Below are 72089 nucleotides of genomic sequence, written 5' to 3' on the forward strand. Positions count from 1 at the left end.
ATTGTCAAAGCTTTCCAAAAAGCCATGCTAAAAATGGAAAAGGATACTAAGCCAAAGAAGAAAGCCGCTCCTGCCATGGTATATCAAGCTCAAGAAAGCTACCCACCCCCTGGCAACCAACATGGAATCAAGTGGGTAATGGTTAAAGGCACAGGTGATGATACTCCTCCCACATATAGAAAACAAGACAGAAGAAATGACAGTGGGCCACCTAGAGACAAGAGACAATCTCGTGATTCTGAAGGACGCATACTGTGTTGGGAATGTGGTAGCCCTAATTACATTCTCAGAGACTGTCCAACCCGCAGACAGTACCATGACCGCTCGTTTCATGACGGTCCACACAACCATGGACCTTCCCGTGAACCATCTCACCCATGCCAATGACGGCCCGGTCAACCAGTGTCCACTTTCCCGGCTACGCACCCCACGGCCGCCTGTGGGACTGTCACTTTACAGGTGGACCATCAAGCATTAAAGTTCCTAGTGGACACTGGGGCAGCCACATCTGTCATTTCTTCCACACAGCTCCCTCCCTCGGTATCCCTATCACCGGATATCACCTGTGTTGGGGTGGAAGGCCAACATACTTCCTCCCCACTCACAGTCCCTGTGTCTGCAGGACCATTCACTAGAGTACTCACAAGATTCTTGGTCTCAGAAACTTGCCCCGTTAATTTGTTGGGAGCCGATCTCTTAGAGCGGATGAAGGCAACTATTACCTTCGGAAACCATGGTATGGAGCTTCTTCTGCGAGATCCTCATTCCGAACAAGGGACTGAAGATCGCTGCGTTCTCAAAGCCTTCCCTCTCATGATGATGACCATACAACCTCACACTCTTCCTGATACCTCACAGTTCCCTCACTCTCTGTGGTCCAGCGGGCCAGAGGACGTTGGCCTCCTGCAGGTTCCATCGGTCCAAGTACACCTCAAGCCTGGACACAGGTACCCACGGTTGCCACAATACTCCCTTAAGGCGGCACAAGAACAAAGCTTGGGTACCCAAATCGCTTCCCTCCTGGAGTCAGGAGTCCTTGTTAGATGTGTATCTCCATGCAATACACCACTCTTTCCTGTAAAGAAGAAAACCGCTCCGGGAGAGCCTCCAAGATACCGGTTGGTTCAGGATCTCAGAGCCGTCAATGCAGCTACCATTTTAGAAACTCCAGTGGTACCCAACCCAAACACCCTCTTGTCTCAGGTGCCTCCAACGGCCACCTTGTTTACGGTGTTAGATCTGGCCAACGCCTTCTTCAGTATACCCTTGCATGAAGATTCGTGGTTTCTTTTTGCCTTTACCTTTCAAGGAGCACAGCTTACATGGACCAGGACTCCACAAGGAGCCCAGAACTCTCCTAACCAATTCATTCATTCTATGAAGTCTATTCTGGAGCCATGGGTTCAAGAGAACCCTCAGGTCACTCTTCTACAATATGTGGATGATCTTTTACTCTGCGGCACTGAAGAGAATTTGCCAGAGATGTCAACATCCCTTCTCTGGTTTCTTCACTCAGCTAACTGTAAGGTCTCGAAAGGCAAAGTCCAATGGTGTCTGCCCAAGGTCATTTTTCTCGGACATTGTATATCACAAGGTGCTAGACATCTGACTGAAGAAAGAAAACAAGCCATCATGGGTATCACCTTCCCAACCACCTACTCCGCTATGCAGACTTTCCTTGGCCTCATCACTTACTGCAGGCAATGGATCCCGGATGCCTCAAAGCTTATGCAACCCCTGTATGACTGTCTTAAGGACGAAGGCTCCGTCTGGCTTCATGCTGAAGATCCACGTGTCTCTCACCAACGCAGACTATGTTTTGACCGCCTTAAACAGGCTGTTGTCTCTGCCCCGGCCTTGGGCTTACCAGACTATACTCAGCCATTTCACCTCTTTGTCTCTGAATCGGAAGGTCATGCCTCTGGAGTTCTAGCACAACGCTATGATCATAAGTATCGGCCTTTAGGCTACTACTCAGCCCGCCTGGACCCTGTCGCTCGAACTGCCCCCACGTGCCTTAAGGCGGTCCACGCTGTTCACATCCTCCTTGACAAGTCAGCTGATATCGTCCTTGGACATGATCTAGTTATACAGGCTGGCCATGATCTCTCGGCTGTTCTGCAACAAACATCTCTGAAACATCTAACCAACCAAAGACACCTGCGGCTGCAGTGTTCCCTATTGTTGCCCTCCAATATAACATTTACCAGATGTCTGACTATCAACCCTGCCACTTTGCTTCCACCTTCTAGGGGGGAAGATGAACAGGGTGAAGGTCCATTGGTGGAACCTCATGATTGTATAAAAATTTTGCAGGAAGAGACTTCTGCTCCAGAGAATATGGTGGCACATCCGCTCACACACCCTGCCTTGCATCTATGGACTGATGGATCCCGTTTCGCAGACCCTCAAGGGAAGTTCCACACGGGATGTGCTGTCACAACAGACCTAACAGTCCTCAAGGCTGAAGCTCTACCACCATACATGTCTGCACAAGAAGCTGAACTTGTAGCTCTCACAGAAGCCTGCCACCTGGCAGCTGGAACAACGGCAAACATATATACCGATTCTAGGTATGGACATGGAATTTGCAATGATTTTGGACTCTTGTGGAAGTCTAGACGATTCATCACAGCTGCAGGTACACCAGTGAAACATGCCTCATGGATTAAGGCCCTAATGAAGGCCCTGGAACTACCCATTCAGGTTGCTGTTATCAAGGTCAAGGCTCATGGAAGACTAGATTCCAGGGAAGCCAGGGGCAACCACCTAGCTGACCAAGCAGCCAAGACTGCAGCAGTGGAGAATGTGTCATCAAAGTGGCAGGAAAAGGAAGAAGAGATGGGGGAGACCCTGCAAACCGTAGCTGTGGCGCTCACTAGAGCAAGGGCCAAAGAACAGCCGGCGGAAGACCATACAAGTCCAGCGGAGACACGAGTGGAATCCAGGGGGGTCAGGATGCCTGAAGAAAAATTGTGTGAGGAACAAAGGAAGACCCCCACTGAAGAAGTCAAGCAATGGAAAGCGGCAGGAGCCGTGCTGGCAGGTCGCAAAGATTTAAAGATCGACTCAGCTCTTTATCAAGTGGACGGAAAACCTTGCTTGCCCAGGCGCATGTACTCAGCCGTGGCAGCATGGGCTCACGGGCCTACACACAGAGGAAAGAATCAAGCCTTGGCATGTATCAAGAAACTGTACTTTGCACCCGGAATCTCTTCCACTGTGACTGCATACTCAAAATCCTGCTCTGTCTGCGCTACCTGCAACCCAACGTGTACGGCACGGGTCCCTCTCCAACACCTGGCTAAACCAGACTACCTTTGGCAGAGAATACAAGTCGACCATATCCAAATGCCTAAAGCAGGAAAATATGAGTACGTTTTGGTAGCCGTGGATATGTTCTCAGCCTGGCCCGAGGCCTACCCGGTTGTCAACATGACTGCTAAAGTCACAGCCAAGAAACTGATCACTGAAATTGCCTGCAGATTTGGAGTTCCCCAAGTCATAGAATCGGATCAAGGACCAGCTTTCACAGCAAATATCTACAAAGAACTTTGGAACATGTTGGGAACAGATTTGGGCCTCCACACTCCATACCATCCTGCCAGTTCAGGCAAAGTGGAAAGGATGAATTCCACACTCAAGACCCAGCTCTTGAAAATGACCCAAGATCATCCCCTCCCCTGGCCCGACCTACTCCCTATAGTATTGTATCATATCAGACACACCCCACAAGCTAAACATGGGCTAACTCCCTATGAAATTTTGTTTGGGACCCCACCTAAAATAGGAGAAATTAGGCCCCAAGAGTTGTCTGAAACACATGATAGAGTAGTAAAATTTGTGATTGCTCTGTCTAAAGAATTGACTAACACCCGCTCTACAGTATCTGCTTCTCTCCCAGAATCCACAGGTGATGCGGTACATGATTTCACCCCAGGCGACCTGGTGTACGTAAAGAAGTTTGTCCGGAGGGACTGTCTCCAACCCAGATTTGAGGGCCCCTACACTGTGATCCTGACTACTCCTACAGCTCTGAAGCTTGAGGGCAAGAGCACCTAGATTCACGCCTCCCACTGCAAGAGAGACAGAACGAGCCTATAAAAGATGACTACCTTCTTCTATATCCTTTCCATATGCTTACTCTCTGTCCCAGGGTGGACAGCTACCACATTTTGGGTAGATACTCACGCAAAAATCCAGACGTATCGATTTGATTACTGTGACATAGTGGATTGTGCAGGAATGACATGGAGGTGGTATGATGCTTATGCCCGGGGAACGTTTTATTTCTGTGTAACCCATCCAGGAAACGAAAATTGCTATTATTGGTCAGATGTGGGGTGGAATACGGGAGATACTGACTGGGAATACAAACCAAAGGAAGCTGTAAACAGGAAGGACCGAGAAGGGAGATCTCTATTAACCCGAATGACCCTGAGCACTGGATTTATAGATAAGGTACAGTGGCCACGTAGACCAAAATGTTCATGGGAAAAAGACTGTTTCCCTTTATATCTGAATCTGGAGAACCCTCAAACAGGAGATTTGTGGAAATATGTTTTGAGTAGCTACAATGGTGCTATAAACCCTGGTCAAGGAATAATAGAGCTAAAAGATATACAAACAAAACCTACACCAGCCCCTTTGAACACAAATCAATCTAGCGAAGGTGTTATGCTGCAAAAAATTTTAAACGAGGTCATTCCCATCCCAGGGCTTGGGTGGGAAGAAGTTTTCTCCATAGAAACCCAGGTAAATCCCCGTAAAAATCTATGGTTAGAATGGGTACGGTACAATGTTAGAGCCCAGAACATATCCGTAAGTTGCGTGGCCTGTGCAGCCGCCAATACTCATCTGTACACCCATGCTTTCCCAGCTGACCATAATAGTACCCTCTGCTTATTAAAGTTGCTGAAAAATAAAGTAGACGATAGCTCTTGTCCTGAATACATTCCCCTGGTTAGCTCCAAGGCAAAAATTCGGACCCCAGGTGAAGTAACAATAACCAAAGATAATTATACATGCTATTCCCCTGACAACTCTACCGGTCGTTCTTTAGGAATTTTCAAAGATAGTTTCTGTCAGACTAACGAGACTGTGGACACTGATCTACTAAGCAATCATCCCAGATATATATATGATAGTTATTGGCTCTGTGGGGATGGACGACTCAGACCCAGGCTTCCCACCACCTGGACCGGACAGTGCACCCTAGTAAAATTAGCCATGCAATTCAGAATCCTGCCCTGGAACCCGGAAACAACTCCTGAACTGACTAGGAAAAAGAGAAGTCTGGAACAGCTGCATATGAGCTATGCAGAAGACCCGAAGGTCTATATAGACTCTATAGGAGTCCCTAGGGGGGTCCCAGATGAGTACAAGGCCCAGAATCAAGTAGTTGCTGGATTTCTCTCTCTCATCCCTGCTATACAGATCAATAGGAATGTAGATTGGATAAACTATGTCTATTACACTGAACAGAGATTTATAAATTACAGCAGAGATGCCTTCCAGGGCATAGTTGAGGAACTAGGACCCAATACAAGCATGACTCTTCAAAATAGATTGGCAATAGATATGATTCTTGCTGAGAAAGGTGGAGTATGTGGGATGATAGGGGAAGAATGTTGCACATACATTCCCCAGAACTCTGGAGTGAATGGGAAAACCGTGGAAGCTCTTCGAAGGATAACAAGTCTGGCAGAGGAAGTGAAGGCGAATGCGGGGGTAGATACCTCCTTCTTCTCAGGTTGGTTGGGAGGGCTCAAGGGATTCCTCCAGCAAGCTTGTCTAGTGATAGGAGGTCTATTAGTATTGGGCCTGGTGGTCCTATGCTGCATAGTCCCCTTATACAGGAAAGCTATAAACAATGCTGTTCCAACCTCCGGGACCTTTTTGAATCAAGAAACCACATCTCTGTTACATGATGATACCAGTAAGGAAGATATGGAGAAATACACTCCTTTAAATAAGCCTGACCAGACCCCCCATGATAGAGTCCAATTGAGAGATCTAGTTTAGGGTCAGTTGGGAGAACTCCATGTGTCATTTAGGGTAGGGCTCAATTGTTTGGGGGCGTTCCATAAGGGGGCAGCTTCTAAGATGATTGGGTGAAGAAATCCACCTCCCCTCTCCCCACACATGGACAGTCTCAAAGGTCCCGAAGCAAGGGAAAGCTTAGTGTTTAGGGGGGGATGTCAGTGTAAGAAAGAATATATATTTTTCCACTTTTATACTTTTATACGCTTTGCTTATGTACTAACCACCATTTTGTGTCTTATAGCAATAAGCTTTCCTTGCTACGTGTTACTTAGATCGAAACTTATGCTAAGATGGCGCCAGTATCAGCCAAGCACCTGTTTCAGAGAAATGAAACCAAAACATCAACTGACTGTTGTCTGCCCAGAGACTGAGTTAAGGAGTCGTGGACCAATCAGGAGTGGCTGGATACTAGACATTTATGGCTTACCCCGCCCCGAACACTCTCTTTCCCCTCCCCATTACGTAGTGTATTTAAGTTTGTGCATGCGGAAATAAAGACAGAAAATTGCGGAGATCGTGGCTTGCCAGTAGCCTTCTGAGCATGCTCTGAGTTTGAACCAGCTTGTTGTCTGACTCATTCTTTGATTGGTTGACCCATGCTCATAGCCTTAATTTGGAGTGACTGGAGGACGAGTGGAATGTCGCTACGACCCCGACAGTAATACCCACGAAGCTTCCCAGGCTACTAATATCAGCCCCCAGCTGAATACCTAGCCTTTACTAGCTATTAAAATGGGGGACCCAAAATAAAAATGATGTGGGGTCCCCCCTATTTTAATAGCTAGCAAAGGCTAGGCAGACAGCTCGGGGCTGATATTAATAGCCCAGGAAGGGTGTCATGAATATTGGCCCCCTCCCAGGCTAGAAACACCAGCCGTCAGCTGCCCCAGAAATGGCGCATCAATAGGATATGCCAATTCTGGCACTTAGCCTCCCTCTTTCCACTGCCCTGTAGCGGTGGCAGTGGGGTAATAGGGCTGGGGTTGATGACAGCTTATAATGCCAGCTGACATCAAGCCCAGGTTAGTAATGGAGAGACGTCTATAAGACACTCTCATTACTAACCCCATAGTCAAAGTTAAAATAAAACACAAACACCCAGAATAAAGTCCTTTAATTGAAATAAACACACAATTCTTTAATGTTCTAAATTAAACCATACTTACCATCACGCCCATTCCAGATGAAGCCAACGATCTCCTGAAATAAAAGTAAAATAATAAACCAACCTCATCCTTACCTTTGCATGGTTCCCCGGACGGCTCCAGCTCTGCTACATTCACATGACAGGCTGGATCGCAGCAGAAAGCTGCCATCCAGCTTGCCATGCCACAGACACTGAGAAGTGCAGGCATGCTTGCGCTCCTCAGTGTCTCGCTGTGACGGCATCCAGATGAGCCGAGTTCATGTCCAATGAACTCAGCTCACCTCATGCATGTCACTGACAGCGTGGGAAAATTCTCCTGCGCTGGCATCATAAGCTGACATCGACCCCAGCCCTATTACCCCAATGCCACCACTACAGGGCAGTGGGCAGAGCGAGGCTAAGTGCCAGAATTGGCGCATCCTATGGATGCGCCATTTCTGGGGTGGCTGATGGCTGGTGTTTCTAGCATGGGAGGGGGCCAATATTCATGGCACCCTTCCTGGGCTATTATTATCAGCCCCCTGCTGTCTGCCTAGCCTTTGCTAGCTATTAAAATAGGGGGGACCCCACGTCATTTTTTTTGGGGTCCCCCATTTTAATAGCTAGTATAGGCTAGGTATTCAGCTGGGGGCTGATATTAGTAGCCTGGGAAGCTCCGTGGGTGTTACCCCCTTCCCAGGCTTCAAACATCTGCCCAAGCCGTCTGCTTAACCTCCGCTAGAGACTAAAATTACGGGGAACCCCACGCCAATTTTTTTTTTAATAAATCCTTTATTTTAACACTAAATTACAAGTACTGTAATCAACACTATCACTGTACTTATTATATATGTGACTGACATGTTTCTATCTATCTAATCTATGTGTGATGCTCTATTCTTTCTGTTCTAAATTGTTGGATACCGATGCTGAATTGCTGGCCGGCTTTTTTAAAGAGACGGTGCATGAAAACACTATTTTTTTAAATAAATCCTTTAACACTAAATGACAAGTACAGTAACCAACACTGTCAATGTACTTCTTATATATGTGACTGACATGTTTCTATCTATCTAATCTATGTGTGATGCTCTATTCTTTCTGTTCTAAATTGTCGGGTACCGATGTATGCCGCTGCTGAATTGCCGGCTTTTCATGTTTCACTGTGAGCACTGTTCCCATCGATTTGGGCAACCACTGTAATGCCACAACCATTATGGCTGTGGCATTACAGTGAGTGGCAGACAATCCCTGCATGATGTGAAAAAATCCAGTTACGCTTTTGGTGCGTGAACAGTTATCGAACATAACCTCGAACAGCCACATTTTTTGCAAATCGTTCGCGTACGTCGAACAACTCGAACACCGCCCAAAACAGCTCGAATTTGAGATTGGCGAACAGTTCTAGTCGAACACCGCTCATCTCTAATAGGTGTTCCACAACATATATCTATATATCCATCTGAAATAACAGTCCTTCTGAGGACCAATTCAGCTGCATGTATTCAGTGGTGATAGCAGGAGCTAAGCAGGCAGTGTATGAGGCAGACTGCAGTGCATATAGTCATGAGGGTCCATTGAATGTCCTGTTAGTATAGGTATATATCTATATATATCCATCTGAGCTAACAGTCCTTCTGAGGACTAATCCAGCTGCATATAATCAGTGCTAGGCAGGAGCTAGGCAGGCAGTGTATGTATCATAACATAGTAACATAGTTTTTAAGGTTGAAGGAAGACTAAGTCTTTCTAGTTCAATCCATAGCCTAACATGTTGATCCAGAGAAAGGCAAAAAAAAAAACCTGTGGCAAACACTAAGCTCCACATTGTGAAAAAAATTCCTTCCTGACTCTATAGGACAATCAGACTAGTTCCCTGGATCAACGCCCTATCAAGGAATCTAATATATACAGTATAACCTGTAATATTATGCTTTTCAAGAAAAACATTCATGCCCTTCGTAAATTTTAGTAGTGAATCACTCATTATAACATCATTCGGCAGAGAGTTCCATAGTCTCACTGCTCTTACCGTAAAGAATCCGCGTCTGTGATTATGATTAAACCTTCTTTCCTCCAGACATAGAAGATGTGGCAGACTGTAATGCATATAGCACAAGTAGTTCCATTGAACTCCGTTGTCTGCTGCTGCTGTAATAATTACAGATATTTGTAGACATAACCCCAGATATCAGGGGCTAGGGAAATTTTATTTTTATCTTAATTCTGGTTATTTGCTTAAAAAGCAATCCAGGTTACACCATTTTTCTGCTCCATTTGCTTGTTAGCACTGTAGAATACAGCCAGATCTGTTCCATATTTCAGCAATAAAAATCCAGAAATTTAAACTGAACGTGGAAAATATAGGCCTCCTTTTCCATTCTGATGCAGTGCGTCGGTCAAGCTGTTCACACTAGGTGTCTGTGAAGAATAGTATTAGTAAATTACAGGCCTGCTATTTAAAACCGTGGTTCTCTGTCAGACATATCATGCATAACTGCATTCCAAAATCAGCCATTTCTCGTGAAAGTGGAAATTATTGTCCTCCATTTAAAATGGGCAAGGTGCGCAGCAAAGGATGGGGAAGTGGATGTGATGGTGATGGTACATGCAGAGGCAGAGAACGTGGCCGTGGGCAAGCTGAAATTGTGCCACAACAAACATCCACATCTTGTCGCTCGACCTTCCTGTCCCAATTACTAGGGAACTGCAGAGCACCGCTATTGAACACAGAGCAGTGTGAAAAGGTTATTGGTTGGATAGTAGATAATGCTTCCAGTCACTGTGCCACCACCACCCCCACCCTGACTTTCACACGGTCAAGTCTCAGTAGTCGTGAGTCTGGAATGCATATTCCTCACCCTGCCCAGAGAATACTGATCGCACACTTGAACATGCCGGAGAGCTGTTCACTTTTCCATTTGTAGATTCGGGCATCTCGCCCATCCAGCTTCAAGCGAGTCAAGAGAAGAACGCGTGTAGCGATGCCCAGATATTGGAGCATCCAGGGTCAAACAAAGGTGACAGTGGGAAAGTGCAATTACTGTCACAAGAGGTGGATGATGATTATAATGAGACACAATTGCCAGAAAGTCAGGAGGAGGACCAGGGTGCGGAAGTGTAAGACGAGGTGGTGGATGATTCAGTAACTGACCCAACCTGGCAGGGGAATATACAGAGTGAGGACAGCAGCACACAGGGTTAGCAAGGAGTAGCACAACAACAGGCAGGAAAAAGCAGTGTGGTGGCCGGAAACACAAGGCGGGAAAGCGTTCCTCGTAACACCAACATGAGGTTGCCAGTACAACAGTTAGGTCCTCCTGAGGCTGGTTGTTTTTTAAAATCTCTGCAGATAACCCTAAAAAGGCCATTTGCATCACCTGCCAAGCCAGCATCAGCAGGGTAGCAAAACCAGCAGCCGGACCACCACAAGCATGATCAGGCACATGGCATCAAAACACCCTAATAAGTGGCCGAACCCCATGGTCCAGAAACAGTATTTGCAGGTGACACCACTGCTTCTTCTGCTTTTGTGCGTGCTCGCCAATCCTCTGTCATTGGGGCATGCCAAGAAGCCTCCTGCCCTGCACGTGTCATTGCACACTCTCAACTAGCACCATCAGCAAGCACATCCACATCCTTGTCCCAGTGCAGCTTTCAGTTGTCCCTACCCCAGTCCTTAGAACGCAAGCGCAAAAACGCAGTCTACGACCCAAAGGCCACACTACTAAATTCACACATTTCGCGACTACATGCACTCAAAATGTTGCCTGTTAGGTGCATGGAGATGGAAGCTTTCCACAACCTGATAGCGGCGGCTGTCCCTCGATACTCAGTCCCCAGCTGCCACTATTTCTCCCGGTGTGTCATCCACACATTACCCGAGCACATGTCCCAAAACCTTAGCCGTGCCCTCAACAGCGCAGTTAAAGGGAAAGTCCACCTAACCACGGACACAAGGACTAGTGCTTGTGTGCAGGGACGGCACATCTCGCTGATGGCACACTGGGTTAATATAGTGGAAGCCGGGACCCAGTCAGACCTTGGGACGGAACACTTCCTCGCGAGAACGAGGATTGCAAACCCTAGGTCAATCAGGGTTGCCCACACATTCTTCAGTTCCTGCACCTCCTCTTCAGCCTCCATCTCCGAAATGACCACATCAGTCGTAAGCTGGAAGAACTGCAGCACTGCCTCGGCCAAGCAGCAACAGGCTGTGCTGAAGCTAATATGCTTAGGTGACAAACCGCGCAACACTAAAGAGTTGTGGACAGCTCTGAAACAGCAGGCAGATCTGTGGCTGACACCGCTGACCCTACAGCCAGGCATAGTCATGTGTGAAAATGGCTGAACCCTGGTGGCAGCTCTGAGGCGAGGCGAGCTCATACAGGTACCATGCCTGGCCCATGTACTTAACCTCGTGGTTCAGCAGTTTCTCAAAGCCTACCTTGATCTGTCGGATCTGCTTGTCAAAGTACGCTGCATGTGTGCCGCCCTTGCCGTGCTTTAGCAGCATTTGCAGCTTCCAGCTCACTGACTGATCTGCGATGTCCATACACGTTGGAACTTTATATTGTTGGGAAGGATTTGTGAGCAGAAGAGGGCAGTATTTGACAACCAGCATCAACAAGGCCGTCAGTATTCAGGTCAGTCTCCATACATAAAATCTCACTAGTGGACATGGATGTCAGACATATGTACAATTCTCCAAAACTTTGAGGCTCCACCAAGATGGTGAGTGGCGATGACGCCATAATTAGCGTCACCATCCCACTTCTCTTTCTTCTGAAATGCTCTCTGCTCACAATTAAAGAGGATGCATTGCAGGCGGAGCACGATGAGACGGAGCAAGAAACCATTCAGGGTGATTCCACACAGCCCAGCCACATCTCATCCCAACGTGAATTAGGTGACAATGAGGAAGAGGAGGAGGTATAGGAAGACCAGGAGCTAGTTTCCTGCGCTATAGACGGTAATACCTGCACAACTGTCATACCGTCTGTTCAGCGTTGATAGTCTGAGAACAGGTAGGAGGAGGATGAGGAGGAGAGCCTGGTTAGTTGTCCTCTTGGTGAGGACACGAAGTCTTGACTGTTAGCAGTCTGGCACACATGGCTGAGTTTTTGTTACGCTGCCTTTCTCATGACACTCGCATTGTCCAAATTTTGGGTCACAGTCATTACTGGTTGGTGACACTTCTAGTCAAGGAGAACTTTCTGTCTCTTTTTCCCTTGCCGGACATGCCTAATAAAATGGGCCAGTACCAGAATGTGTTAGAACCCTCCTGTTGTTTCCATCTTGTGCTATGCGGTTACGTGACCACCTGCCTTTATATTCCAGTTCTGCCCTTCTGGCTGTGCTGGACTCCAATGTTTGACTGTTTTTCTAGCCAGGTGCCTTGGTGCCTATCTGTCAGTTCGCTTGGTCCTTCTGGGACCTCTAGTACCTTTCTGTCTGTTTGTCTTTTTGTGTTCTGCAACAACTTCTCTGTTTAGGAGGTATCCCATTTTTGTTCCAGTCCTTAGTTCTTTTAGGGACCCCTCCCCTTAAGCTATAGGTCTTCATTCAGACTAGCCAAGGACTAAGGCGGGTCTGTTTGCTAGGAACAGGCAGCCCGCTACATTGTAGGGATTCTGCTTAGTCTTACTGTAGGAACTGTTTTCCCCCTATCTTTCCTTAGTACATGTTGCCAATCATAACAGTAAGTTCAGCCCAAAAAACTAAAAGGAAAGAAATTCGGGGATCAGTATGTTTTCAGTCCAGGATTTGGCTCAATGCTTGCAGGTATTGTCTCTGGAGATGTCCGAGCTCCAGCAACATGTCAGTAGCTGTTCTGTAGCACATTTTGTGGAACCCAAGGTAGGACTGCCTGATGTTTTATATGGTAAATAGTGTAGAGCAAGCATGCTCGACGCTGCTCGGTACTCGCCCGAGCTTTACGCTACTCGGGATGTTCAGCGAGCACCAAGCATTTCCGGGTTACTTGGGCGGGAGCTCGGGTCTCCTCCCTACATGTTTGGCAGTTTAACAGAGCCAATGAACATGCAGGGATTGCCAGTCAGTCACTGTAATGCCGCAGCCATGTTGTTTGTGGGCATTACAGTGATGGGCTGGCTGCACAGCGTCACCTCGAGTATTTAAAACCGGGTGCCGCCATCTTGGACACAGTCGCTCCGTATCAGACAGTGTAGGGACAGCGCTGCTGATTTAGGGAGAGATATATCCTGCGAAATTAGTTAGTGTAGGGTCTGTAAGGGCTGCCAGATCAAACAAACAGTCCTTCTCGGGACTAATATCCATTCCAGATATCAGGCAGGCAGGCAGGCTGTATAGAAGACGCAGAGGTTATACCACCAAATGCTGCATTACAGTCCTGTGCTCTCCTGTTGCTGAAATTGCTGGACTTAGCTCCAGGTCTCGGGGGCCAGTAAAAATCCTTTTTTTTTTCATCTAAATCCTCTTTTTTTTTTTCCTCCTTCACACTGTACAAATACCCGTCTTATTAAACTTTTGGTGTCCCCCCCAAAAAAATAAAAAAGTGTGTCTCTGATTTTTCAGACACAAATATATCTGTTGAAAATAGTCTGGTGTAGGCTAGAGAAATAGAAGTGTGGTTTTGCAGTTCCACGGTTCAAGCCTTTGTATTATCGAGTTTTTGGCCATTTGTATCTAAAAAAAAACAGTTTGAGTGCGTTCAGCCGCAAATATATAGATTTAAAAAAGTGTGGTCAGTAAATTATAACTGTGGTTTTGCTGTTCCACGGTAAAACATCTCTATTATCCTGCTTTTGGCATTTTTTGGCGGAAAAAAAAAATAATAGTGTCTCCCTGATTTTTCAGACACAAATATATCTGTTGAAAATAGTCTGGTGTTGGCCCGAGAAATAGAAGTGTGGTTTTGCAGTTCCACAGGTCAAATCTCTGTATTATCCTGCTTTTGCCATTTTTTGCCATAAAGATAAACAGTAGTAGTGTCTCCTGATTGTTCAGACACAAATATATCTGTCGAAAATAGTCTGGTATACACCAGTAAATTATAGCTGTGGTTTTGCTGTTGCACGGTAAAAAATCTCTATTATCCTGCTTTTGCAATTTTTTGCCGTAAAGAAAAACAGTAGTAGTGTCTCCTGATTGTTCAGACACAAATATATCTGTTGAAAATAGTCTGGTGTTGGCCCGAGAAATACAAGTGTGGTTTTGCAGTTTCATGGGTCAAATCTCTGTATTATCCTGTTTTTTTGCATTTTTGGCTGTAAAGAAAAACAGTAGTGTCTCCTGATTGTTCAGACACAAATATATCTGTTGAAAATAGTCTGGTGAAGGCCCGAGAAATACAAATGTGGTTTTGCAGTTCCACGGGTCAAATCTTTGAATTATCCTGCTTTTTTGCTGTAAAGAAAAACAGTAGTGTCTCCTGATTGTTCAGACACAAATATATCTGTTGAAAATAGTCTGGTGTAGGCCCGAGAAATACAAGTGTGGTTTTGCAGTTCCATGGGTCAAATCTCTGTGTTATCCTGCTTTTTTGCATTATTAGCTGTAAAGAAAAACAGTAGTGTCTCCTGATTTTTCAGACACAACTATATCTGTTGAAAATAGTCTGGTGTAGGCCCGAGAAATACAAGTGTGGTTTTGCGTTCCACGGGTCAAATCTTTGCATTATCCTGCGTTTTTGCATTTTTTGCTTTAAAGAAAAACAGTAGTGTCTCCTTATTGTTCAAACACAAATATATCCGTTGAAAATAGTCTGGTGTAGGCCCGAGAAATACATGTGTGGTTTTGTAGTCCCAGGGGTCAAATCTCAGTATTATTCACTTTTGGGCCATTTTTACCAAAATAAAAAGTTTGAGTGTGTCGCTCACTATTCAGCCGCAAATTTATCTATTTAAAATTTTCTGGTATACCCCAGTAAACAATAACTGTGGTTTTGCCATTCCACGGTAAAAAATCTCTATTATTCAGCTTTTGGTATTTTTTCCGTAAAGAAAAACAGTAATAGTTTCTCCCTGATTGTTCAGATTGCTTAACCCCTTAACAACTTTAGACGTACTAATATACGTCTGTGCCCTGGGACTTAAGAGCCAGACCCGTATTAGTATGTCATGGCGATCGCGCGCGCACACAGGCTGTGCGGGCGCGATCACCGCCGGGTGTCAGCTGATTGTCACAGCTGACACTCGGTACTATGTGCCGGGAGTGGTCACGCACCGCTCCCAACACATTAACCCCCGCGATGCTGCGATCGAAGTCGATCGCAGCATTGAGGTGGCAAGGGGAGGTGATCGCTGATACTCACCTCCTCTTCTGGCTTCCAGCGCTGTCTGCCGTGGCTTCCAGGATGTTTCCATGACGACCCAATGTCGTCATGACAACATATGGGTCACCAGACAGCAGGAAGATTTTTTGGACATGTGCAGTGCATCTCCAAGCAATCTTCTCCCTGTCCAGCGCTGACAGCCTGCATGGCACAGGGATGGTGCTGCATTCCTGTGCAATGCAGGCGATCAGAGAAAAAAAAGTGAAAGTCCCATAGTGGGACAAAGAAATAAAGTATAAAAACTATCAGAAAGTGAAAAAAAAAAAAAACATTGTAAAAATATAAAAAAAAAATTAAAAAAATAATCCACCAAAAATAAAAATATAATGTACCCATCAATAAATATTATATATATATATATATATATATATATATATATATTAAAAAAAAAAAACAATAAAAGTACACATATTTGGTATCGCCGCATCCGGAACAACCTGACCTATAAAACTTACCCACTAGTTAACCCCTTCAGTGAACATGGTAGAAAAAAAAAAAAAGCAAAAAACAATGCTTTATCACCATACCGTCAAACAAAAAATGGAATAACACGCGATCAAAAAGACAAATATAAATAAACATGGTACCGCTGAAAACGTCATCTCGTCCCGCAGAAAACAAGCTGCCATACAGCTCCCTCAGCCGAAAAATAAAAAAGTTATAAGTCAGAATAAAGCTAAGCTAAAAAATAATTTTTTCTATAAAATTGCTTTTATTATGTAAAAGTGAAAAACATAGAAATACGATATAAATGTGGTACCGCTGTAAACATACTGACCAGAAGAATAAAGCTGCCATATCAATTTTACAACACGCGGAACAGAATAAATAAAAAATAAAAAAATCAATTCCTGAATTGTTGGTTTTTGTTTATTCTGCCTCCCAAAAATCGGAATAGAAAGCGATCAAAAAATGTCACGTGACTGAAAATGGCACCGATAACAACGTCAACTCAACCAGCAATAAACAAGCCGTCAAATGACTGTCTGCCAAAATCTGGAAAAATTATAGCTCTCAAAATATGGCGATGCAAAAACTAGATTTTACAAAAAATGCGTGTTTTAGTGTGTGACAGCTGTCAGTCATAAAAACACCATATGATTCTGGTATCACTGTAATCGCACCGGCCCGAAGAATAAAGTCGTCAAATCACTTATACCGCACGAGGAACGGCGTAGAAAATAAACTCTCAGGTTAGGGTTGTGCTAGGGTTAGGGTTGTGCTAGGGTTAGGGTTGTGCTACGGTTAGGGTTATGTTAGGGTTAGGGCTGGGGTTGGGGTTAGGGTTGGGGTTAGGGTTGTGATGGGGTTGGGATTTTTTTCAAAAGTAAGAAAAAAAGATGACGATATGGCGACTAGTGTTGAGCGCAAGTGCTCGCTACTTGAGTTTGCATCGGGTGTTCTGGTATGCATTGAGTATCGTGGGTATTTGAGTGAGATGCTCGAGTCTCCGCCCCATATGCTTCACGGCCCAAAAAACTTTGCGGGGATTGCCTGCCATGCACGAGCGATACAAACATGTTTTTTTTTTGGAGTCTAATAACCGTGAAACATCCGGGCGGGGACTCGAGCATGTCACTTGAGCACACTCAGTACATGGTGCATACCTGAGTCCGCTAACAATTTGAGCCGACTATTTGTTAGCGGATACCATGTTGCATTTGGAGAGTCCCTGTGTGCCCAAACATTAGAGCTCCCCCACAAGTGACCCCATTTTGGAAACTAGACCCCCCAAGGCACCTATCTAGATGCATAGTGAGCACTTGGAACCCCCAGGTGCTTCACAAATTGATTCATAAAAATGAAAAAGTGTTTTTTTTTCACTTTTTAATTTTTACGAATCAATTTGTGAAGCACCTGGGTGTTCCAAGTGCTCACTATGCATCTAGATAGGTGCCTTGGGGGGTCCAGTTTCCAAAATGGGGTCACTTGTGGGGGAGCTCCAATGTTTGGGCACACAGGGGCTCTCCAAAAGCATCATGGTGTCCGCTAACAATTTGAGCCGATTTTCCATTCAATTTGTTAGCGGACACCATGTTGCATTTGGAGAGTCCCTGTGTGCCCAAAACATTGGAGCTCCCCCACAAGTGACCCCATTTTGGAAACTAGACCCCCCAAGGCACCTATCTAGATGCATAGTGAGCACTTGAAACCCCTAGGTGCTTCAGAAATTGATTCGTAAAAATGAAAAAGTGAAAATAAAAACACTTTTTCATTATTACAAATCAATTTGTGACACACCTGGGGGATCCAAGTGCTCACTATGCATTTAGATAGGTGCCTTGGGGGGTCTAGTTTCCAAAATGGGGTCACTTATGGGGGAGCTCCAATGTTTGGGCACACAGGGGCTCTCCAAACGCAACATGGCATCCGCTAATTATTCAAGCAAATTTTACAATCAAAAAGTCAAATGGCGCTCCTTCCCTTCCGAGCCCTGCCGTGCGCCCAAACAGTGTTTTATCCCCAAATTTGGGGTAACTGCGTGCCCAGGGGAAATTTCACAACAAATTTGGGGTCCATTTTTTCTTGTTACCCCTGTGAAAATAAAAAAAATTGGGTCTAAATTAACATTTCTGTGAAAAAAGTTAAATGTTCATTTTTTTCTTCCACATTCCAAAAATTCCTGTGAAGCACCTGAAGGGTTAATAAAGCTCTTGAATGTGGTTTTGAGCACCTTGAGGGGTGAAGTTTTTAGAATGTTGTCACGTTTGGGTATTTTCGGTCATAAAGACCTCTCAAAGTGACTTCAAATGTGGTGTGGTCCCTAAAAAATGGTTTTGTAAATTTTGTTGAAAAAATGAGAAATCGCTGGTCAATTTTAACCCTTATAGCTCCCTAACAAAAAAAAATTTTGGTTCCAAAATTGTGCTCATGTAAAGTAGACATGTAGGAAATGTTATTTATTAACTCTTTTGTGTGACATATCTCTCTAATTTAAGGGCATAAAAATTCAAATTTTGAAAATTGCAAAATTTTCAAAATTTTTGCCAAATTTCCGTTTTTTTCACAAATAAACGAAAGTGTTATCGAAGAAATTTTACCACAGTCATGAAGTACAATATGTCACAAAAAACATTCTCAGAATCAGGGGGATCCGTTGAAGCGTTCCAGAGTAATTACCTCATAAAGTGACAGTAGTCAGAATTGAAAAAATTGGCCTGTTCATTAACGTGCAAACCACCCTCGGGGGTGAAGGGGTTAAAAGAGTCGGGCGTAGGCCAGTGAAATAGAACTGTGTTTTTCCTCTTCCACAGTTCTAATCTACTTTTTATTACCCTTTTTCCATTGATAGTGCGAGTGTAAGCTATTTTACTTCCTTTACAATGGGCAAGGCGCGTAGCAAGGGACGTGGAACTGGACGTTCTGGTGATGGTGCGTGCAGAGGACGGGGCCGTGGCCAAGGTGAAAATGTGCAATAACCAACAACCACATCTTTTCGCTCCCACTTCTTGACCGAATTACTAAGGAAGCACAGAACAGCACCAGTATTGCGAACTGATCAGTGTGAACAGGTTATTAATCTGGATAGCAGATAAAACTTCCAGTTACATGGGCACCACCAACTTCGGTCTGTCTTCCACACAGTCAACTCTTAGTAGCCATGAGTCTCGACCGCATACTCCTCCTCACCCTGATGCTCCTTCCTCCCACCATGCCGAGTGTCGTCAGACAGCAACTGATCCCGCACTTGGACACTCGGAAGAGCTGTTCACTGGTCCATTTCCAGATTTGTGCCCCTCGCCTGCTCCGCTTGAAGTGGTGGAAGAGGAGATCCCATGTAGCGATGCCCAAATATTTGAACAGCCACGGCCTCAGGAAGTCGACGCTGGCAATTTGTCACAAGAGGTGGATGATGACGAGACACAATTGCCAGGAAGTGAGGAGGAGGATCGTGGTGCGCAAGTGGAAGAGGAGGAGTTGGTGGATGAACTAGTAACTGACCCAACGTGGCAGGAGGACATGCAGAGTCAGGCCAGCAGCACACAGGGTGAGGGAGGCAGAATACCCCAACAAGCAGGAAGAAGCAGTGTGGTGGCCGCACACAGAAGGCAGGCAACAGTTTCCCGTAACACCAACACGAGGGACGTTGCCAGTACAACTGGTAGGTCTACCAGAGTCTGTAATTTTTTTAAAGACTCTGCTGATAACCCCAAAAAGCCCATTTGTACCACCTGCCATGCCAGCATCAGCAGGGGTGACAAAACTACCAGCCTGACTACCACCAGCATGATCAGGCACATGGCAGCAAAGCACCCGACTTTGTGGGGCGAACCCCAGGGTCCACGACCAGTGTCAGCGGGTGTCACCACTGCTTCTTCCACTGTTGTGCATGCAATAGAACCCCCTGTTGTGTGTGAAAGGCAATCCCCTGTCCATGCTGCATGCAAAGATGCCCCCTCCTCTCAGTCTTCACTAGTTATGGCAGTTTCTCAAGAAACAGCATCAACGTCCACGTCCACGTCCCACCGCAGCATTCAATTGTCCATATCCCAGACCTTTGAACGAAAGCGGAAATTCACAGCTAACACCCCACAGGCCACAGTCCTAAATTCGCACAATTCACGACTGCTTGCATTGGAAATGCTGCCTTTTAGGCTGGTGGAGACGGAATCCTTCCGCAACCTTATGGCGGTGGCCGTCCCTCGGCACTCGGTCCCCAGTCGACACTATTTTGCCCCGTGTGCCATCCCCGCACTACACAAGCACGTGTCCCAAAAAATCTGCCGTGCCCTCAACAACGCAGTTACTGGGGGAGTCCACCTGACAACAGACTCGTGGATAAGTGCTTGTGGCCAGGGACGGTACATCTCCCTGACGGCACACTGGGTAAACATAGTGGAAGCCGGGACCCAGTCGGACCTTGGGACGGAACACATCATCCCCACACCGAGGATTGCGGGCCCTGTTTCAGTCAGAGTTGCCCCCCACAGTGTACAGCTCCTGCGCATCATCCTCCTCCTCCTCCTCATGTTCAGCCTCCATTTCAGATATCACCACATCAGTTACAAGCTGGAAGCACTGCAGTACTGCCTCCGCCAAGCGGCAACAGGCTGTGCTGAAACTCATAAGATTAGATGAGAAACCTCACACTGCTTGTGAGTTGTGGACAGCTGTGAAAGAGCAGGCAGATCTGTGGCTGAGACCGCAGAACCTACATCCAGGCATGGTCATGTGTGACAATGGCCGTAACCTGGTGGCGGCTCTGAGGCGAGGTGAGATCACACACGTACCATGCCTGGCTCATGTGCTTAACCTCGTGGTTCAGCGGTTTTATAAATCGTACCCTGAGTTGCCAGATCTGCTCATCAAAGTACGCCGCCTGTCAACTCATTTTCGCAAGTCGGCTACAGCTTCTGTTGCCCTTGCTGTGTTGCAGCAGCGTTCGCAGCTTCCGTCACACCGACTGGTGTGTGATGTCCCCACTCGTTGGAACTCTACCCTCCGCATGTTGCAAAGGATTTGTGAGCAGAAGAGAGCAGTTGTGGAGTACCAGCTGCAACAAGGCCGTCGATATTCAGGTCAGACTCCACACATAAGACCTTAGGAGTGGACCTGGATGTCTGACATATGTACCATCTTGACAAACTTTGAAGAGTCCACCAAGATGGTGAGTGGCGATGACGCCTTCATTAGCGTCAGCATCCCACTTGTTTGTCTTTTGCAACGCTCTCTGCAGAGAATTAAAGAGGAGGCATTGCAGCCAGAGTATGATGAGATGGATCAAGAAGCCGTAGCGGTCGATTACACACAGCCCAGCCTTATCTCATCCCAACATGCATTGAGGGAGTGGAGGAGGTGGAGGAGGAAGTACAGGAGCTTGTATCATGCGCTGTAGACGGTAGTACCTGTACAACTGTCATACCGTGGGTTCAGCGTGGGTGGCCTGAGGACAGAGGGGAGGATGAGGAGGAGAGCATGGTTAGTCGTCATCTTGGTGAGGATACGGAAGTCTTGCCCGTTAGCAGTCTGGCACACATGTCTGACTTTATGTTGCGATGCCTTAACTGTGACCCTCGCGTTGTCAAAATGTTGGGTGACAGTCATTTATGGTTGGTGACACTTTTAGACCCCCGCTACAAGGAGAACCTTCACGCTCTTATTCCGGAGGTGGAGAGGTCTACAAAAATGGGGCAGTACCAGAAGGCCCTTGCTGCAGAAATGTTAAAAAAATTTCCATCTGAACACGCTAGAGGCAGAGGTCACAGGTCATTGACCAACCAAGGCGTACAAGCGAGAGAGAGGCAACTCCAATCCAGCAGAGGCAGGTGCACACTGTCAATGTTCTTGGACAGTTTTCTGAGACCCCTCCAGCTTACAGGCCCTGAGGCGGAGGTACTCTCACAAGGAGTGGAAAGTTTCAAAAGATGGTGTGGGAGTACCTTGCCGACCGTACCAGTGTCCTCCGTGATTCCTCTGTGCCTTTTAATTATTGGGTATCCAAGCTGGACACTTGGAATGAACTCGCTCTGTACGCCTTGGAGGTCCTGGCCCGCCTTCCCGCTAGTGTGTTATCATAGCGTGTTTTTAGTGCCGCTGTGGGAATTATAACTGATAAGCGCACTCGCCTGTCAACTGACAATGCTGACAAGCTGACCCTTATCAAAATGAACAAGGGCTGGATTGGGCCAGACTTCTCATCACCACCAAATGACAGCAGAATAACATAAAGTCAAATCCACTGTGTTATTTCGGGAAGTGTATTCACATGCACCCCTTCACACCCACACAAGGGTATACACTTCCTCATTTCGGCTGTTTTATGTTCTTCTCCTTATCCTCAGCCTCCACCACCACTATACCACCAGGGTGACCGTGGTCCATGTTGCCATTATTGAAAGTTCCTCCATCCTTATTTTTGTCAGTTTTTGCTTGGAAGGCATAAGCAAAGACTGTGGGAGACCCACTCCCCAATAATGGGAATAATATTTTTAAGATGCTGTACTGTATGGCTCTTGTGAGGGGAATTAAAAGCGTCTTGTTAAGCTACTGTGACCTCCACCACTTTTCCAAGGGGCATTAAAAGAGTCTTGTTAAGCTACTGGGACCTCCACCACTTTTCCGAGGGGCATTAAAAGCGTCTTGTTAAGCTACTGGGACCTCCACCACTTTTCCGAGGGGCATTAAAAGCATCTTGGTAAGCTACTGGGACCTCCACCTCTTATCCGAGGGGCATTAAAAGCATATTTTTAAGCTACTGTGACCTCCACGTCTCTTCAAAGGGGGCATTAAAAGCGTCTTCTTAAGCCACTTTGAACTCCACAGCTCTTCCAAAGGGCATTGAAATGATGTTTTTAATTACCTCTAACCTCCATGACTCTTCCAACGGGCATTGCATTTCCTCCTAATTTTAGACAACGTTTGCTTTTCAATGCAAAGGCGAAAAATAAGGGAGACCCACTCCCCAATAATGGGTAGAAGGTTTTTAATACGCTGTAATCCACGTCTGTTTCAAGGCGCATTGCAGTTCCTCATAATTTTTGGAAAGCCTTCCATTCACTGCTTAGGCCAACAGTGTACAGGAGACCCAGTTGCTATAAATGGAAAAAACAGTTTAGTTAAGGTCCTCTGACCTCCATGTCATTTCCAAGGGGCATTGGAGTGCCTCAAAATTTTTGGTAGGCATTGCACTCACTGTATGCCCTTTAACTGTGTAGCCGAACCGCTCCTTTTGTTACAGAAACATATCGTACAAGACATATGTGGTTGACTGGCCTGATATTGATGTGAATGGTCCCTCTTCCTCCTCCTCTTTCTCCTTTGCCCCCACCTCATCCATCCTTCATCACCTGAAGCTTTGTTTTAACGGGAGTCATAGAACTGGGATAGTAGCAGGAAAACATCCAGCAATCCTCGGAGGAGGTAGGATATGTGCCAAAACGCTGACCACCTCAGGCCTAGCTGCTACTGCATACATGCGCTTGCATTCCAAGAAAACAAAGCAGATGTTAACTTGTATTATCGTCATCATGGTCCTCACCTTGGCACTCTCAACTCCCCTGATGGAGAAGCCAGGACCCACCGGAGGAGTCTGGTTCTCTGGTGGGCTCGTCCAATGCTGCCCTAAAGCAGGCCAGGCTAAGAAAAGTGTGTGGGGGGATGTTCCAAGGAGAAATAGGGGTGGATGGGGACCGTTTATGGACACTCAGCTGCCCCCAAGTGGCTGGGGACCGTGTGTGGTCACCCGGCCGTGGAGCGGCTGGGGAACAAGTATGGACACCCAGCCATCCCCTGGCGGCTGGGGACCGAGTGTGGACACCCGGCCGCCGGGCGGCTGGGGACTGAGTATGGATTCCAGGCCACCAACGCAGCCATGACGTGGTGGCCAGATTCCGCCTCCACATGCCTAAAAGGCCCAATTTCAAGTGCAAGCAAGCAGTATGGTATTGCAACCTTGGGGTGGGTGGTTGGCTGCATATTTGTGCTTGCATTGCAAGGAATGGGGGAGGTACAATTGAACAGTGCCCTGGGACAAGAACTTAAATAGTTGCAAGTCTGCATCTTCTGATGCGGCAAGGATGACTTCTGATGGGCACACTTTTAGGCAGTGACCTGGGTGTCAGAGATGCTTCCAGGGGTCTTCCCCATGCTGTTTCCATGTCTTTTCAGCACTGTATGCATGTGTCACACTGCACATGGCCAGATAAGGTTGTAAAATGTTAAAATGACATTTCCCGGTGAAAGCATTTGTCACGGTTGAAAGCAATACAAAAGCGCAAAAAATGCATAAAAAATGCTACTTGTGAACATAGCCCAAGGTGTGGAGGAGAATTTTTTTTGGGGGTTATTTATTTTACCTTATACACAAGTCTTTACCCTGGAAAGGACTTCCTTAACATATTTCACAGGAAAGCTGTTTCAGTTTCGTTTTTGAACGTTTTATTGTGAGCCCTTAAAAGTGGCTTAATACCTCTGACCATGTTCTTGACAGCAGTGACCTGGGGGTCAGAAATGCTTCCTGAGGCGATGCCCATGCTGTCCCCATGTCTTTTGAGCACTGTCACTATCGTTTTGGGCACTTTTTAGGCTTTCTACAGACTGTCACGGGTGCCGCCGCAAAAATGCTCGGGTCTCCAATAGACTAACATTGGGCTCGTTGCTCGGGTCAAGCACCCGAGTATCACGGCGAGCTCGGCCCGAGCTTCGAGCACCTGAACATTTTAGTGCTCGCTCAACTCTAGTAAACAGCAAGATTTTTTTTCCTTTAAAAATTCTTGTTTGTTATATTTTCTCTTGAGACCAAGGTCCTCTGGGAATGAATCACAGCGCATTGGTTTTATTATGTCACTTTTGCGCAGCAAACCACAGGGGTGGGCCTTTTCTCTCCAACCTAATGAACCATGCTTATGGTCTGTAGAAGAATTTTTTTCGGCTATGGGTCTATTATACGACGATCCTGATCGAATCTCATCTGCTGAGGCAGAACTCAGGCGTTTGAATCTGGGGTCAGGTGATGTTGGAAATTATTGCACACACTTTAGAAGATGGGCTTCAGAAGTCAAATGGAATGATCCTGCTCTGAAATGTCAATTTCTTGCTGGTCGGAGTGAAAGGGTTAAGGATTTGCTAATTTCTAATTGCATTCCCCGCACATGAGACTCTGCAGGATGCCATACAATTAGCTGTACATGTGGACAGGAGGCTGAGATTTAGGCAGAATTAGGTAAAGACTCCTGTAATGCCAGGTCCTAGTCCCCAAAAAATTTGCTCTGATGGCGGAGAACCGATGGAGGTTGGGGCTAAGTCACTCTCCTCTCAGGAAAGAGACCGGAGGTTCGCCGAGGGATTGTGTCTTTATTGTGGTAAAGCTAATCATTTGATTAAGAATTGTGAGCTTGGTTTAAGTAAAGAAAAAAAAGAGGTCAGGTATGCCCGTATAGCTTGCTTACGCTCTGCAGGAGTATTTCTTTCTGGGAGTACAACTTTGCAGGAAAATTTTATTGAATTTAAGGTGTTTGTGGATTGTGGTTCAACACTTAATGTGATTGATAAAGGGTTTTTTGAAAAACTTAAATTGAGATCCAAACCTTTGTCATCACCTATTTCTGTGATTGCAATTGATAACACTCCCTTGAACTGTATTACTCACAAGGTTGCTGCATTTCCCCTCACTATCAATGGAGTTCACCAAGAAATTTAGAATTTGGTTGTTCTAGGTTTGCCTTGGTTATAACTGCACAATCCTTTACTGGACTGGTTTACTAATGTGATTAAGTGCTATGATAATTGGTGTGATGGTCGCATTGCAGCTGTGGAAAAAGGGGAATTACAGGTACCTATTCAAGATTTTTGGAGGTTTTTTTTGGCGGAGTCGCAATTTTACCTCCTCAAAAGGATTATGATTGCGCCATTGAGTTTGTTCCGGGAGCTACTCTTCCCAAGAGTCGCTTGTTTAATCTGACTATCCCTGAAAGAACTGCCTTGGAGGAGTACATACATTCTAGCCTGGCTGCTGGTCACATTAGACCTTCTAAGTCACCTGTTGCAGTTGGACTTTTCTTTGTTAAAAAAAAGGACGGGGGTTTACATCCATGTCTGGATTTTTGTGAAATCAATAAGATTACCGTACGCAATCCATACCCATTGCCGTTAATTCCTGACTTGTTTAACCAGTTGGTGGGGGCGAAGTGGATCTCTAAAATTGACCTCCGGGGGGCATACAATTTGTTACGAGTGGAGGAGGGTGATGAATGGAAAACTACATTTAACACTCCGGCAGGTCATTTTGAGAATCTGGTGATGCCTTTTGGTCTTACCAATGCATTATTTTTCAGAACATTATTAATGACATCCTGAGACCTTTGATTGGTAAGAATGTGGTTGTGTATTTGGATGACATTTTGATTTATTCACCAGATCTAGAGAACCATTGGCAGAGTGTACGTGAAGTTTTGCAGTTATTGAGTGATAATTCACTCTTGCTGAGCTGGAGAAATATGAGTTTGCTGTGCAGAAAATTAGTTTTTTGGGCTACATTGTCTCCAGCCAGGGCTATGAGATGGACCCGGTGAAGGTTCAGGCTGTGCAGGAATGGCCTAAGCTTATTGGTTTGAAATCTATACAGAGATTTTTGGGTTTTGCCAATTATTACAGGAAATTCATAAAGAATTTTTCTGTAATTGTTAAGCCTCTAACCGATCTCACCAGGAAAGGTGCAAATACGGTCAGGCCAAAGGGGGAGACCGGTCCCCGAACTAGTGGAGGCAGGAAACGACCCTCAGCTAGAAACCGGAGGCTCTGACATTTTATGTGGCGCAGCCCCTCGCTACACCCGCTAGGAAGGCACCACATAGGGTCAGGGAAACTGGCGCCAAGTTTACCAAGAGGAGGCCCGAGGCAGCCGGACAGAAGTGTTGGTAAGAAAGGCCAGACAAAGGACACACAAAGGGGGTCCTGTGAAGTGCTCCAAAGTTATCTGGGAGTTGTCTGAGCCCCTCACCTGGTGAGCACAGTACGACGTGGGCAGCCGTTACCTGCAGACGTGGTCTGGATAATAAGAACTGTGAGTAAAGGTCCTGGACTGCATCACTGACTCCGTGTCGTTACTGCTGCTGCCCTGCACCATCACCCCCATCCTCCGCATACACTGCCCTGAGGCTATACTCCTCCCGTGGGGAGTTATGCTACGCTCTGCTGCACCCACAACACCAGCATCAGCGGTCTGCCCTGTAGCGGCGGTTCACTCTGACCGCAATCCACGGGTGGCATAGTCGGACATTTAAACATCAAAGCCACATAAATAGTTCCGCCACTGGTTTGACCGCCCTGAGCCACGGAACCGGGTCGCCGCCACGAAGACTACAACCACCAGCATCCACCAAAAAGGGTCCGGCTCCGGGTGTCCCAAGGCCCAGGGGGTGCGTCAGAACATTTTCATCACCTTTCACAATCACCAATGGGACAAGGCAGGGATGTCCTCTGTCCCCTCTCTTATACATCCTAGTGACGGAGCACCTGCTCTCATCAATTCGCCATAACCCCAATATTAGGTGGATTGAGGTGGGAGGCACCGAGTACAAGTGCTCTCTATTTGCTGATGATGTCCTAGTATATATCACTCAATCACATATATCCATCCATGCTGTTATGGCTGAAATAGATCACTTTGTTACATGGTAAAATTTTAAAATCAATGCAGCGAAGTCTGAGGCCCTCGATGTCTCCCTCCCCAAATCCATATAGGATTCCATCCAGTCCAACTTTCCCTTTGCCTGGCCCTCACAGGGTATCAAATACTTAGGAATTCCTATTCATAGAGACCTCTCCCATCTATGTTATCTTAATTTTGGGCCCTTTATTGAACAATTCCATACAGACCACGGTTGGCAAGTTAGAACTGTAAGATTCACTACGTGAACCGCTGGTGTTTTGTGGAAAAGCACATGTACACCGCGTTCCAAATTATTATGCAAAAAGTGTTTAGGAGTGATAAGGGAAGAATTTGTTTGTTTGTCAGTTAAACTCATTGATGGTGATGTGTGTCAGGGCTCTTTATATCACTGTAAGCAATTGCAGACACCTGTGCTAATTAGTTTGGCAGGTGTGTCCAATGAAAGGCAAGACTACTTAAGAAGGCTCTCTCACATTATTAAGCAGCCTACATTTTCTGCCAAAATGGGAAAGAAAAAGGATGTGTCGGCTGCTGAGAAGCAACAAATTGTGGAGTGTTTAGGTCAAGGCATGACTACAATCAACATTGTGCGATGATCAGGATGAAGTGTCTTGGCAATCAAGAAGTATGTAGCTGATTCGCAGTACACACGTGTGCGTGCTGATAAGGGCAAATTGAGGACTCTTTCCTACAGGCAATTACGTCAGGTTGAAAGAGCAGCGGCAAAAAAGCCTTGTCATAGCAGCAGACAAGTTTTTGAAGCTGCTTGTGCCTCCAACGTCCCCCGAACAACAAGATGCAGGGTCCTTCAGAGGTTTGCAGCTGTGCATACGCCATCCTGTCGACCTCCTCTATCCACTTCACACAAGCAGAAACGGCTCCAGTGGGCCAAACATTACATGAAGACTGATTTCAAAACTGTTTTGTTCACGGATGAGTGCCGTGCAGCGCTCGATGGTCCAGATGGATGGAGTGGAGGATGGCTGGTTGATGGACACCCCACGCAAACACGGCTACAGCGCCAACAAGGAGGAGGTGGAGTAATGTTTTGGGCTGGAATCATGGGGAGAGAGATTGTCGGCCCCTTTAGGATCCCTGAAGGCGCTAAAGATGAACTCCATAATGTATGTGGATTTTCTCAAACAGCACTTCCTGCCATGGTTCAAGAAGAAGAACCGTGTATTTCACAGCAAGATCATTTTTCTGCATGATAATGCACCATCTCATGCTGCACATAAAACATCTGCATCTCTGGCTGATATGGGCATAAAAGGGGACAAACTTATGGTGTGACCTCCATGCTCCCCTGACCTCTACCCCATTCAGAACCTTTGGAGCATCATTAAAAGGAGTGTCTATGATGGCGGGAGGCAGTTCACATCTAAGCAACAGCTCTGGGAGGGTATTCTGTCCTCATGCAAAACAATTGAAGCAGAAACCATCCAAAACCTGACAAATTCAATGGACGAGAGAGTTCAGAAGCTCCTTTCGAACAAGGGGTCCTATGTGAAAATGTAACATCACCTAGAATAAAGTTTTGAGTTGAAAACTGTTTGATTTCAGTTTCTAACAACCTGCTAAAGCTTATAATTTCAAAAATGACCATTTTTTTGGTCTTTATTAAAATGAAAAGGTTGATCGAAAAGTTTGGGGGATCTAAGAGTGTGGCAACCCAGTAGTCATGATTACTTCGAATTCTGACAATATGAGGGTCATGCTGCAGGTAGTGCAGCAAGAAGGCACTTATGTGTCTTGCGCATCTCGGAGCCCCAAAATTATTTTCCGGGCTAGATGCAGCTAAAAATTATTTTTAATTTTAAATCTGGTGGAGCTTATTATAGATGGCCTAATAGGATCAGTGCTGCACACTGCTACAAAGCCCAAATTATTTTCCAGTCAAGATACAGATAAACATGATTAGTAATTTGAAAGCTTAAAACGTTTGGTAGGGTGATTTTAACCAATCATCAAGCTTTTACTCTCCCCAGGATGACACAGGGGTAGAAAAGTCGTTTCGGATCCATGATTTGTTCATCTTTATGAACGTGAGTCTGTCTACATTATCAGTGGAGAGCCGCGTGCGCTTATCTGTCAGCACACCACCAGCAGCGCTGAACACACGTTCAGACAGAATGCTGGCTGCGGGGCATGACAAGATCTCCAAGGTGTAAGTGGCTAGCTCCGGCCATTTATCCAGATTGGAAGCCCAAAAAGAGCAAGGGTCCAGTGACACAGTCGTGGCTTCAATGTTTACTTGGAGGTACTCCTGTACCATCGTCTCTAGGCGTTGACTATGTGTCAGACTTCTTGTCTCCTGTGGCCTTGCAAAGGATGGGCTAAAAAAGTGGTGAAATGATTCCGCAAAATTGATGTTACCAGCAGATACTGTGGTTCTGTTACGGTTTGAGTGCTGAACACTTGACGGTCCCACGGTTGGCAAGTTGGAACTGTGAGATTCACTACGTGCACCACTGGTATTTTGTGGAAAAGCACATGTAAGATTCTGCAACAGTCTCTGCTGATACTCCTGCATGCGTGCATCCCTTTCTATGGCAGGAATAATTTCTGCAAATTTACTTTTGTACCGGGGATCTAACAGTGTGGCAACCCAGTAGTCAGGATTATTTCTAATTCTCACAATTCGAGGGTCATGTTGCAGGTAGTGCAGCAAGAAGGCACTCATGTGTGTTGCGCATCCAGGAGCACCAAGTCCCTGTTGTGTTGGTGGCGAGGTAACAATCATGCTTCCTTCCTCTGTCCTCTCCCCCCAACCTCGCACAACAGAAATGTGATCAAGGTCTCCCTCATCTGATGAGTCTTCCATCAGTTCGTCCTCCACTTCTTCCTGGGCTCCTGCACCTTCCTCACTAGTTTGGCTGCTACCATGCGCCCTGGTAAAACCATCTCCCCCACCCTCACATGCCTGCCGCCTTGGTGCTGCCGACCTTCTGGACCTTGCAGATGTTTGCCCTTCCGCATACAACTCCTCCTCCTCTACTTCCTCCACCTCCTCTTGTGCCACCACCTGACTCCGAATTCTGTTTAACATGTGCTCCAGCATGTAAATCACCGGAATAGTCATGCTGATAATGGCATCGTCAGCACTAAACATCTTCGTCGCCATTTCAAAACTGTGCAGAAGGGTGCATAGGTCCCTGATCTGAGACCACTCCTCCAGCGTGATTTGCCCCACCTCTGAATCTCGTTGGCCCAGGCTATACGTCAGAACGTATTGCACCAGGGCTTGTCGGTGCTGCCACAGTCGCTGCAACATGTGCAGAGTTGAATTCCACCGGGTAGGCACATCGCATTTTAGCCGGTGAAGTGGCAGGCCCAACGACTTCTGTAGAGATGTAAGTCGCTGAGCTGCGGGATGCGAACGGCGGAAGTGAGCACACAGCGACCGTGCCCTCTGCAGAAGGCCATCTAGTCTGGGATAGTGGGCTAAAAATTGCTGGACAACCAGGTTCAACACGTGAGCCATACAAGGCACGTGTGTGACATTGCCCCGGCGAAGGGCCACACCCAGGTTTGCAGCATTGTCGCACACGGCCTTCCCTGGTTTCAGGTCCAGTGGAGACAACCATTCATGAAATTGGTTCTCCAGAGCTGACCACAACTCCTCAGCTGTGTGACTCACATTTCCCAGACATTTCAATGTAAAAACCGCCTGATGACGTTGAGCCCTACTGCCAGCATAGTAAGGAGGTGTGCAGGATCCCTTCTGCGCAGTTAGAAAGCTTGTGGCATGACCAGACAGGCTTTGGGTGCAGGTGGAAGACCGAGAGGAGGTTGAGGAGGCAGAAGCAGTGGAGGAACTTTGACATAAAGAGGATTGACGCACAACTCGTGGGGACGGCAAGACTTGGACAGCAGCCCCTTGTCCTGCTGTCACCATAGTTACCCAGTGCCCAGTCAGCGACATGTAACGCCCCTGTCCATGCCTACTCGTCCAAGTGTCTGTGGTGAAATGCACCCTGTCACACACAGAGTTTCTCAAAGAAGCGGTGATGTTGTGTGCGACATGCTGGTGGAGCGCAGGCACACCTTTCTTTGAGAAGTAGTGCCGACTGGGCATCTGGTACTGGGGCACTGCGACGGACATAAGGTCTCGAAAATCCTCTGTGTCCACCAGGCGGAAAGGCAGCATTTCTGTAGCCAAGAGCTTGCAGATGGTGAAATTCAACCTCTTAGCTTTCTCATGGCTAGGAGGAAATGGTCTTTTACTTGTCCACATCTGAGGGACCGAGGGCTGGCTATTGTTCTTAGACGGGGTTGATAAGGGTGTCCTCGGCAAACTGCCGGTCTGTGAGGAAGATGCAGGCGGACATGTTAGGTTGCCTTCATCCAAAGGTGGTGCTATCGATGTCGTACAGCGCTCAACACCAGCTGGTGTTACCACCTCCAAAGAAAATGATGACCTGCCAATCACGCTGGCTGTTGCGGGTAAAGAGGTGGCAGGTCTGCGCCCCAAAACAGGTGTGACTGCTGTCCCCCCAGTCACAGAGGATGAAGAGGCCGCGGATGCACAAGATATGGCAGACGGCGGTTGGCCCGGCCGGCTAGGCCGCATTGTAGCACACTGAGCTTCCCACTGCAACTTATGCTTCATGTCCATGTGCCGGTTCATGCATGAAGTACTCAAACTATGTATTTTTTGGCCTCTACTTAGCTTTTGCTGACAAATGTTACAGATAACACGGGTTGGGTCATCTTTATCGATCTGAAAAAATGCCCAGGCTATGCAAGGCTTAGCACCCATGCGACCTGAAGAGCCACCACGACTTGTGGTGAGAGGCAGAGTTGTGTTTGAGGATGCAGTTGTTGACGTGCTTCCAGTATTACATCTCTGTCCAGGAAGGCGCAACCTGACCTCGTCGTCACTAGCATCTTCCTCCACCTCCTCTGCTGACCTCATCTCTTGGCTGACTGTGGGTTGACAGTAAGTGGGATCTCCGACCTCATCATCATCACCCTGTGCGTTATCACACCCGTCGTCCTCAGAGCCAACCTGTTCCTGCCCTGACAAAAAACTAAAGTTGTCGCTCCAATCAGGTATTTGAGTCTTATCATCGTCTTCCTCATTGTCTCCACCAACAGGAGTTACAGTTTGGGAATGAGGGTCTACATTATGGTCAGAACCTTCTGCGTCTGGTCCTGGATCCGACTCATAAAGATTCTGGGCATCAGTGCAGATCATTTCCTCGTCTGGATTCACAGAAGCGCTGGAGTCGACCCCTGATTCCCAGGCTATAGTATGAGTAAACAGCTCTGCAGACTCAACCATCTGTTCTACCTCATACTCAGACGGGCAGCTGGAGATTTGGGAGCTGTGAGGAAGCAAGTGCGATTTGGGTGACACCTTTGAGGACTGGAGTATTTGTGATGTTGAAGTTGATGTGGAGGAGAGCCCACTTAAAGGAGCACTTGATATCCGTTGAAGCACCTGCTGTTTTTGTGCCTCATCTGGAATTTGTAGCGATTGGCGTGGCCGTAAGAAAGGGATCTTATCACATTGTCCGCTAAAAGAAGTAGACATTTTAGTTTGGCTGGAAGATGGTCTTTCTTCTGCAGATGTTACTGTTGCTTTAACACCTACCCCACGGACACAACCTTTTTTCCCCTTCCCAACATGCCTATTCCCCTTTCCACCAGCAGCAGGCCTTTTTCCACTCATTTTGGTGGTTAACTAATTCACAACTCTGGAGTTGTTTGCACAAAAAAACAATGGATGGTAACCGAGCAGAGCTGAGTGGCCAAACTGTGGTATTAGGCCAAAACTATTGGCTGGGTTAGATGCAGAAAAAAATTATTTTGAATTTGCAACCTGATGGAGGTCAGTATAGATGGACTAATAGAGAAAGTCCGACACACTACTAGAAGGCCAAATACTTATCAGTTGCCGTTTTTGGTGGCCTGGATGGCAGAAGGAAGTCATCTAGTGGGTTCGTCAATGTACGGTGTGTGCTAGGTCAAAGTCTTCACATACTCCTGCTGCTGGGTTGCTTTTCCCTCTGGAGGTTCCTTGGACGCATCTCACAATGGATTTTATTACTGATCTTCCTGTGTCCAAGGGTTTTACTGTCATCTGGGTGGTCGTGGACCAATTTAGTAAGATGTGTCATTTGGTTCCAATCATTAAGTTGCCCTGCGCCAAGACACTCGCTAAGGTGTTTGTTAAGGAGATTGTCAAGCTTCATGGCGTTCCCACTGATATTGTTTCTGATAGAGGACCTCAGTTTGTGGCTCGCTTTTGGCGTGCTTTTTGTGACAGGTTGGGAGTTCATTTGTCATTTTTGTCTGGGTATCATATTGAGTCTAATGGACAGACTGAAATAAAGAACCAGGATGTTGAACAGTTTTTGCGTTGTTTTGTGGCAGACAATCAAGAGGTGTGGTCTGAGTTTCTGCCTCTTGCAGAGTTTGCTCTTAACAATCATGCATCCTCCTCTGCTGGGTGTTCTTTTTTTTGTTGTACTGGGAGACATCCGTCTTTTGGTTCGTTCTCCAAATTGGGGTCGGCGGTGCCGGAGGAGGAGAATTTTTCCGGTGATTTAGAGAGAGTTTGGACTAATGTACATTGCAACCTTCAAGAGGCTAACAATGAGTCCAAGAAGTATTTTGACAGGAAACGTAAGGAGGTTTTGTTTTCTGTGGGTGACATGGTTTGGTTGTCCTCAAAGAACCTGCGGTTGAGGAATACCTCTAAAAAACTGGGTCCTAAGTTTGTGGGTCCATTTAAAGTGATTCAGGTTGTTAACCCATCTGCGGTTAGGTTTGATGTCCCTACTTACTGGAAGATTAATCCTGTGTTTCATGTTGCCTTGTTGAAAAAGGCTGATGTATCAAATAGGGATTCCACTGTCACAGTTCCTCCTGTGGTGGAGGACGGCAAATATGAAATTTCTCGTATCTTGAATTCTAGATGGCATAGAGGGAGATTACAGTATCTTGTCTCCTCGAAGGGTTTCGGTCCCGAAGATAACTCCTGGGTTAGGGCGGATGATGTCTCTGCTCCTAGGCTTGTTAGAGCTTTCCACAGGATGTTTCCGGATAGGCCTGGGCCTGGAGGATCCGGAGGAGCCTCATAAAAGAGGAGGTACTTATAGAACCCTCCTGTTTGTTTTTTCCATCTTGTGTTTTGCGGTCACGTGACCACCTGCCTTTATATTCCAGCTCCTCTCCTCTGACTGTGCTGGACTCCAGTGTATGACTGTTTTTCTAGCCAGGTGACTCGGTGCCTATCTCTGTCAGTTTGCTTGGTCCTTCTGGGACCTCTAGTACCTTTTTGTCTATTTGTCTTTTTGTGTTCTGCAACAACTTCTCTGTTTAGGAGGTGTCCCATTTTTGTTCCAGTCCTTAGTTCTTTCAGGGACCCCTCCCCTTAAGCTATTGGTCTTCGTTCAGACTAGCCGAGGGCTAAGGCGGATCTGTTCGCTAGGAACAGGCAGCCCACTATATTGCAGGGATTCAGCTTAGTCTTACTGTAGGGACCGTTTTCCCCTATCTTTCCTTAGTACATGTTGCAGATCATAACAGTATGCCCTTGTTGCAGAATTATTTAAAAAATTGCAATCTGAAAACGCTGGCGGCTGAGGTCACAGTTCGTTGGGCAACCAAAGTGTACAGGCAAGAGAGACACAAATGCAATCCATCAGAGGCCGGGAAACACTGTCAAAGTTCTGGGACCGTTTTCTCAGACCCTCCCATCATACAGGCCCTGAGGCGCAGGGTACTCTCTCATGAAGGGAAAAGTTTTGGAAGATGGTGAGGGAGTGCCTGGCCGACCGTAACAATGTCCTCAGTGATTCTTCTGTGCCTTATAATTATTGGGTATCCAAGCTGGACACATGGCATGAACTGGCTCTCTACGTCTTGGAGGTCCTAGCCTGCCCTGCCGCCAGAGTTTTATCAGAGCGGGTTTTTAGTGCCGCTGGTGGAATTATAACTGATAAGCGCATCTGCCTGTCAACTGAAAATGCTGACAGGCTGACTCTTATAAAAATGAACAAGGGCTGGATTGCGCCAGACTTCTCAACAACACCGAATGATAGCAGCGTAGCATAAACACAAATACAATGTCTTTTTTTTGGGAGTTCTAACTGTATTCACATGCACCTCTGTCTTCACACACCAGTCAGGGGTCTAAGCTTCCTGATTTTGTCTATTTGCTCTAGTCCTCCTCCTTCTCCTCATCCTCATCCTCCACCATCAAATCACCACAATATCTATCATATCACCATATCTAGGTCTCTTGCAAGGGGCATTGGAGTTCCTCCAAGTTTTTGGCAACCGTTGCATTCTCTGCATAGGCAAACAGTATGGGAGTCCCCATTCCTAATAATGGGAGCATTGTTTTCAGGAGGCCCTCTGACCTCTACATCTCTTGCAAGGGACATTGGAGTTCCACCAATTTTTTGGAAGCTGTTGCGTTCTCTGCATAGGCAAACAGTATGGGAGACCCACTCCTTTCTAATGGGAACATTTTGTTACTGTGACCCAGCTCTATGTGTCTTTAAATTGTTATTGGGGTATTTCTTACATTTTGGCAGTTGTTGGACTCACTGCATACACTATCACTGTATAGCAGACCTGCTCCTTTCTAACGGGAACATGTCGTTACTGTGTCCCAGTTCTATATGTCTTTAAATTGTAATTGGGGTTATTCTCAAATTTTAGCAGCCCTTTCAATCACTGCATGGGCTTTACCACTGTAGGAGACCCACTACTTTATAATGGTAACCTTTATTTTTAATGAGACCCTCCTTTATGTCTCTTCAAAGGGGTATTAGGGTGTGTCTAAATTTTTGGCAGCCCTTACAGTCACTGAATATGCAATAAAAGTATAGGATACCAACTCTTTAATAATGGGAAAAACAAATCATAGCCGACTGCTGGCCCTTTAAGAATAGTAAGGGACACCTGATGGCCCTATAAAAATAGTCTTTGTGACTTTCAGAGCCTCTCCTTCATAAATGAGACAGGATGTGTCTGATGATGTCTCACACACAACATGGCCAGATAAGATAGTAAAATGTTAAAATAACATTTCCTGGTGAATGCATTTTCACCATTGAAAGCAATGCCAAAAATGCAAAAACACATCAAAAACGCTACGTGTGAACATAGCCCAAGGTGTGGAGGAGCATTTTTGATTTTGGTTATTAATTTTGCCTTATATACAAGTTATTACCCTGGAAAGGATGTTCCTTAACATTCCCAGGAAAATACATTTTGGTTTTGTTTTTGTAACTTTTATTGTGAGTCCTTAAAAGTGGCATAATACCTCTGACAACATTGTTGACAGCAGTGACCTTGGAGTCAGAGATGTTTCCAGGGGTCTTCAACATGTTTTTCCCATGTCATTTGAGCACTGTTTCCATCGATTTAGGCAATTTTTATGCTCTCTGTAGAGAGCTGAGGGGGAAGCTGCTGGAAAAATTCTCGAATTTCCCATAGACTTACATTGGGCTCGTTACTCGGACCGAGCACTCGAGCATTCCAATTTGCTCGATCTGAGCAACAAGTGCCCGAGCATTTTAATGCTTGCTCGTCACTAGTAATGACTTGTATATAAAGCAAAATAAATAACCAAAAACAAAATTGCTCCTCCACACTTTGGGGTGTGATCACAAGTAGCGTTTTTGATGCGTTTTTGCACTTTTGCATTGCTTTCAACCGTGAAGAAAACATTCACCGGTAAATTTAACATTTTACTAACTTATCTGGCCATGTGGTGTGCGAGACATGATCAGACACATCCTGTTTCATTTATGAAGAAGGGAATCTGAAAGTCACAAAGTCTATTTTTATAGGGCTATCAGGCTGCCCTTACTATTGATAAAGGGCTCGCAGTCGGAGCTCACTATTGTTAGAGGGCCATCAGCCGGCCATGCTTTGTTATTCGCATTTTTAAAGAGTGGGTCTCCTATACTGTTATTGCATATGCAGTGACTGTAAAGGCTGCCAATAATTTGGATGTATCCCAATACCCTTTTGAATAGACATAAAGGAGGGCCTCAGTTAAAAAAATGTTCCATTATAAAGGAGTGGGTCTCCTATAGTGATAATGCCCATGCAGTGACTGCAAGGGCTGCCAAAATTTGGGAAAAACTCCAATAACAATTTAAAGACAGATAGAGATGGGCCACATTAACGACATGTTCCCATTAGAAAGGAGTGAATCTGCTATCCAGTTATAGGGTATGCAGTGAGTACAATGGCTGCAAAAATTTGAGAAAAACCCCAATAACAATTTAAAGACACCTAGAGGTGAGCCTCAGTAATGAGTGTGATATGTTCCCATTAGAAAGGAGCGAGTCTGCTATCCAGTTATAGGGTATGCAGTGAGTACAATGGCTGCCAAAATTTAGGAAAAACCATAATATCAATTTAAAGACACATAGACGTGGGCCACAGTAACGACATGTTCCCATTAGAAAGGAGTGCGTCTCCCATACTGTTCTTGAATCTGCAGTGACTGCAGCGGCTGCCAAAAATTAGAAGGCACTCCAATGCCCCTTGCATGAGATGTAGAGGAGGGCCTCCTGAAAAAAATGTTCTCATTATTAGGAAGTGGGTCTCCCATACTGTTGGTGGTGGAGGATGAAGATGAGGAGAAGAAGGAGGACAAAAGCAAATAGACAAAATCAGGAAGCATCTACCCATGTCGGGTGTGAAGACAGAAGTGCATGGGAATAGAGTTAGACCTCCCATAAAAAGATACTACATTTGAGTTTATGTTACGCTGCTATCATTCGGTGCTGTTGAGAAGTCTGGCCCAATCCAGCCCTTATTCATTTTTATAAGAATCAGCCTGTCAGCATTTTTAGTTGACAGGAGAATGTGCCTATCATTTATAATTCCACCGGCAGCACTAAAAATCCGCTCTGACAAAATGATAGTGGCAGGGCAAGCCAGGACCTCCAAGGCATAGAGAGCCATGTCATGCCATGTGTCCAGCTTAGATACCCAATAATTATAAGGCACAGAGGAATCACAGAGGATGACCTCCAGCATTTTCAGATGGGAATTTTTTCACTAATTCCACAACAAGGGCCTTCTCGTACTGCCCCATTTTATTAGGCCTGTCCTGCAAAGGAATAAGAGACATAAATTTCTCCCTGTAGCGTGTGTCTAGAAGCGTCACCAACCAATAATGGCTGTCACCCAAAATTTCGACAACGCGAGGATCACGGAAAAGGCAGCATAACATAAACTCAGCCATGTGTGCCAGACTGCAAAGAGGCAAGACTTTCTTGTCCTCACCAAGAGGACGACTGACCATGCTCTCCTTCTCAACCTCCTCCTCTTCCTCCTCCTTCCTGTCCTCAGGCCATCCATGCTGAACTGACAGTATGGCAGTTGTGCAGGTAGTACCGTCTATAGCGCAAGAAACTAGCTCCTGTTCTTCCTCCTCCTCCTCTTCCACGTTGTCACCCAATCCACATAGGGATAAGATGAGATTTGGCTGTGTGTAATCACCCTGTATGATTTCTTGCTCCATCTCATCGTGCTCCGCCTGCAATGCATCCTCTTTAATTGTGAGCAGAGAGCGTTTCAGAAGTCAGAGAAGAGGGATGGCGATGCTAATTATGGCATCGTCGCTGCTCACCATCTTGCACTCCACCAAGATGGCCTTATTGATACTGGCAGTCAACAACTGCCCTCTTCTGCTCACAAATCTTTCCCAAAATCTGCAATGTAGCATTCCAATGCATGAGGACAAATGCAGATTAGTCGGTGAGTTGGAAGCTGCAAATGCTGCTGACTTTCTAAAATGGGCCCACAGGCGGCGTACCTTGACAAGCAGATGCGACAGATCCGGGTAAGTTTTGAGAAACCGCTGAACCACGGGGTTGGCACATGGGCCAGACATGGTAAGTGTGTGAGCTCGCATCGCCTCAGAGCCGTCACCAGGTTCCGGCCATTGTCACACACTAACATGCCTGGCTGAAGGGTTAGCGGTGTCAGCCACAGATCTGCCTGCTCTTTCAGAGCTGTCCACAACTCTTCAGCGTTTTGCGGTTTGTTACCTAAGCATATTAGCTTCAGCACAGTCTGTTGCCGCTTAGCTGAAGCAGTGTTGCAGTGCTTCCAACTTGCGAATGATGTGGTCATTTTGGAGTAGGATGCTGAAGAGAAGGAGGGGGTGCAAACACTGTAGAATGTGGGGGCAACACTGATTGAACCAGGGCCCACAATCTTCGGCATCGGGAGGACTTGTTGCGTCCCAAGGTCCGACCGGGTCAAGGCTTCCACTATATTAACCCAGGGTGCCGTTAGCGAGATGTACTCTCTCGGCCCACAAGCATTTGTCCACATGTCCGTGATTAGGTGGACTTTCCCAGTATCTGCATTGTTGAGGTCACGGCTAATGTTGTGGGACACGTGCTCGTGTAATGAGGGGACGGCACACATTTTGAAATAGTGGCGGCTAGGGACCGAGTATCGAGGGACGACCACCGCCATCAGGTTGCGGAAAGCTTACTTCTCCATGAGCCTAAAAGGCAACAATTCGAGTGCAAGCATTTGTGAAATGTGTGAATATAGTAGTGTCGCCTATGGGGCGTTAGCTGCGTATTTGTGCTTGCGTTCCAAGGACTGGGGTAGGGACAACTGAATGCTGCGACAAGGATGTGGACATGCTTGCTGATGGTGCTAGTTGAGAGTGTTCAACAACAGGTGCAGGGTGGGAGCTATCTTGGCATGCGCCATGGACAGGGGATTGGCGTGCACGCACAACAGTGGTTCAAGCAATGATGTCACCCGCAGACAATGTTGCTGGACCCTGGAGTTCGGCCCACTTAGACGGGTGCTTTGCTGCAATGTCCTGATCATGCTGATGGTGGCCAGGCTGCTAGTTTTGCTACCCCTGCTGAAGCTAGCCTGGCAGGTGGTGCAAATGGTCTTTTTGGAGTTATCAGCAGAGTCTTTAAAAAACAACCAGACTCGGGAAGACCTAACAGTTGTACTGCCAACTTCCGTCGTGTTGATGTTACGTGGAACAGTTGCCCGGCTTCTGTCTGCGGCCACCACACTGCTTGTTCTTGCCTGTTGTGGTGCTATGCCTACCTCCACCTGTGTGCTGCTTTCCTCGCTCTGCATATCACCTAGCCAGGTTGGGTCAGTGACTTCATCGTCCACCACCACACCTTCCACTTTCACACCCTGGTCCTCCTCCTGACTTTCTGGCAATTGTGTCTCATCATCATCCACCTCTTGTGACAGTTTCCCCCCATCGCCTTCATGTTACCGTGGCTTCTCAAATATTTTGGCATCTCGACATGCGATCTCTTGCCTTGCTTCAAGTGGACTGGGCGAGAGGCCCAAATCTATAAATGGAAAAGTGAATAGCTCTTCGGAGTGTCCAAGTTTGGGATTAGTTGTCTCCGGGAACTCGTCATGATGGGAGGAAAGAGGATCAGGATGAGGAATATGCAGTCCAGACTCACGGCTACTGAGACTTGTCTGTGTGGAAGACAGGGTGGTGCTGGTGGTGGCTATGTGACTGGAAGCATTATCTGCTATCCAACCAATGACCTTTTCACACTGCTCTGTGTTCAATAGTGGTGTTCTGCGGTCCCCTATTAATTGGGACAGGAAGGTCGAGCGAGAAGATGTGGGTGTTTGTTGTGGCACAATTTCAGCTTGCCCATGGCCTCAGCCTCATCCTCTGCATGCACCATCATCATTACGTCCACTTCCCTGTCCCTTTCCACGTGCCTTGCCCATTTTAAATGAAGTACAATATTTTCCACGTTCACTACAAATGGCTGGATTTGAACCGCAGTGATATGTGATACGTGTGATGGAAAACCACAGTTTTAAATAGTTGGCCTGTAGGTTACTATTTTTCACAGCAATCTGGTGTCAATAACTACACTGACACACTGCAACAAAATATACATGGAGGCCAGAAATGGCTGAATTTGAAGCGAACTTGTATGTGATGCGTGTGACGGAAAACCACAGTTTTAAATAGCTGGCCTGTAGGTTACTATTTTTCACAGCGACCTGGTGTCAATAACTTCACGGACACACTGCAACAAAATTTACATGGAGGCCAGAAATGGCTGAATTTGGAGCGAACTTGTATGTGATACGTGTGACGGAAAACTACAGTTTTAATTAGCTGGCCTGTAGGTTACTATTTTTCACAGCGACTTGGTGTCAATAACTTCACTGACACACTGCAACAAAATTTAAATGGAGGCCAATATTTTCCACGTTCACTACAAATTTCTGGATTTTTATCGCTGTAATATGGAAAGAATCTGGCTGTATTCTGTTGTGGCAACAAGGAAATGGAGCAGAAAAACGGAGTTCTCTGGATTGCTTTTTAACCAATAATAATTATCCCTGGCCTCTGATACCTGGGAATATTTGTAGAAATATCTGTAGCAGAAGCAACAGACAGAACTGGAATGGAGCCTCTTGTGCTGTATTATACACTGCAGTCAGCCACATACACTGAATGCCTGCCTAATTCCTGCTATCACCACTGATTATATGCAGCTGGATTAGTCCTCAGAAGGACTGTTAGTTCAGATGGATATTATAGATATATGGTTTGGAATATCTATACAAACTCTAAATAAGCAAATCTCTCCTTGATGCAGCAGCACCTCTCCCTACTCTGCCTGATTCGGGGTAGACTGTGAAGAGCATGGCGGAGCCTGGTCTTATATACCCCTGATGATTGCTGTGCGGCCAGCCAATCTCTGTAATGCCACAACCAACATGGCTACGGCATTACAGTGTGTGGCAGGCAATCCCTGCATGTTCATTGGCTCTCTAAAGAGAAACCAAATGAGTTCCACCTGAGCAACCAGGAAATACTCGCAGAGTGCTGAGCATCTTCAGCAGTGAGAAGCTCAGGCGAGTGGCGAGCACGTTCGCTCATTACTAATGAACATACTTTATAACATACATAATGTTAGAAGCAGTCCTCTAAAAAAATTCCTACGGGCATCATAAACACCCTTAAAAAATTATGTGGGTGTTGCATCACGGTCACCCTGGTGATATGGAGGTGGAGAATAAGGAGAAGGTGGAAGACAACATAAAATAGAATAAATCCTGAAGTGTATACCCATGTCTGGGTGTGAAGAGGTGCATAGGAATAGAGCCCACGAAAAAAACAATGGATTGGAGTTTATGTTTCGCTGCTATCATTCGGTGGTGTTGAGAAGTCTTGCCCCATCTAGCCCTTGTTCATTTGAGTCAGGGTTAGCCTGTCCGCATGTTCAGGTGACAGGCAGATGTGCCTATCAGTTATAATGCCCCCTGCGGCATCAAAAACCCGCTCTGACAAAATGCTAGAGGCATGCCAGGCCAGGACCTCCATGGCATAGAGAGCCAGTTCATGACACATACCCAATAGTAATGAGGCACAAAGGAATCACGGAGGATGTTGGTACAGTCAGCAAAGTATTCTTTCAGCATCTTCCAAATCGTTTCCCTCCTTGTGAGAGTACCCTGTGCCTCAGGGCATGGGGACTGGGAGGGGCTGAGAAAACTTTCCCATACCTTTGACAGTGTTCCCTTGCCTATGCTGCATTGTATTTGTGTATCCCTCGCCTGTACTCCTTGGTTGTCAAAGGAACTGTGACCTCTGCCGCCAGCGTTTTCAGATGGAAATTTTTTTAATAATTCCACAACAAGGGCCTTCTGGTACTGCAACATTTTTTTAGACCTCTCTGCCATGGGAAGGAGAGATACAAAGTTGTCCTTGTAGCGTGTGTTTAGAAGTGTGACCAGCCAGTAATTACTGTCACCCAAAATGTGTACAATGTGAGGGTCACAGGAAAGGCAGCAGAAAATAAACTTCCCTGTCACCACCAAGAGGATGGCTGTCCATGCTCTCCACCACATCCTCCTCCTCATTTTCCCTCTCCTCAGGCCATCCACGCTGAATAGATGATATGACAGTTATGTGGGTAATACCGTATGTAGCGCAGGAAACTAACTCCTGTTCCTCCTCCTTCTCCTCATTATTACCAAATCCGCGTTGGGATGAGATGAGGCTAGGCTGTGCGGCATCACCCTATATGGTTCCTTGCTCCATCTCATTGTGCGCTACCTGCAATACCTCCTCTTTAATTGTGAGCAGCGAGCATTTCAGTAGACAGAGAAGCGGGGTGTTGACACTAATTATGGCATCATTGCCGCTCACCATCATGGTGGAGTCCTCAAACGGCACAGATATCTGACATCCATGCTCACTCATCAGCTCTTATATGCAGAGGTTGACTTGAAAAACGAAGGGCGTGTTGAAGCTGGTACTCAACAACTGCCCTCTGCTGCTCACAAATACTTCCCAACATCTGCAATGTGGAGTTCCAATGCGTGAGGACATCACACATCAGTTGGTGAGCAGGAAGCTGCAAATATTGCTGAAGCACGGCGAGGGTGGGGGAAGCTGTAATTGACTTTTGAAAATGGGCACACATGCGGCGTACTTTGACAATCAGCTCAGGCAGATCCTGGTAGGTTTTGAGAAACTGCTGAACCACTAGGTTGAGCACATGGGCTAGGCATGATATGTGTGCGAGCTTTCCTAGCTTCAGAACCGCCACCAGGTTCCAGCCATTGTCACACATGACCATATCTGGCTGTAGGTTAATCGGTGATAGCCATAGATCTGCCTGCTCTTTTACAGCTGTCAAGAACTCTGCAGCGGTGTGTGGTTTTGTCACTTAATTACATTAGCTTCAGCACAGCTTGTTGCTGCTTGGCCAAGGCAGTGCTGCAGTGCTTCCAGCTTCCAACTGAAGAGGTAATTTCAGAGATGGAGGCGGAGGAGATGGAGGTGAAGGAGCTGCAGAATGTGAGGTCAACACTGATTGACCCAGGTCCTGCAATTCTTGATGTCAGGAAGACGTGTTCCATCCCAGGGTCCAACTGGGTCCCAGCTTCCACTATATTAACCCAGTGTGCCGTCAGCGTGTCCATGGTTAGGTAGACCTTCCTAGTAACTTCGTTGAGGGTACGGCAAATGTTCTGGGACACGTGCTTGTGTAAGGTGGGGATGGCACACTGGGAGAAATAGTGGTGGCTGGGGACTGAATACAAAGGGACAGCCACCACCATAAAGTTGCAGAAAGTTTCTGTCTTCATGACAAGGCAAGGTTCAAGGCAACATTTCAAGTGCAAGAAGTCTAGAAATGTGGCAGTTTAGTGCTATGCCCTGTGGGTGATTGGCTGCGTATTTGCACTTGCATTTAAAGGAGTGGGGTAGGGACAACTGAACACTGTGCTAGGACAAGGACATGGATGTGCTAGCTGATGGTGGTGGTTGTGAGTGTGCAATGACAAGTACAGGGTGGCAGGCATCTTTGCCTACGTAATGGACAGGGGATTGCTGTGCACGCATAACAGCGGAATAGGCAGTGGTGTCTCCCGCAAACACTGATTGTGAACTCTGGTGTTCAGCCCACCTAATCGGATGCTTTTCTGTCATGTGCTTGAGCATGCTGGTGATGATCGGGCTGGTAGTTTTGCTGCCCCTGCTGATGCTGGTATGGCAGATGTTGCAAATGGCTTTTTTGGGGTTATCTGCACAGTCTTTAAAAAAGAGCTAGACTTGGGAAGACCTTACAGTTGGACTGGCAACTTCCCTCGTGTTGGTGTGCCGGGAACAGTTGCCCACCTTGTCTGTGGCCACCCCACTGCTTCTTCCTGTCTTTTGCGGTGCTACACCTACCTCGCCCTCTGTGCTGCATTCCTCGCTATGCATGTCACCTTGCCAGGTTGGGTAAGTGACTTCATTGTCCACCACCTCGTCTTCCACGTACGCACCCTTTGCGTCCTCCTGACTTTCTGGCAATTGTGTCTCATCATCATCCACCTCTTGTGACAGTAATTGCATTTTCCCACCAGCGCCTTCATGTGACCGTGGCTACTCAAATATTTGAACATCGCTACATGTGATCTCTTCTTGCCCCGCTTGAAGCAGGCTGGGCAATTAGCCCAAATCTATAAATTGAATAGTGAACTCTTCGGAGTGTCCAAGTGCGGGATTACTTGTCCCCAGGCACTCTGCATGGTGGGAGGAAGGAGGATCAGGGTGAGGAATATTTGGTTCAGACTCATGTCTACTGAGACTGGACCATGTGGAAGACAGGGTGGTGATGGTGGCAAACTGACTGGAAGCATTATCTGCAATCCAGTCAACATCCTTTTCACACTGCTCTGGCTTCAATAATTGTGTTCTGCAGCCCCTTAGAAATTAGGACAGCAAGGTGGTTCGACATGATGTGGGTGTTTGTTGTGCTCCCTCAGCAGGCACAGTTTCATCTTGCCCATGGCCTCATCCTCTGCGTTCACCATAAGCATCTCGTCCACTTCCCCATCCCTTGCCACATGCCTTGCCAATTTTAAGTGTAGTGTAAGATTTGGCACAGTCCAATAAATGCAATGATTATTACCGCAGTAATATGGGATCACATCTGTAGCGTTGGCTTCTCTGCCTCCGCGCAGATCCCCGGGCACTGTAATTAGGACACGCGTGTGCTCCCTCCCTCTTAAAGGGGCCATCCTAAAGAGTCGCCGGCCAATTGCCGGAGATCTGCCCCTGTATAAGGCACCTCCTACAAAATCGAGGTGCCTGTGCATTGTTGAAGTTTGTGTGCTAACACTCTCTCAAGCCCTCAGGTCCCAGTGCTGTCCGCCAGCCTGTCTATCAGCCGTGCCAGCCAGCCTGTCTTTCAGCCATGCCCACCAGCCTGTCTATTAGCCGTGACAGCCAATCAGCCTGCCAGCCGAGCCTTTCCGTCAGTCTGCTCTGTCCACCTGCCTACCAGCCGTGCACATCTGTCTGCCCATCTGTCGTGCCAGTCCGCTTCGGCTATCAGCACGTGGGAGTCACCTGCTCTCACACGAGGTCGGTCCCAGAGTGGCACCTGGTTCACCTTTCCGGTTCCTCCTTGGTTCACGGAGTCAACTAAGCCACCGTGTATTCAGGGTCAGTCCAGGTAGGCACTTAGTTAAGCCCCACTGGTCCCTCCTTGCACTCTGGCACAGTGGTTCCACCATCTGGACACGAAACAGTTTGCACAGGCCAAGGAATCCGATGGCTCCCAGGCTCCTTTGCTCTCAGACCTGTACCAAGAAGTCTCCCGCCAGAGATCTCAACAAGTTACTATCCTGTCCTCTCTGCGGACTGTCAACTCCCACTTGGATGCACTGTCTACCCCGACTGTGTCCGCCTCTAACCAAGCGGCATCCTCTTCGGCGGCACCTCAACCCAGTAGCATTGTGACACTCAGATTAGGACACCGGCTATCTGCTCCACCACGTTTTGGCGGTGATCCCGCATCTATGTCGGGGCTTCCTCATCCAGTGAATGCTGTACTTCGAGCTCTTGGACCATCAATTTGCTTCTGACTGGGCTAAAGTGGCATTTATCATGTCTCATCTCACCGGAGAGGCGTTGGTGTGGCTCAAACTCCTATGGGAGAGAGGGGATGCCCTGGTGTTGAATCTTCAGGCTTTCCTTTTGACCTTCCACAGGGTTTATGATGAACTCGGCTGCACATCCTCGACTGTTTCCTCTCTTCTTCGTCTATGTCAAGGGAGTCTCACTGTGGGCCAGTACGTGGTGCGGTTTCGGACTCTCTCATCTGAACTAGCCTAGAATAACTAGGCCCTGGTGTCTACCTTTTGGGAGTGCCTTTCCAGATGGATCAAGGACAAACTAGCCGGTCCTGACATACCCTCTTCCTTGAATGACCTGGTGTCTTTGGCCACACAGATCGACATCCGGTTCCAGGAGCGTTCTAAGGAGATGACCTGCAAGAAGAAATCTCCGCGCCTTGCACCAACATTCCAAAAGCCAGTCTCCCTACAGGCCTCTATCTCGGCGTCTACTCCTGAAGCTATGCAGGTAGACCAGGTTAAGATGGGCAAGTCTCGCCAGGAGGCCCGCCGCGCTGAGGCGGATGTTTCTACTGTGGCAGTACAGAATGCCTAATTTGCTCTTGTCCAGAGAGACTGGGAAACTCCAGTGCCTAGGATCACTTGGAGAGGTCTTCCTTTGCAAAAATTCTTCCTCTCCATCCCTGACTTTGTCGGTATCTATAACCTGTGGGAAGATACACTTCTTCGAGACTGACTGTATCTGGACTCTGGTGCCGCTGGGAATCTCATCCAACAGGCCCTTGTGGAATGGTTTCAGATCCCTACTCAACTTCTTTCGGATCCGTTAGTAGTCTCCTCCGTGGATGGGAAGCTTCTGTCTGAATCCATCTTGTTCATCACTGAGACTGTAGTTCTTCAGGTGGGAATGCTACACTCGGAGAAAATCTCCTTCTACGTGCTGTCTGGCCTCTCATCCTTTGCTGCTAGGACTGCCTTTTCTACACAGACACGAGCCACTCTTGAATTGGAGCTCGGGTGAGGTGCTCCGCTGGGGACAGGAGTGTCAAGAGACCTGCTTGGTTCCTATCCATCCTTCTTGACCTGCATCCACTCCAGCTAACCTACCTGGCAACCTACCTGGCTTGCCAGCACCTTACTGGTCATATGCGGATGTCTTCGACAAGAAGGAGGCCAAGACACTACCTCCTCATAGGCCGTTTGACTGTCCCATCGACCTCATCCTTGGTACTTCACCTCCTCGTGGTCAAATCTACCCTCTGTCACTGACTGAGACCCGTGCCATGTCTGTGTACACTGAAGAGAATCTTGCTATGGGATGTATCCATAAATCCACCATTCTGGCTGGAGCAGGATTCTTCTTCGTCAAGAAGAAGGCTGGCTCTCTTCGCACATGTATCGACTATAGGGGTCTAAATCAGATTACGGTCAAAAATAAGTATCCCCTGCCTTTCATCTTGGAGTTGTTTGACTGCCTAAAAGGTGCAAAGATCTTCACTAAACTCGATCTTCGTGGAGCGTACAATCTGATCCGGTTTCGCCAGGGAGACGAGTGGAAGACGGCATTCAACACTCGAGATGGCCACTACGAGTACCACGTGATGCCCTTCAGACTCTGCAACGAGCCAGCTGTCTTCCAGGAGCTGGTGAATGACATCTTCCGAGATCTCCTTTACTCATGCATGGTAGTGAACCTGGACGATATCCTGGTGTTCTCCCCTGATTTGCCTTCTCATTGGAGAAATGTTTGACAGGTATTGCAGAGGCTCAAGAAGAATCGTCTGTATGCCAAGTTTGAGAAATGCGTCTTTGAACAGACTTCACTTCCATTTCTGGGATACATAATCTCGAAGACCAGATTTAGGATGGATCCTGAAAAAGTGTCTGCTGTCCTAAAATGGCCCCGGCCTGAGGGGCTGAAGGCTATTCAGAATTTTCTGGGATTCGCAAATTATTACTGCCTCGTCATTCCTCATTTTGTTATGATCTGCTACAGGGACTAAGGAAAGACAGGAGAACTGTCCCTACAATAGAACTAAACTAGATCCCTACGATGTAACGGGGAACCTGATCCTGCGATCAGACCCGCTAAAGTCCTCGGCTAGTCTGAACGAAGACCTATAGATGTGAGGGAGGGATCCCTACAAGAACTAGGGACTGGGATAAGTTGGACACCTCCTAGCAGAAATAGTAGCAGTCAAAGACAAACACACAACAAAAAGCATAGAGGTCAGAAGACCTAGCAAAACTAACAGAGAACGGCAACAGAGCACCAAGCTAGCTCAAGAGTAGTAAATACAATGAAGTCCAGCAAGACCAGGAGGGCGGAGCCGGATTAAATAGGCAAAAATGGTCATGTGACCAGCAAACTAAAAAAAACCTAACAGGAGAGTTCTAACACATTTCTCTTCCCGGACTGCTCCCATCTCTGCCCTGACCTCCAAAGGGCTAATGCCTTCATGTCCCTGAAGCAAGCTTTCTCTTCTGTCCAGTGCTACATTTTCCTGACTGTAACAGTTTTTCCTGGAGGTTGATGCCTCTTCCTCAGGGGCCGGAGCAGTACTCACTCAGAAATCCTTGTCCGGGTGAATGGTGACTTGCGGCTTCTTTTCTAAGCTCTTCTCCCCTTCCGAGCGCAATTACTCCATTGGAGATCAGGAGCTGCTTGCCATCAAATTAGCAATGGAGGAGTGGTGGTTCTTACTAGAAGGGGCTCTGCATTCAGTGGACATCTACACGGACCATAAGAATCTTGCCTACTTGCAGTCTGCTCAAAGACTAAATCCTCATCAGGCCAGATAGTCTCTATTCTTTGCTTGCTTCAACTTCAATCTTCATTATCGCCTGGCAGACAAGAATATTATGGCTGACGCACTCTCCCTCTCATTCCTGTCTACCAATCAAGAGGAGGAGCCTCTACAAATCATTGACCCCTCCAGAATAATGACTGTTGCCCCGTTGGACCTGTCTCATCTTCCTCCAGGTAAGACCTTTGTGGTGGCTCTGGATAGGAGGAAGGTCTTACTCTGGGGTCATTCATCCAAACTGGCTGGACATGTCCGTCAAAGGAAGACGCTTCTTTTAATTTCTCGACATTATTGATGGCCGACTCTGGATGTTGCGGATTTTGTCTCCGCTTGCTCATCCTGTGCTCATAATAAGACAACTAGACAACTTCCGATTGGTTGACTTCTTCCTCTACCTGTGCCTTTCACTCCCTGGCAACACATCGCTATGGATTTCATCACAGATCTTCCTGTATTGGTCGGCTGTGCTGTCATATGGGTGGTCGCTGACCGCTTCTCCAAGATGGCTCACTTTATTCCCCTGCCAGGTCTTCCCTCTGCACCTGTGCTGGCTAAAGACTTCATCCGTCACATCTTCCGTCTCCACGGCCTACCTCATATTGTCTCGGATAGAGGAGTTCAGTTTACCTCATGCTTTTGGAGAGCCACGTGCAAGCTGCTGAATGTCCCATTGGATTTCTCTTTGGCCTATCATCCTCAGTCCAATGGCCAGGTGGAACGTATCAATCAGGCCCTCACTAGTTTCCTTCGGCACTTTGTCAACGCCCATCATAGAGATTGGGTGGAACTTCTGCCTTGGGCAGAATTTTCTTACGCCTTGAGTGCTCAGCCAAGTCTCCCTTCTTTGTGGTGTACGGTCAGCGTCCCAATATTCCGTTTCCTGTTTCTACTTCTGTGGACAATCCGGCTGCGGAGTCTCTTGTCAGAGACTTTTCAGTGATTTGGGAAGACACTGAAGCTGTGCTGCTACACTACTCGGAGCGGATGAAGAAGCATGCTGATAAGAGACGTCTGGATCCGCCTCTATTTCATCGGGGAGACAAGGTCTGGCTTTCCTCCAAACATGTCCTTCTCAAGATACCATCAAACAAGTTGGACCTGCGGTTCATCGGTCCTTTCAAGATTCTGAACCAAATAAATCCAGTGGCGTAGAAGCTGAAACTCCCTGCTTCCTTACGGATCCCCAATTCATTTCATGTGTCTCTCCTCAAGCATGTTGTCCTTAATCCTTTCTCTGACGATCCATGTACCACTCCAGCTCCTGTCGCTGAGGACGTCTTTGAGGTAAAGAACATTTTGGCCATCAAGGGGGTGAGAGGAAAGACTTTCTTTCTTGTGCATTGATCAGGATTTGGTCCTGATGAGAGGTCTTGGGAGCTCAGGGAATACATTCATGCTCCTCGCCTTCTAGAAAAATTTCTGGTGGGCTTAAAGAATAGGGGGCGTAAAGGGGGGGTACTGTAGCGTCAGTGTCTTTGCCTCCTTCCCGGCAGAAACAGAGATGCCGATCCCCTCACCGCCGCGGTTCTGGTCAGGCATCCTCCGACTCCTACGCTGCATCCGCCCGGGGTGCGTGTTCTGCGCCCCAGGCACTGTACTTAGGGCATGCGTACACTCCCTCCTTCTTAAAGGGGCCGTGCATGTTGTCCTAAAGAGTCTCCAGCCAATGGTCGGAGGCCTGCCCCTTTATAAGGCACCTCCTCCAAAATGGAGGTGCCTGTGCAATGTTGAAGTTTATGTGCTAACATTTTCTCCAGCCCTGTGCTGTCCGCCAGCCTGTCTGTCAGCCGTGCCCGCCAGCCTGTCTGTCAGCCGTGCCCGCCAGCCTGTCTGTCAGCCGTGCCCGCCAGCCTGCCTATCTGCCGTGCCCGCCAGCCTGTCTATTAGCAGTGTCTGCCAATGAGCCTGCCAGTCGAGCCTCTCCATCAGTCTGCTCCGTCCGCCTGCCTACCAGCCGTGCACATATGTCGTGCCAGTCCGCTTTGGTTATCAGCCCCTTCCCTGTCCCTCCTTGGTTCACGGAGTCGACTAAACGGCCGTGTAACCAGGGTTGGTCCGGGTAGGCACATAGCTACGCCCCTCTGGTCGCTCCTTGCACCACAGCACAGTGGTTACACTATTCGGACCCTTAACAATATCTCATGACCACGGTTTTAGGCAGTGGCTTATTAGCATGATATTGGTAAGCGAACAAGTGTGAATAGGTTTGCAGCACACACATCTGGCAGACTTTAAATGGAGTGTAATATCTGGCACGCTTCCAAGAAATTCTGGATTATTAGCGCAGTAATATCTGATCCCGTCTGATGACCACGGTTTTAGGCAGTGGCGTTAAAGATATGGTATTATTGGTCAGTGACTAAGTGTGAATAGGTTGAACAACATACAACTGGCAAACTTTAACTGGAGTGTAATATTTGGCACGCTCCAAAAAATTTGACGAATATTATCGCAGTAATATAGGATCACGTCTGATGACCACGGTTTTATCCAGTGGTGTTAGAGATATGGTATTGGTCAGCGTCCAAGTGTGAATAGGTTGAACAACACACAACTGGCAGACTTTAACTGGAGTGTAATATTAGGCACGCTCCAAAAAATGTCATGATTATTACCGCAGAAATATCGGATCACGTCTGATGATGGACAAGTTTCTCTGATTGCACACTATGCGCGGCAGGGTTCAGAAGGGAAGGAGGACTGTGTGAGTTTTTTAATGCAAAATTGGCTGGAATCAAGAGTCATGTTGCATTTGGAAAGCCCTTGATGTGCCTAAACAGTGGAAACGCCCAAAAGAGACCCCATTTTAAAAACTACACCCCTCAAGGATTTTATCAAGGGGTATAGTGAACATTTTGTACCCAAAGGTACGAGACAAAATTTGATAACGTTAGGTCTTCATATTGAAAATGTTGTCATTAGTCTTGAGCGAAAGTGCTCACTAATTGAGTTTGCATCGGGTACTCTGGTATGCACCAAGTATCGCGGGTGCTCGAGTAACATGCTCGACTCCCCCATGTTTCACCGCCCATTGTTAGACACCCCCCAAAAAACATTCGGGGATTTCTCGTGTATGACAGGCAATCTCCGTGGTTTCTTTTAGGCTGTATAACAGCCGCAAAACATATGGAGCGGAGACTAAAGCATGTCACTTGAGCACCCGCGATACTCAGTGCATACCCGAGCAACCGACGCAAACTCAAGTAGCGAGCACTTGCACTTAACACTAGTCGCCATATAGTCATCATTTTTTTCTTTACTTTTGGAAAAATCCCAACCCCATCACAACCATAACCCTAACACAGTCCTAACCCCAACCCTAAAACTACCGTAACACAACCCTAACCCCAATCCTAATCGTATCCCTAATCTTAACCCTAACACAACCCTAACCCTAACACAAGCCTAACCCCAACAGAACCCTAACCCTAACGCAACCCTAATCCTAACTCTAAAATAACCCTAACCCTAATGCTAACCCTAAAACAATCATAACCCTAACACAACCCTAATCCTACCACAACCCTAATCATAACACAACCCTAACCCTATCCTGGGAGATCCATTTCCTATAATGAGGCAGCAGTTCTCTGGACTCCGTCTAGCCTCTGTTTAGCAGTGTCCTTTTTTTCAGAGGTAAACAAAACTGTAGCCAATGGCACTTTTATGCACGCCTAATAAAAAGAGGGACACCGTGGGATCACAGGCCAGATGGCGTCCACAGAGCCTCCATCGCCTCATTACAGGGAATCTTCCACTGGAGGTTTTGTCTGAATCATGTAATTCACATATTACACAGAAACCTCGGTGTAAGATCTCAATGTAGAGTGCAGGATAAATGTGAGTTGAGCCATGCTGCAATCTTTGGGAGGCAGAATGCAAATCAGCAGCAGGTGAAGAATTGGTTTCATTTATTTTTTATGCTGTTCCTCTTGCGGTATATGTGATTAGACGACTTTATTCTTCGGGTTGGTGCGATTACAGCGATACCAGATTTATATCAGGATTTTATGTTTGGCAGCTCTCACACACTAAAAGACACTTTTTCTGCTAATACTAGATTTTGCAATGCCATATTTTGAGAGCTATAATTTTTCTATATTTCGGCCGACAGAGTCATGTGAGGGCTTGTTTTTTGTGGGACAAGTTGACGATTTTATTGGTACCATTTTCTAGCACATGACATTTTTTGATCGCTTTTTATTACGAATTTGTTTTGGGAGGCAAAATAAACAAAAAACACAATTCAGGAATTGTTTTTTTGTTTTTTTTATGTCGTTCAACATGTTGTAAAACTGATAAGACTGCTTTATTCTTCTAGTCAGTACTACATTAATATATTTTTTTATGTTTTGGCGCTTTTACACAATAAAAACTATTTCATAGAAAAAATATTTTTTTTGCTTTGCTTTATTTAGAGAGCTATAACTTTTTATTTTTTGGCTGATGGAGCTCTTTAGCTGCTTGTTTTTTTCAGGACTAGATGACGTTTTTAGCGGTACCATTTTTATTTACATTCCTCTTTTTGATCGTGTTTAATTCCACCTTTTGTTTGGTTTTATGACAATAAAGCTCCACTTTTTGCTTAGTTTTTTATTTTATTTTTTTTTCCCTGTTCACTAAAGGGGTTAACTAGTGGGAAAGTTTTATAGGCCAGAATGCGGCGATACCAAATATGTGTACTTTTATTGTTATTTTTTTTCATGATTATATATATATTGTGCCCAAAAATAATTAAATATATATATATATATATATATATATATATATATATATATATATATATATATACACACACAGTACAGACCAAAAGTTTGGACACACCTTCTCATTTAAAGATTTTTCTGTATTTTCATGACTATGAAAATTGTACATTCATACTGAATGCATCAAAACTATGAATTAACACATGTGGAATTATATACTTAACAAAAATGTGTGAAGCAACTGAAAATATGTCTTATATTCTAGGTTCTTCAAAGTAGCCACCTTTTGCTTTGATGACTGCTTTGCACACTCTTGGCATTCTCTTGATGAGCTTCAAGAGGTAGTCACTGGAATTGGTTTTCACTTCACAGGTGTGCCCTGTCAGGTTTAATAAGTGGGATTTCTTGCCTTATAAATGGGGTTTGGAGCATCAGTTGAGTTGTGCAGAAGTCTGGTGGATACACAGCTGATAGTCCTACTGAATAGACTGTTAGAATTTGTATTATGGCAAGAACAAAGCAGCTAAGTAAAGAAAAACGAGTGGCCTTCATTACTTTAAGAAATTAAGGTCAGTCAGTGCGAAAAATTGGGAAAACTTTGAAAGTGTCCCCAAGTGCAGTTGCAAAAGCCATCAAGCGCTACAAAGTAACTGGCTCACATGAGGACCTCCCCAGGAAAGGAAGACCAAGAGTCACCTCTGCTGTCACAGGATAAGTTTATCCGAGTCACCAGCCTCAGAAATTGCAGGTTAACAGCAGCTCAGATTAGAGACCAGGTCAATGCCACACAGAATTCTAGCAGCAGACACATCTCTTCAACAACTGTTAAGAGGAGACTTTGTGCAGCAGGCCTTCAAGGTAAAATAGCTGCTAGAAAACCACTGCTAAGGACAGGCAACAAGCAGAAGAGACTTGTTTGGGCTAAAGAACACAAGGAATGGACATTAGACCAGTGGAAATCTGTGCTTTGGTCTGATGAGTTAAAATTTGAGATCTTTGGTTCCAATCACCGTGTCTTTGTGTGACGCAGGAAAGGTGAATGGATGTACTCTACATGCCTGGTTCCCACCGTGAAGCATGGAGGAGGAGGTGTGATGGTGTGGGGGTGCTTTGCTGGTGACACTGTTGGGGATTTATTCAAAATTGAAGGCATACTGAACCAGCATGGCTACCACAGCATCTTGCAGCGGCATGCTATTCCATCCGGTTAGCGTTTAGTTGGACCATTATTTATTTTTCAACAGGACAATGACCCCAAACACACCTCCAGGCTGTGTAAGGGCTATTTGAACAAGAAGGAGAGTGATGCGGTGCTGCGCCAGATGACCTGGCCTCCACAGTCACCTGAGCTGAACCCAATCGAGATGGTTTGGGGTGAGCTGGACCGCAGAGTGAAGGCAAAAGGGCCAACAAGTGCTAAGCATCTCTGAGAACTCCTTCAAGATTGTTGGAAGACCATTTCCGGTGACTACCTCTTGAAGCTCATTAAGAGAATGCCAAGAATCTGCACAGCAGTCATCAAAGCAAAAGGTGGCTACTTTGAAGAACCTAGAATATAAGACATTTTCAGTTGTTTCACACTTTTTTGTTAAGTATATAATTCCACATGTGTTAATTCATAGTTTTGATGTCTTCAGTGTGAAAGTACAATTTTCATAGTCATGAAAATACAGAAAAATCTTTAAATGAGAAGGTGTGTCCAAACTTTTGGTCTGTACTGTATATATATATATATATATATATATATATATATATATATATACATATACATAAATATATACTGTATACACATACAGTATATTTCTTTTTTTTTATTATTATTTTCTCTTTTGTTATTTTTATATTTTTGCAAATGTTTTTCACTTTCTTTCACTTTTTTACTTTGTTCCAATATGGGACTTTCAATTTTTGCAAACTGATCTCTTGTATAGCATAGAGATGCAGGAACATCTTTATGGCATGCGGGCTGTCATTGCTGCACTAACACAAGTTAGATCGATCATGCACTACGCATGATCTAGCTAACTTCCTGGTGCCTGGTGACCCGGATGTCGTTATGACGACATCGGGTCACCATGGCAACAATCGGGACCCCGCAGTGATATTGCAGGGTTTCTGATCCAATGTAAGTGGGGCTGTCTTACCTCTGCCTTATCCAGAAATGCTGCAATCGACTTCAATCACAGCATTTTGGTGGTTAATGTGCCGGACCATTGCATACATGGTCCTTGAGGCCCAGGGCACAGGGACGTATTATTACGCCTCATGTCAGAAAAGGGTTAAAAAGGCTGTTTTTGCATTAGAAAGCTCAACACATGTTCAATTAGCACTAAAGAAAACTGACAGTGTTCTACGCATATTTTCCATGCAATTCGAGGGTTGCGACTGATGCGATTTGCGCAAATTTATTCACAGCAGAGTTCTTTTGGAAATTCAGCTAAGGCCGCATATTAGAATTTCACTAGCTCCGGTCACCTCTCATGAGTAGATTTCTAATTTAATTGATTTGAAGTGGAAATTATAGTGATGTCAATATTGTAGTTTTTTTAATTGCTATCTTTGGTTATTATTTTTCTTTACAAAACCAGTACTTACAAGCAAGGTCATGATAACAATCGCTGTTTGCATAGCTTTTATTCACCCCTCACAAAAACATTGCCTCGAATTATACTGCTCACATCACTTTTACTGTATGCGAAACTGCACTATCTAAGGACATACTTTCATAGTCACTTTTTTTCAAATAAAAGCAATGTGAGTAATGTAATGTGAGGTAATGTTTTTATGATTATGCGAGGTAGAGAGAACGCATTGTGAGCTATAATTACAGTCATGCTGAGGTCGGGTTGGGACAGAAGCACACAATAGGGCAATACCGCAAGAGAAATAAGGGAGGGTGAAAGTGCTAGTAGTGCTCACCTGGTGAGGTTGTGTAAGAACAGAACATGTACAAGAGCCTTTGAATACGCCGCTTCAGCTGCCCCTAGCTGGAGGAGAAATTCTTCCAGATACTAATTCCCTTAAGTTGTCAGTCTGTCGCAGAAACGTGTTGGTGTGAATAAAAACCTTCTTGTGTACCATCAAGGCTCCATCATTCCCACAAGCTCAGCCCAGATACCATGATATCTCCACTAAAGTGAAATGATTGTAAATTTTTGGAATTACTGGTTTGCTTTAAAATAAAAAAACCTCCCAATTTACTGATCATATCACTTTTATTTGAAACTGTTTTCTTTCAGGTAATACTTAGCAGGCAAATTATGTGAATTCAATCCATTGTTTTGCACCTCTAGCTTCAGTGTCCTCCATGGCTAGTAAGGCTCAAGAAGAAAAAGTTAAAAAAGCAGCATAGCCAGATGTGCGGACAGTGTAGAAGTAATACCTTGATGCAGGAGTGCAGGTACAAGCAGGAATGTTGTGAGAATGGATATAACAAAGAATAGCTTAGATGAGATGGTTATCAGGTAACTTTGCACAGCAAGTATGAGGATGAAACAGCATCAGTAATGGCTGAGAAGAGTTGATTATCTGCTGGATCTGGTTCTGTCAAATAGACCAGATACAATTTCAGATCTACAGGTCTGGGAGCATTTGGCAAGCAGCAACCATAATATGGTAAGTTTCAATGTAATATTCAATAAAACATTTCAAAAAGGAAATGCAAACACCTGTAACTTTAGGAAATCTGATTACAACAAATTAGGGGAAAGAGCTTAATCATGTAGACTGGTGCAATGTCATGGTAACTGGGGATACCAAACGTAAATGAGACATGTTTAAGGAAATACTACTAGAATCCGGTAGAAAATGTATACCCTCTGTAAATAAAATGTCCAGGAATAAAAAGAAACCATTATGGATAAATAAGACAGTACAAAGTTTAATAAGACAAAAACAAAGGGCATTCAAATTCTTGAAAGCTGAGAGCACGAAAATAGCATTTCAGGAGAATAAAGACCTAATTAAGAAATGGAAGTAAGAAATCAAGCTACAAAAGTTATCTAGTGAGCAACAAAACGCCGGCTACATTAAAATGAATCCCAAATTTATTTTAGAAATACATCAATGGCAAAATGAAAAAAAACGATGGTACTCTCCCCTTAAAAGATGATAATAACAAGATAACTATAGATGACAAAGAAAGGGCAAAGATTAGTGATGAGCGAGCATGCTCGCTACTGCCCAGTGCTCGCAGAGTATTTCCGGGGTGCTCGGGTGGGAACTGGGGTCCCCTCCCTGCATGTTTGGCGCTCTTTAGAGAGCCAATGAACATGCAGGGATTGCCTGACATGCACTGGAATGCTGTAGCCATGTTGGTTGTGGGCATTACAGTGATTGGCTGGCCGCACAGCGTCATCACGTCTATATCAGACCTGGCGCCGCCATGCTCGTCACAGTCACTCCAGATCCGACAATGTAGGGAGAGGTGCAGCTGCATCAGGGAGAGATTTGATTGTGTATTAGGTAGTGTAGGGAGAAAAAACGTACATTACACATATCCGTCTTAACAAACAGTCCTTCTGAGGACTAAACCATCTGCAGAGATATCAGGCAGGCAGGGTGTATAGGCAGGCAGTGTATATAGCAGATTGCAGTGAATATAGCACAAGAGGCTCCATTCCAATTCTGCCTTATGCTGCTGTTAGATATTTCTATGCAAAGGCCCAGGTCTCAGGGGCCAGGAATACTTTTCTTTTGATCTTAATCCTCATTATTTGCTTAAAAAGCAATCCAGAGAGCACCGTTTTTCTGCGCCATTTGCTAGTGTAGGGAGAAAAACCGTACATTACACATATCGATCTTAACAAATAGTCCTTCTGAGGACTAATCCATCTGCAGAGATATCAGGCAGGCAGGGTGTATAGTCAAGCAGTGTATATAGCAGACTGCAGTGCATATAGCACAAGAGACTCCATTGCAATTCTGCCTTCTGCTTCTGTTAGATATTTCTATTTAAAGGCCCAGGTCTCAGGGGCCAGAATACTTTTCTTTGGATCTTAATCCTCATTATTTGCTTAAAAAGGAATCCAGAGAACACTGGCACTGCGGAATACAGCCAGGTCCTTTCCATTTAAGAGCAATAGAAAGCAAGCTATTTAAAACTGTGTTTTCTCCGTCAAACGGATCACATATACGTGGTCAGAAAATCCTGCCATTTCTGGCCTCCATTAAAAATTTCCTTTAGTGTGTCAGTGAAGCAATTCACCGCGGTTTTTACTGATAGAAGTTAAAAAACAGGTGCCTTCAAAACAGCCTACAACAAACATACATCCCTCTTGGCTATATAGAAATAATCAATCAAAAACCCTATCTAAAATAATAATGTATTACATCTGTAACCAATATTGCACATACCCTTTATAAAGTGCTAGAATTACTTAACAAAGTGTGTATACACAGTTGAAGAAACCTTCAATAATTAAAGTGCCAATGTGCACATATTAGAATTTGTAAACAATAAAAGTGCAAAAAGTGTACATATAAGTAAAGTTCAATAAGGGCAGTGCAGAAAAATATAATAATATATATACTCTATGCAGCCTGTTCACTCAAGTAGTGAAGTTAAACCTGTAAGGTGGATGCATTAAAGTAAAAAAGTAAGGAAGCTAAACATGTGAGCATCAAAGGGTTACTTACATAATGTTTACAAGGGAAAGAGATAGCCTGGGGGGATGTACTGCTGTAAACCCCGACGACGCCGTTTCGCCTTCAGCTTTTTCAAAAAGGGGCATGTACTAAAATGTGGCCCAAGTGCCATTATAAATATGTAGTGGGCAGGTGAATTTGATTAACTAAAATGAATGGGGAGACGTTAGAGGATTTTCGGCACATGCGTTAGCTATATAGGGTCCCATTTGTAAATGAGAATTTCCGTACTCCAGCGCGTGACACGCAAGCGTGGAACGCATGCCGTGTCTATTGCGCAGGACCGGAGGTTCAATGGGCCCATTCGTGCGCATGCGCACTCTCTATCTGAAGAATCCCCATATAGTAGTGGCGAAGTTCAACGGAGGCGTGGAGTACAGGAAGGTAAATGCACACTCGCGAACATCGCGTACAAAGGGAAAATATACCAGAGGGAAGTGGCAGGACATTTCAAATAAGCTGAAGGTTATAAAGAAAAAGAATAAATAAATAGGTGAAAACAATAAGAAATAAAAATATAATAATAAGTTATTAGGGATAAGTGAGTAAATAATACCTGGCAAATTAAAAAAAATAAATCATCAAGATTATTACAAAATAAATTAATAATAATCAAAACGAATAAATAACACAGACATGTGAAAATAAAATAGTGCATGGGAATAAACATAAATACAGTATACTTATAAGAAAATTAATGATATTTAATTAAATTAATGGTATTTAAAACTATGTTTTCTCAATCACACGGATCACATATACGTTGTCAGAAAATACTGGTATTTCTGGCCTCCATTAAAAATTTCCTTTAGTGTGTCATTGAAGCAATTCACCGCAGTTTGCTGTTCAAACTAGTTACCTACAGGCCAAGTATTTAAAACTGTGTTTTTTCCATCACACGGATCACATATACATTGTCAGAAAATACTGCCATTTCTGGCCTTCATTAAAAATTTTGTTTAGTGTGTCAGTGAAGGAATTCACAGCAGTTTGCTGTTCAAACTACTTACCTACAGGCCAGGTATTTAAAACTCTGTTTTCTTCATCACACGGATCACATATAAGGTCGATCCAAACTTAGTCATTTGTAGTGAGCATGGAAGATACTGTTCTCCATTTAGAATGGGCAAGCCACGTGGCAAGGGATGGGGAACTGGACGTGATGGTAATGGTGCGTGCAGAGGCCGAGCACAAGGCTGTGGGCAAGTCGAAATTGTGCCACAACACACACCCAAATCTTCTCGCCTGGCCTTCCTGTCCCAATTCCTAGGGGACTGCAGCACACCACTATTGAATTTAGAGCAGTGTCAAAAGGTTGTTGGTTGGATAGCGGATAATGCTTCCAGTCACTTTGCCACCACCACCCTGTCTTCCACACGGTCAAGTCTCAGTAGCCGTGAGTCTGGACTGCATATTCCTCACCCTGATCCTCCTTCCACCCACCATGCCGAGTACCCAGAGACAACTGATCCCACAATTGGACACTCTGAAGAGCTGTTCACTTTTCCATTCATAGATTCGGGCCTCTCGCCCAATCCACTTGAAGCGGGGCAAGAGGAGATCGCGTGTAGCGATGCCCAAATATTTGAGCAGCCATGGTCACACGAAGGCGACGGTGGGAAAGTGTCACAAGAGGTGGAGGATGATGAGACTCAATTGCCAGAAAGTCAGAAGGAGGACCAGGTTGAGGTAGTGAAGACAAGTTGGTGGATGATATAGTAACTGACCCAACCTGGCAGGAGGACATGCAGAGCGAGGATGGCTGCACACAGGGGGAGGGAGGCAGAGCACCCCAACAGGCAGGAAGAAGCAGTGTGGTGGACGCAGACAGAAGGCAGGCAACCATTCCCCATAACACCAACACAAAGGAAGTTGCCAGTACAACAGTTAGGTCTTCCCGAGTCTGGTTGTTTTTTAAAGAATCTGCCAATAACCCCAAAAAGACCATTTGAACCTCCTGCCAGGCCAGCATCCGCAGGGGTGGCAAAACTAGCAGCCTTACCACCTCCAGCATGATCAGGCACATGGCAGCAAAGCACGTGACTTTGTGGGCCGAACCCCAGGGTCCAGTAACATTGTCTGCGGGTGGCACCACTGCTTCTTCCGCTGTTGTGCATGCAAGCCAATCCCCTGTCCATAGTGCATGCGAAAATGCCTCCTGCCCTGCACCTGTCGTTACACACTCAACTAGCAGAATCAGGATGCACGTCCACATCCTTGTCCCAGCGCACAATTCAGTTGTCCTTACCCCAGTCCTTGGAACGCAAGCGCAAATACGCAGTCAACGCCCCACTGGCCACACTACTAAATTCACACAATTCACGACTGCTTGCGCTCTAAATGTTGCCTTTTAGGCTTGTGGAGATGGAAGCATTCAGCAACCTGATGGCGGCGGCCGTCCCTCCATACTCAGTCCCCAGCTGCCACTAATTCTCCCGGTTTTCCGTCCCCGCACTATACAAGCATAAGTCCCAAAACATTAGCCGTGCCCTCAACAATGCAGTTACCGGGAAAGTCCACCAACCACGGACACGTGGACAAGTGCTTGTGGGCAGGGACGGTTCATCTCGCTGACGGCACACTGGGTTAACATAGTAAAAGTCAGGACCCAATTGAACCTTGGGACTGAACATGTCCTCCCAACACCAAGGATTGTGGGCCCTAGGTCAATCAGGGTTGCCCCCACAGTTTACAGCTCCTACACCTCATCCTCCTCAGCTTCCTCCTTCTCTTCAGCCTCCATCTACGAAATGACCACGTCAGTCGCAAGCTGGAAGCACTGCAGCACTGCCTCGGCCAAGCAGAAACAGGCTGTGCTGAAGCTAATATGCTTAAATGACAAATTGCACAATGCTGAAGAGTTGTGGACAGCTCTGAAAGAGCAAGCAGATCTGTGGCTCACAGCACTGAACCTACAGCCAGGCATGGTCTTGTGTGACAATGGTCGGAACATGGTGGCGGCTCTGAGGCGAGCTCACACATGTACCATGACTGGCCCATGCTCTTAACCTCGTGGTTCAGCGGTTTCTCAAATCCTACCTGGATCTGCTTGTTAAAGTTTGCTGCCTGTGTGCCCATTTTAGAAAGTCAGCTACAGCTTCCGCTGCCCTTGCCGTGTTTCAGCAGCATTTTCAGCTTCCGGATCACAGACTGGTGTGTGATGTCCCCACGCGTTGGAACTCTACACTGCAGATGTTGGGAAGGATTTGTGAGCAGAAGAGGGCAGTTGTTGAGTACCAGCATCAACAAGGCCATCGGTATTCAGTTCAGACTCCACACATAAGACCTCAGGAGTGGACATGGATGTCAGACATAAGTACCATCCTCCAAAACTTTGAGGACTCCACCAAGATTGTGAGCGGCGATGACGCCATAGTTAGCGTCACCATGCTGCTTCTTTGTCTTCTGAAATGCTCTCTGCTCACAATCAAAGAGGAAAGAGGATGCTGTCAATGTAAAATATATATATATTATAGAAAATCAATTAGTTTAATTTAATAGATTACCTAATCAGTGTGAATCAATATAGAGATGATGGAATAATCTCTGTGTATGTATGTATGCAAATGTGTATATGCACATGGATTATGTTATGAATATATAACTAATAGCTTCTATTCGTATTATAGATACGAACAACTAAATGATTTCCTGGGAATGACGTATGCATGTGCACGGCTGATAACAGAGAGATTCATGTCGAGTTGGCAAAGATGGCGCTGAGAGACGAACTCACCCCTCCAATCGGAATTCCTAAGGCGTTACTGAGGTCAAAAGATACATGGACGAACAAATTACAGCGTGCAGAGTTATCTGAAAAGAGCAATAAATTTTACCAATCCCACATAGGAGTAGAATACTATATAACCCCATGTCTACGTAATAAAGTATGCCATTTGCGTGGTTCAGTCTCTGAGTGATGTTTTTCAACCAGATTTGCAGATTTGGTTAATTAGCTTCTCTGCATGCACTCGGACATCTTTAATTTGGAGGAGAGCAGTTACCTAGTGTATCTTAAATTGGTGAAACCTTCACAATACATTGCAGGCAGAGCACGATAAGATGGAGCAAGGAACCATACAGGGTGATTATACACAGCCCAGCCTCATCTCATCCCAATGTGGATTGGGTGACAATGAGGAAGAGGAGGAGGAGGAGGAAGAATAGGAGCTAGTTTCATGTGCTATAGATGATACACTACCTGCACAACTGTCATGCCGTCTGTTCAGCGTGGATGGCCTGAGGCCAGAGAGGAGGAGGAGAGCATGGTCACTCGTCCTCTTGGTGAGGACACGGAAGTCTTGCCTGTTAGCAGTCTGGCATGCATGGCTGAGTTTATGTTACTCTGCCTTCCCCATGACCCTTGCTTTCTCAAAATTTTGGGTGACAGTCATTACTGGTTGGTGACACTTCTAGACCCACGCTACAAGGAGAAATTTATATCTCTTATTCCTGAGGTGGACAGGTCTACAAAAATGATGCAGTACCAGAAGGCCCTTGTTGCGGAACTATTAAAAAAATTCCCATCTGAAAACGCTGGCGGCAGAGCTCATAGTTCATTGGACAACCAAGGACTACAGGCGAGAGAGACACAACCATAATCCAGCAGAGGCAGGAGAACACTGTCAAAGTTCTGGGAGAATTTTCTCAGCCCCTCCCATCGCACAAGCCTTGAAGCGCGGGGTACTCTCGCAAGGAGTGCAAAGTTTGGGAAGATGCTGAGGGAGTACATTGCCGACAGTACCAACGTCCTCCATTATTCCTCTGTGCCCTATAATTATTGGGTATCCAAGCTGAATTCGTGGAATGAACTGTCTCTCTACGCCTTGGAGGTCCTGGCCTTCCCTGCCGCCAGCGTTTTATCAGAGCAGGTGTTTAGTACCGCTGGTGGAATTATAACTGATAAGGGCATCCGCCTGTCAACTGAAAATGCTGATAGGCTGACTCTTATAAAAATGAACAAGGGCTGGATTGGCCAGACTTCGCAACGCCACCGAATGATAGCAGCATAACATAAACTCAAATCCAGTGTCTTTTTTTTTGGAGGTGTATTCCTATGCACCTCTTCACACACACACATAAATATACGCTTCAGCATTACAACTATAGGAGACCCGCTCCTTTCTAATGTGAACATTTTTTATGAGGCCCTCCTCCACGTCTCTTCCAAGGGACATTGGAGTGCCTCCCATTTTTTTGCAGCCCTTGCATTCACTGCATAAGCAAACACAATGGGAGGCCCACCTCCTAATAATGGAAAAAAACATTTTAGGAGGCCCTCCTCTACGTCTCTTCCAAGGGGCATTGGAGTGCCTTCAAATTTTTGGCGACCCTTGCTTTCACTTGATAGGCAAACATAATAGGAGACCCACTTCTTAATAATGGGAACATTGTTTTCAGGAGGCCCTCTGACCGTCACGTCTCTTCCAAGGGGCATTGGAGTGCCTCCATATTTTTGGCAACCCTTGCATTCACTGCATAGGCAAACACAATGGGAGACCTATTTCCTAATAATGGGAACATTTTTTTCAGGAGGCCCTCCTCTAAGTCTCTTCAAAGGGGTATTGGGGTGCATACAAATTTTCAACGTGGTATTGGGGTGCGTCCAAATTTTTGGCAGCCCTGCCACTGCATACGCGATACCAGTATAGGAGACCCACTCTTTAGTAATGGAAACAATAAAACATAGCCGGCTGATGGCTCTCTAAGAATAGTGAGGTCCGACTGCTTGCCCTTTAAGAACAGTAAAGGCCGCCTGATGGCCCTATAAGAATAGGCTTTGTGACTTTCAGAGTCCCTCCATCATAATTGAGACATGATGTGTCTGATGATATCTCACACACCACATGGCCAGATAAGGTTGTAAAATGTTAAAATGACATTTCCTGGTGAATATATTTGTCACGGGTGAAAACAATGCAAAAGTGCAAAAATGCATCAAAAACGCTAAGTGTGAACATAGCCCAAGGTGTGGAGGAGTATTTTAGTTTTTGGTTATTTATTTTGCTTTATATATAAGTTATTACCCTGGAAAGGATGCTTCTTCACATTTTTCTCAGGAAAATTCAATTTTTTTTTTGTGTGTGTTATATTGTGAGTAGAGATGAGCGTTGTTCTACTCGAACTGTTCGCCAATCTCAAATTCGAGCTGTTTTGGGCGGTGTTCGAGCCGGTCGGCGAACACGAACAATTTGAGAAAAATTCGGCTGTTCGAGGTTATGTTCGATAACTGTTCGTGCACCAAAATCATAACTGGATTTTTTCTCAGTAATGATGAAAATTAATGTTAATACGCAGTTTGAGTGTACAGCGGGGCGGGGGAGGGGCAGGGGATGGATCTCTGCAGGAACAATGAAGATCTCCATTTTTTTTTCTCTTTCCCGCATTTGCAGTGGGGAGGTGCAATCTGTCAGCCTATCAGCAGCGCACACACGGAGCGAAGTGCTTTTTTTCACACAAGCAAGGGCATGTGTGATTGGCAGTGTATGTCACATGTCCTTGCCCTATAAGACCAAGCCATTTTCCCCGTCGCCACCATTTTCTCACTGCTGCAGCTGCGTGTTAGACGGCACCGCTGTTGCTGTGTGCGCTATACCTTGTTAATTTCAAGCCAATTTTCGCACAAATATACAGATAGCTTTGGAGTAGGGAATAGTTGTGATTGCAGTCTTTTTAAGGACTAGGTTACAGCATTTCCTACGACTTTTATCAAGCAGGTCTGTGCTCTTAAATAGATAGGTTGTGGGAGTAAAGACTAATTGTAATTGGAGTCCTTTTCAGGACTAGGTTACATCAGTTCCTATCAGTTTTTGCCAAGCAGGTCTGTGCCAGTGATGTGCAAGTTTTTTTCACAGCATTTGGCTGAATCTAGCAAAGCTAATCCTTTTTGGCCTATTGCAGAGTGTGTTAGTCAGTGGAGTAGCCTATCTGTGTTGCAAGATATACCACCTGTGTATAGAATACCAATTTTTTTACTGCACCTAGTGAAGTAAAATCTTTTGGGCATAGCATCATTCTATTAGTCCATCTATACTGACCTCCATCAGGTTGCAAACTGAATATAATTTTTTTCTGCATCTAGCTCTGAAAAAATATTTGGGCTTCTAGCAGTGTGTGGGACTTGGTCTATTAGTCCATCTATACTGACCTCCATCAGGTTGCAAATTAAAAATAATTTTTTTCTGCATCTAGCTCTGAAAAAATATTTGGGCTTCTAGCAGTGTGTGTGACTTGGTCTATTAGTCCATCTATACTGACCTCCATCAGGTTGCAAATTAAAAATAATTTTTTTCTTCATTTATCTCTGAAAAAATATTTGGGCTTCTAGCAGCGTGTGGGACTTGTTCTATTAGTCCATCTATACTGACCTCCATCAGGTTGCAAATTAAAAATAATTTTTTTCTTCATTTAGCTCTGAAAAAATATTTGGGCTTCTAGCAGTGTGTGGGACTTGGTCTATTAGTCCATCTATACTGACCTCCATCAGGTTGCAAATTAAAAATATTTTTTTTCTGCATCTAGCTCTGAAAAAATATTTGGGCTTCTAGCAGTGTGTGGGACTTGGTCTATTAGTCCATCTATACTGACCTCCATCAGGTTGCAAATTGAATAAAAAAAATTTCTGCATCTAGCTCTGAAAAAATATTTGGGCTTCTAGCGGTGTGTGGGACTTGGTCTATTAGTCCATCTATACTGACCTCCATCAGGTTGCAAATTAAAAATAATTTTTTTCTGCATCTAGCTCTGAAAAAATATTTGGGCTTCTAGCAGTGTGTGGGACTTGGTCTATTAGTCCATCTATACTGACCTCCATCAGGTTGCAAATTAAAAATAATTTTTTTCTTCATTTAGCTCTGAAAAAATATTTGGGCTTCTAGCAGTGTGTGGGACTTGTTCTATTAGTCCTTCTATACTGACCTCCAGCAGGTTGCAAATTGAATATAATTTTTTTCTGCATCTAGCTCTGAAAAAATATTTGGGCTTCTAGCGGTGTGTGGGACTTGGTCTATTAGTCCATCTATACTGACCTCCATCAGGTTGCAAATTAAAAATAATTTTTTTCTGCATCTAGCTCTGAAAAAATATTTGGGCTTCTAGCAGTGTGTGTGACTTGGTCTATTAGTCCATCTATACTGACCTCCATCAGGTTGCAAATTAAAAATAATTTTTTTCTGCATCTAGCTCTGAAAAAATATTTGGGCTTCTAGCAGTGTGTGGGACTTGGTCTATTAGTCCATCTATACTGACCTCCATCAGGTTGCAAATTGAATAAAAAAAATTTCTGCATCTAGCTCTGAAAAAATATTTGGGCTTCTAGCGGTGTGTGGGACTTGGTCTATTAGTCCATCAATACTGACCTCCATCAGGTTGCAAATTAAAAATAATTTTTTTCTGCATCTAGCTCTGAAAAAATATTTGGGCTTCTAGCAGTGTGTGGGACTTGGTCTATTAGTCCATCTATACTGACCTCCATCAGGTTGCAAATTAAAAATAATTTTTTTCTTCATTTATCTCTGAAAAAATATTTGGCTTCTAGCAGCGTGTGGGACTTGTTCTATTAGTCCATCTATACTGACCTCCATCAGGTTGCAAATTAAAAATAATTTTTTTCTGCATCTAGCTCTGAAAAAATATTTGGGCTTCTAGCAGTGTGTGGGACTTGGTCTATTAGTCCATCTATACTGACCTCCATCAGGTTGCAAATTAAAAATAATTTTTTTCTTCATTTAGCTCTGAAAAAATATTTGGGCTTCTAGCAGTGTGTGGGACTTGTTCTATTAGTCCTTCTATACTGACCTCCAGCAGGTTGCAAATTGAATATAATTTTTTTCTGCATCTAGCTCTGAAAAAATATTTGGGCTTCTAGCGGTGTGTGGGACTTGGTCTATTAGTCCATCTATACTGACCTCCATCAGGTTGCAAATTAAAAATAATTTTTTTCTGCATCTAGCTCTGAAAAAATATTTGGGCTTCTAGCAGTGTGTGGGACTTGGTCTATTAGTCCATCTATACTGACCTCCATCAGTTTGCAAATTAAAAATAATTTTTTTCTGCATCTAGCTCTGAAAAAATATTTGGGCTTCTAGCAGTGTGTGGGACTTGGTCTATTAGTCCATCTATACTGACCTCCATCAGGTTGCAAATTGAATAAAAAAATTTTCTACATCTAGCTCTGAAAAAATATTTGGGCTTCTAGCTGTGTGTGGGACTTGGTCTATTAGTCCATCTATACTGACCTCCATCAGGTTGCAAATTAAAAATAATTTTTTTCTGCATCTAACCCAGCCAATAGTTTTGGCCTAATACCACAGTTTGGCCACTCAGCTCTGCTCGGTTACCATCCATTGTTTTTTTGTGCAAACAACTCCAGAGTTGTGAATTAGTTAACCACCAAAATGAGTGGAAAAAGGCCTGCTGCTGGTGGAAAGGGGAATAGGCGTGTTGGGAAGGGGAAAAAAGGTTGTGTCCGTGGGGTAGGTGCAGAAGAAAGACCATCTTCCAGCCAAACTAAAATGTCTACTTCTTTTAGCGGACAATGTGATAAGATCCCTTCCTTACGGCCACGCCAATCGCTACAAATTCCAGATGAGGCACAAAAACAGCAGGTGCTTCAACGGATATCAAGTGCTCCTTTAAGTGGGCTCTCCTCCACATCAACTTCAACATCACAAATACTCCAGTCCTCAAAGGTGTCACCCAAATCGCACTTGCTTCCTCACAGCTCTCAAATCTCCAGCTGCCCGTCTGAGTATGAGGTAGAACAGATGGTTGAGTCTGCAGAGCTGTTTACTCATACTATAGCCTGGGAATCAGAGGTCGACTCCAGCGCTTCTGTGAATCCAGACGAGGAAATGATCTGCACTGATGCCCAGAATCTTTATGAGTCGGATCCAGGACCAGACGCAGAAGGTTCTGACCATAATGTAGACCCTCATTCCCAAACTGTAACTCCTGTTGGTGGAGACAATGAGGAAGACGATGATAAGACTCAAATACCTGATTGGAGCGACAACTTTAGTTTTTTGTCAGGGCAGGAACAGGTTGGCTCTGAGGACGACGGGTGTGATAACGCACAGGGTGATGATGATGAGGTCGGAGATCCCACTTACTGTCAACCCACAGTCAGCCAAGAGATGAGGTCAGCAGAGGAGGTGGAGGAAGATGCTAGTGACGACGAGGTCAGGTTGCGCCTTCCTGGACAGAGACGTAGTACTGGAAGCACGTCAACAACTGCATCCTCAAACACAACTCTGCCTCTCACCACAAGTCGTGGTGGCTCTTCAGGTCGCATGGGTGCTAAGCCTTGCATAGCCTGGGCATTTTTTCAGATCGATTAAGATGACCCAACTCGTGTTATCTGTAACATTTGTCAGCAAAAGCTAAGTAGAGGCCAAAAAATACATAGTTTGAGTACTTCATGCATGAACCGGCACATGGACATGAAGCATAAGTTTCAGTGGGAAGCTCAGTGTGCTACAATGCGGCCTAGCCGGCCGGGCCAACCACCGTCTGCCATATCTTGTGCATCCGCGGCCTCTTCATCCTCTGTGACTGGGGGGACAGCAGTCACACCTGTTTTGGGGCGCAGACCTGCCACCTCTTTACCCGCAACAGCCAGCGTGATTGGCAGGTCATCATTTTCTTTGGAGGTGGTAACACCAGCTGGTCTTGAGCGCTGTCCGACATCGATAGCACCACCTTTGGATCAAGGCAACCTAACATGTCCGCCTGCATCTTCCTCACAGACCGGCAGTTTGCCGGAGACACCCTTATCAACCCCGTCTAAGCACAATAGCCAGCCCTCGGTCCCTCAGATGTGGACAAGTAAAAGACCATTTCCTCCTAGCCATGAGAAAGCTAAGAGGTTGAATTTCACCATCTGCAAGCTCTTGGCTACAGAAATGCTGCCTTTCCGCCTGGTGGACACAGAGGATTTTCGAGACCTTATGTCCGTCGCAGTGCCCCAGTACCAGATGCCCAGTCGGCACTACTTCTCAAAGAAAGGTGTGCCTGCGCTCCACCAGCATGTCGCACACAACATCACCGCTTCTTTGAGAAACTCTGTGTGTGACAGGGTGCATTTCACCACAGACACTTGGACGAGTAGGCATGGACAGGGGCGTTACATGTCGCTGACTGGGCACTGGGTAACTATGGTGACAGCAGGACAAGGGGCTGCTGTCCAAGTCTTGCCGTCCCCACGAGTTGTGCGTCAATCCTCTTTATGTCAAAGTTCCTCCACTGCTTCTGCCTCCTCAACCTCCTCTCGGTCTTCCACCTGCACCCAAAGCCTGTCTGGTCATGCCACAAGCTTCTTAACTGCGCAGAAGGGATCCTGCACACCTCCTTACTATGCTGGCAGTAGGGCTCAACGTCATCAGGCGGTTTTTACATTGAAATGTCTGGGAAATGTGAGTCACACAGCTGAGGAGTTGTGGTCAGCTCTGGAGAACCAATTTCATGAATGGTTGTCTCCACTGGACCTGAAACCAGAGAAGGCCGTGTGCGACAATGCTGCAAACCTGGGTGCGGCCCTTCGCCGGGGCAATGTCACACACGTGCCTTGTATGGCTCACGTGTTGAACCTGGTTGTCCAGCAATTTTTAGCCCACTATCCCAGACTAGATGGCCTTCTGCAGAGGGCACGGTCGCTGTGTGCTCACTTCCGCCGTTCGCATCCCACAGCTCAGCGACTTACATCTCTACAGAAGTCGTTGGGCCTGCCACTTCACCGGCTAAAATGCGATGTGCCTACCCGGTGGAATTCAACTCTGCACATGTTGCAGCGACTGTGGCAGCACCGACAAGCCCTGGTGCAATACGTTCTGACGTATAGCCTGGGCCAACGAGATTCAGAGGTGGGGCAAATCATGCTGGAGGAGTGGTCTCAGATCAGGGACCTATGCACCCTTCTGCACAGTTTTGAAATGGCGACGAAGATGTTTAGTGCTGA

This window comes from Phyllobates terribilis, unplaced genomic scaffold (genome assembly GCF_046119375.1).
Source record: "Phyllobates terribilis strain yellow unplaced genomic scaffold, ASM4611937v1 Scaffold_3__8_contigs__length_932513732, whole genome shotgun sequence".
Lineage (NCBI taxonomy): Eukaryota > Metazoa > Chordata > Amphibia > Anura > Dendrobatidae > Phyllobates > Phyllobates terribilis.